The sequence below is a fragment of the Schistocerca gregaria genome, chromosome 2 (assembly GCF_023897955.1).
Source record: "Schistocerca gregaria isolate iqSchGreg1 chromosome 2, iqSchGreg1.2, whole genome shotgun sequence".
Lineage (NCBI taxonomy): Eukaryota > Metazoa > Arthropoda > Insecta > Orthoptera > Acrididae > Schistocerca > Schistocerca gregaria.
This window is the reverse complement of record NC_064921.1, coordinates 114,532,275-114,604,363: the sequence shown is the minus strand read 5'-3', so window position 1 is coordinate 114,604,363 and position 72,089 is coordinate 114,532,275. Positions and strand designations below refer to the sequence as shown.

The 72,089-nt window shown below is 38.6% G+C and overlaps 1 protein-coding gene across 2 annotated transcripts; it reads right to left on the bottom strand.

Annotated features, from left to right (window-relative positions):
- Positions 1–41,158: 41,158 nt before the first annotated feature.
- On the bottom strand, positions 41,159–60,915 carry LOC126336459 (cilia- and flagella-associated protein 298-A). 2 transcript variants are annotated; one of them, XR_007564964.1, is made up of 6 exons: positions 60,400–60,915; positions 59,073–59,308; positions 51,721–51,891; positions 49,397–49,620; positions 42,791–42,940; positions 41,159–41,424 (listed from the first exon to the last, which is right to left on the bottom strand). XR_007564964.1 is itself a non-coding variant. In XM_050000167.1 (6 exons), the coding sequence occupies exons 1-5, from the start codon at positions 60,536–60,538 to the stop codon at positions 42,865–42,867; spliced, it is 846 nt and encodes a 281-aa protein (XP_049856124.1). In that variant the 5' UTR covers positions 60,539–60,915; the 3' UTR covers positions 41,159–41,424; positions 42,850–42,864. The 2 variants fall into 2 exon arrangements, 1 of the variants encoding a protein (XP_049856124.1); XM_050000167.1 differs by having other exon boundaries at positions 42,850–42,940.
- Between the last annotated feature and the right edge of the window lie 11,174 nt (positions 60,916–72,089).

Here is a 72,089-nt window from a genome sequence, read left to right as displayed (position 1 = left end):
GCCACATTGGGCGACCTGCGTGCCGGATGGGTATGAAATGATGATGAATACAACACAACACTCAGTCCCTGAGCGGAGAAAAATCCCGACCCAGCACGGAATCGAACCCGGCCTCCTTAGGACGGCAGTCAGGATTTAGCCACAGCCTGGGGGATAGTTTCGAAAATGAATTTTCACTCTGCATGGGAGCGTGTGCTGATAAGAAAAAAAAACCTGGAAGACTGAAACTGTGCCGTACCGCAACATGAATCAGGTACCTCTGTATTTCGCGAGCAAGTGCTCTACCAACTGAGCTCCCCGAGGAAATTACAGTGCCTAGTGACTTTACCAGCTCAGTGTTAGACAAAATAGAAAAAAAGAAATTTCTGGTTCTTTAGAAGGAACCAGTAATATAATCAAATGTATGACCAGTATATCTTATGTAGGTATCATTTCGCAAAAAATAGTGAACCTACTTACGTCACAAAAAGTGAAAGTAGCTTTCTTCACAAACAGTAAACTGGAAAAAAAATTATTACAGCCTTAAACAATAAAAAAGATAAATTCTCATACTAAGGAAAATAAAAAATCACATGTAAAACTTGCGCACCTTACTGCGTAGAACAAACTGGCAGAAATTTTCATACTAGATACTTTGAACACATCAACTGTATTACACAAAAGCAATTCACAAAATCAGCAGTAGCGACCTCATTAAAAACACTGGACATCCATTCAGAAATACAGAAGATCATAAGGTACTCCACCACTTCCAGAAATCGCATACAATGGATTTAAAGGAGGAGCTGGAAATTTTTGTACATCACAAAAATCAAGGGGAAAAAATCTCAATGACAAACTACATAGTGAATCAGCTTTCTTTTTTAAATGCTTTTTCTGTATATAAACACTGTAGTAAATTCCATAAATATGTTCATTTCTTCATAGACTATACCCAACATTTGCAACAAGATAGAATATAAAAGATAGGTAATAAGTGTGTAATGATAAAATAAGTTTAAAGTTTACAGCTTTATGTACATAACTGTATCGATACTCTTCGTGAAGCCGTGGTGAAACCATGCTGTCGTAATATCGCTGTAACATAATATTTTGGTTTTTTAAAAAAAAAAAAACAATGTGAGTGATGGTTTACGTGTCTGTGGTATTCCGCATAATAGAGGAGGCACAGAACCTGCAAGTAGACAGACAAAATTACTCTTTCTAACATTAGTACACAAAAAGATCTAAAGCTTTATTTTGGCAGATTTTTCGGACTGCAAAATCACGACTAGAGTACAAGATGGGCAGAACATCACTTAAAGGACTTATGTAAACAAAGGCACTCGACAATGAGAATAAATTTACGAAACGCATCAGTCTAAGAATGAAAAATATGTAACTGGTGCGGTTTCCATTGTTTAAATCATAAAGAACTTTAAAATAAGCTACACTGATATTCTTTTAATTTCTGGAACTGTTGAGCTAAAAGTATTACTAATTCCCTTTAAGAATTGAAGCTATTAGTAGGCAAAACGAGATTTATATTAAGCAAAAGAAAAACTTTTGATAAGAGTTATTAATTTCACAAAAAAATTTGAGATTACAGATGCTAACAAACACGAAGATAGCCCGCCCGGTTGGCCGTGCGGTCCAACGCACGGCTTTTCCGGGCGTGAAGGAGCGCCGGTCCCCGGCACGAATCCGCCCGGCGAATTAGTTCGGTGCGCGGGCCAGTCTGTGGATGGTTTTTATGCGGTTTTAACCCTGGGTTCGGTGTGGCGCGGCGGAGGGGTGAAGTGGACTGCGGTAGTCGTGGTGGGGTTGTGGACCACTGCGTTTCTAGGTCCCCGGTTAACATAACATAACTCGAAAATAGCATTACTTTACGATGAATGCAGACAATACACACGAAAAACGCGTTTCGATTTTACGTCACGTTTTTGGTCCTAGGTTTTAGAGGCGCTTTTACCTGACAAAGTGATTTCACTCGACACAAAAGAAATACCGGAAGTCGGTTCATATACGTAAAATAAGTAAATAAAAATGGTAATTGCACATATTTTGCACTTAGCTGAATTCGTGTCAGCTTTTACATTAACGTGCCAAAAATGAACACTGAAGCGCCAGTGTATCTCACAAAAGCGATGTCTTCCACCAGGGACCACTAACAGTGCCTTGATTCGTCAGTGAATCACATGTGGAAACTATGAACTAATGCAGATGCCTGTTTAGTAGTTTGTAGGCATTTGAAATGGAAAGATCAGATATGTTCAGGTACAGTTAAAACAGGTGGAATACTAGTCTACAAAGGAAATAGCTTACAAATCCATCTTAGAATGTTCCCCAAGTATGAGGAGCCCGTCCCAAACAGAACTAAAAGGGGATGCTGATGCTGTACAGAGAAGGACAGCATGAATAGTCAGAGATTTGTTGGATCGATGGGAGAGTATCACTAAGACGCTGAAAGAAATGAACTGGCAGATGCTTGAAGATGAAAGACTACTTAGTTAATTCAAAGGTCTAACTTTAACTGATGAATCAAGAAGAAAGTATTGCTCCCATAAAGATCGCGAAGCGAAGGGAAGACTTACTACAACGCTCACAGACGCGATTAAGCAATCGATTTCGGTGAACAGAAAAGGAAGAAGCGCTAATAACTGGCCCAATTGGAAATACCCTTTTCAATTTACAGAATATAGAGGTAGATGTAGCTGTACCTTTTCTGTCTGAAATGTCTTTATTGGTGGCAAATAATCTAACTAACAATGCGAAGACCTGGGGAAAGGCCTTTCACGACCGGTACACGCAGTCGGTAGTTGTGAGAGAATCCCTGTTTTCGCGTAAAAAATAGTAATGCAGTTTTTACCCACGCTAGATGATGAACTCTTCGGCTGTTAAACGGATTGTTGATCGAGAACGCATCCAACCACAAATATCATGTATCATTTTTTATTTTACTGTCATGCCCAGTTTCACGCTCTTATGCCCATCTTCAGACGGATTTTCTTATCGTAAGAGTCAGCAGCATGTCATCAGCTCCTGTAGTTTGCCCTAGTGAACGGCGTTCTGTCTCGTTTTCCTTCTTGCCCATTTCTGGTAAAAACTTCCAGCTGTTGCTTTTAACAACATGAAGCATTACTACTTGTCAATTGGTTCTGTAGCTTCAGTTTTCATTTGTACCATTTTATTTTCAGGGTGTTCATTATTTGTTATTTTAGTTCTGCTGCCATCGATTCGGGCATACATTCTAACTTGCCCTATTGGGACCTTCCATTATTCCTTAAAGTTTGTGCGAACGGGTTCTATCACTTCCATGCTTCATGGTACAGCGTCTTTCCATACGCCACAATATCAAAGAATAGCATTCAACCCATGGGTCGATCTACAGTAAAAATTTAAGCAGCTAGGCGCTCAATTTGTCTGAGTGCATTGTTAGCGTGATTACGGAGAGCGCGTATCTCGTCCCAGTAATAGCACTTCAGATGGAGCATGCGCTTTAGCGGTGGAGCTTTTAAGCGAAACACTAGGTAAACACTCGAGGCGAATGCACTTGACCAGAACGTTGCCCGTAGTTAGGATCTTCGTGACAACTCACTGGCCGAAGGATCTCCTACAATTACTGCTGAAATTTTAACGATGAACATACACTCGTGGCTATCCTTCTAATGAGCTTAGGCGTCCGCAAGGTAGGGGCACAGGTGGGTGACGGAGGGGGGGGGGGGGGGGGGGAGGGGGCACAAGAGAACGCTCTTGCCTCCCCCAAGGAACTAGGGCACAGATTTCTTCTCCGTTACAGAATTCTCGCGAATTTCTAAAAATGGCCGTCTGTTGTGGCGGCTCCCCTTTCTAAACTGAAGACGGAATTTATTTAAATGATATTCGAGATTGTCTACAATTCCGAGCGCTACTGTTCCGGTTATGCGTACGTTAGCTTTATAATTTTGTTCGGGTGAACTACCGCAGCAAGTGGCGTGAATAAAAATCCCATCGAAAAATTAAGTTACCAATGAAAAAGGGCCCATAGATTGACTGTGTCAGAATGATGCTACCTAGAATTCCGCGGAACGCGAAGCTTAGCGGCTTGGACATTCTATGCAGTATACGTACAATATATTTTTCAAAATTATCAATAAAATGATTTTTCAACTTTTTGCCTTCTCGAATCACTCAGTACACGTTTAAGATCCATTATCCTCTCTCTTACACGCTAACATTTTAGGGAGGAACAAAAACCATATGTAATTGACCAGTTACACTGTGACGCCACTAAACCGCAGATTTAGCACTGCCGACTGCAAAAGGAGACACTGTTGCTTTAGTAAGCACTACATAACTTGGATACGTTTGATTTTCTGGGTATTCACAGTAAGTTAAATTGTTTCTTTGTCGCGGCGGCGATTTCGGCTTTATTCTGGATGCGAATCTCGACAGATCATTGTAATAGTGTCCCCGACAGTTTCCCTCTAGCTCTCTCGTTCTGGCCAAATCGAGCTCCAGAAAAGTATCGTTCTAGCACCGAGCACACAGTAAACATGGCTCCACTATATCTGCCCGATATCCGTTCCCAATTCCCAAAAGGACTTCCCCTTTCCGTGCTGCTAACTTAAATCACAACGGTAGTTTATCATATTCTGCAGACGCCACGATCTGTCATGGCTTTCTTCTGTTTTTCATGGCAAAATGACTGTTGTAGACTCAGAACATACCTGTCTCGTTCTGTAGTTCTGTTCATCTTCATCCATGGAGCGAAATGTATCAGCGCAAAGTCGAAACATTTTCTGAGCTAGAACAGACACAGAAAAAGTTTTCAACCAAAAGTATTGAGTGGATAAATATCTATTGTACTAGATACAATACGTTTTGATTACTCCCTCCGAAATGAGTTCTTAGGTCTCGACAAGTTCTCAGACTCACAAAAATCAGTTATTTAAAAGAATGCCAGTTTTACTCCTTCTTAGACGAACTACTGCATATACACCTGGATATGAATCAGCTATTATTTCAAGCGTCTTTATAAGTGTTGCTAATGAAGCTCTGTATAGCTTCTATGACCTTACACACTGAAGTGGTAAAAGTCATGGGCTACGTCGTAATATCTTTTCCGACCTCCTTTTGCCCGGCGTAGTGCAGCAACTCGAACTCTTTGGGAGTCCTCTGCAGAAATACGAATATTAAGCTATGTTGCTTCTGTCGTCGTCCTTAATTGCGAGAGTGTTAGCGATGCAGGATTTTGTGTACAAATTGATCACTTTATTATGTCCCATTAATGTCCGATGAGTGGCAAAATCATTCGTTCGAACTGTCTATAATATTCACCAAAGCAGTTGCGAAAAATTGTGGCCCATTCACAAGACACACTGTCGACCATAAAAATTCCAACATTGTTCGAGAACATGAAGTCCACGGCTGGATTCAAATGGTCTCCAAGTAGCCGAACATAACCATTTCCAATGATCGGTTCAGTTGGACCAGGGAACCCAGTCCATTACATGTAAACACAGGCCACACTATTATGGACCCATCACCAGCTTTCACAGTGCCTTGTTGTCAACTTGGGTCCATGGCTTCGTGGGGTCTGCGCCACACTCGAACGCTACCCTCAGCTCTTACCAAATGAAATCGGGACTCATCTGACCAAGCCACGCTTTTCCAGTCGTCTAGGGTCGAACCGATACGATCGCAAGTCCAGGAAAGGCGCCGCAGGCGATGTCGTGCTGTTAGCAAAGCGATTCTCGTCGGTCGTCCGCTGCCATAGCCCGATAACGCCAGATTTCGCCGCTCTGTCCTGACAGATACGTTCTTCGTATGTCTCACATCGATTTCTGCTGTTATTTCACGCAGTGTTGCTTGTCTTTTAGCACTGAAAACTCTACGCAAAACACCGCTACTCGCGGTCGTTAAGTGAAGGCCGTCGGCCACTGCGTTGCCCGTGATAAGGGACAATGCCTGAAATTTGGTGTTCTCGGCACACGCTTGACGCTGTGGATGTCGGAATATTGAATTCCCTAACGCTTTCCAAAATGTAATGTCTCATGCGTCTAGCTCCAACTACTATTCCAGGTTCTGAGTCAGTTAATTCTCGTCGTGTAGCCATAATCGCGTTGGAAACCTTTTCACATGAATCACGTGAGTACAAATGATAGCTCCGCCAATGCAGTGCCCTTTTATAACTTGTGTATGCGATACAACCGCCATCGGTATATGTGCATATCGTTATCCCATGACTTTTGTCATCCCAATGTACAAACTACTCCAATAAGTAACATCACTGTTTCAGCGCGGTATATAATTTTATTCATTAACAGTTGCACCTACTAATGTGCATCCCTTCGGTTTTTTAATACTAAGTCGCAAGCATCTTAAATTGCACAGATTTTCAGTGCGATCCAGATTACTCAAAGGACCAGCTACCCCTGGCCAATATTGTCCGCTTGCATGAGATCTTTTGACAGAGGAGGTGCCTGGAAAACAACCGAATAAGTCGCGTTTTATCAGTCAGTCCAGCAACAGGTTTAACGACAAAAAGGCTTTAATAGAATTTAGTGCTCGAAATGGTTCAAAACTGGACTGACTTTCGACGCGACACACACTGTAGCCTTAGGTAATTTCTTCCTCTCTTCCAATTTGATAATCCGATTTGCTGCGAAAAATTTTCATGAAATAAGGAAATATTGGTCTCCATTACAGGGACCTCTTCAGGCTTTACGGGAATCTTCTTCGAGACGTGTTTGTATCCCTCGGTCGAGACAGTATACTGTACATTGAACTACTTAACGTATAAGAGTTATGTATCTGTTGGATCAGTGTGTACGCCATTTAGCCTGCTACAACACGTGGCTGCTATAACATGTAAGGTGCTTAGGATCACAATACAGCAACCATGGCTGTAAAAGCTAGAAATATTAAAAGACTCGGGATACTCGAGAGACAAGAATTCTTCCAGTTGATAGTGTCAGTACTGAATGCATGGAACTAGGGTGGAATAAGCCGGTTTCGTTCCTGCAGTTTACAATCTAGGGATTCAAATGAGCAACGGACTGATTTAACAGCAAGTATAGACAGGGGCGAGTGGAGGCAAAAAAAAAGTCATCAACTAAGCTTGTCGAGGGCTAAATCAGACTAATCGAATGACGGCAGCAGAGTGCGCCTGGATGGGATCGTGCGATTAAGGGGCTAACAGGCACGGCTGGTGAGCGGGACAATTCGCAAATTTAACTGCGGATCGCGGGTTTTTAATCCGTTGGTCAGCTGAGTGCCCTTCCGTGTCTGCTGACCACAATGCCGCCGCTCCTCCGACGGGCGCCGAGCTTGTGAATGCCCCAGGTGTTCCGGAATGAGGGTTTCTGCCAGACTACATACTGTACGTTGGTGGTTTGACAAGTTTGGTATACAAGTCGTAATAAATAATATCATTTTAAGCAAAAGCAACAATTTATATCCCGAGACAATCACCACTCAGTTCAATACATTCAGATCAGAGAGATTTCAATTTTTATTGTTCTAGAAAAAATAAACTTTGTTTTCAACTCTATGTAATATTCAAAACACCGACTGGAAATGTATTTTTTCTTGCAACTAAGTTGCCTGGCCGCGCCTGTCAGATAGTGGGGGTCGCTATTGTGAGCAACGGGGCCGGTTCTCCAGCCTACAGAGCGTGTCATTTCTATGCCTAAATTCTGGGGGGGCCAAGAAATATGTTGGAAAAACCCTTTACTTTTTTATGTACACTTACCCAGCGTTCCTAACGACTGCGACTACTAATACTAATACTACTACTACTACTACTACTACTACTACTACTACTACTACTACTTTATGTACGAAGAAAATACAGTATCCAGTCCTATACGTCACTACGAGACTGAAGGACGCGCCATAACGAATCCAAACTATCCATAGGAAAATGTTGTGTAGAATTGGCGAACTGACTAGCATCACATAATTTAAGGAAGAGCAGTTTACCAAATGTGAATAGCTTGGTTGCAGTTGTATCACAGTATTATCCTCAAAGTACACCGTTTTACGTTTTGACATCAAAGAGTTTTCAATGCGTACACCCATCATTTCATCTCTATTCAAAAAGATTCAGGTTGCGAATCTGTCTAGCGTTTCATGGAATTTAAAAAGTCGACAGTATTGTTGCAAAACTGTGACTCATTGGTTTCTTTCTGAAAAATGTTGGAAAGCAGTTCAGTTCATTAAAAATGCGCTTTGAAAAACAGAGAGAAGAAAACCAAAGTCAAAGCATATTTTTTAAATCACAGACTTCTCTTGTAGTAGCTGCACTAGAGTCTGGACTGTCAATCTTTTCATTTAGTTTCACCGACCTTGGTTTATAGACCATTTAATTCTCCTTCCAGGACAGAAGTAACATCACAGGCTTGGCCCACCAATTGTTCCTCAGAATTCCGAAACACGCCACTTAGCATACTGAATAAAGAAGCAGCACTTTTAACTTGGCTAACATCATGAAAACCAAGAAAATGTTCTTGAATGTCGCCGTTCGAATCTAATGGTCTCACAACAATAAGCATTGCGACTTGTCTAAAACTTCTGTTGCTTCGTACACAATGTAGGCATAAAATGACGTTCTATCCAAACTTGAATGTATGTATTCACAAATATCTTCATTTACACATTGGATCAGTTCGATCTGTACAATTTTTGAAAATTCTCGGAAATAGCCAATTTTCTTCCAGTTTCCATTCAAATCTTTGTTTGTGTGTAGCACATGTTTAAAAATGGATCTGAAATTTCCGGAATTCTGGGAATCTTCTGTTTCATCATGACCTATGAAAGCTAGATCCTGCTAACATAACATGAAAGACTTCTTCCGTGAATTAGAATTCTCATTATGTCTCTGTAACCTTGATTTTCATCAGTTTGTGATGTTCATTAAGTACCTCTGAAATACTAACCTCTTGTTTGGATAGCTCTTTATATGAAATACGCTCTTTAACAGAAGCATGCCGTACTAAACCTCTTGACAAATCCTTCACATCGACGAAAACATTAGCGAACCATATATTTTTTCTTGTGCTTAACAACAAACCTGTCAAGCAGAATAATTTTCCTTTCGTGGGGCTAGTACATAACCTCTTGTGCTCCTCATATCATGAACTTCGATATCCACGTGTTTTGAAGTTATCTTTCTGAAAAGGTGTAGTGCCGATGTTGGACGTCCTTTCTTCAAAATATCATGTCGTTCAGTTTCACATCTCCTTGAAAACGACAGCCCCTGCAAGGATGTAATGATGTGCTTCCACCACAGAGACGTGTTATGGCCTGGCCTGGCCTGGCCTGGCCTGGCCTGGCCTCGCTTCTCTCATCAGAACAGCTGCCACTGGTGATTTCTGCACGATGTCGAGTGTTTCTTAACACCCAAAGGAATTACAGACATTGGTTACAAGTGGACACTGATTGAAATCAATGGGAAACGTTGATAATTTGTGCCAGACTGGGATTCGAACCCGGGTCGCCTGCTTACTAGGCAGTTGCTTTGACCACTTTTTTGCGTTTTGTTCGTTGTATTTTGTCGTAGTGACCGTCGCGTGACATCCGTTGAAGTTCATTGTTGATACCTTCACGAATGTTTTATTACACAGACCAGCCAGCTATCTGACCGAACACACAGAGCTGCAGTGCCGGCCGACCACTGAGGCCATCCAGACACTGTTGTCAATTTAACTATCCCAGCATGTTTCCCATCACAGCAAAATTCTCAACTTATCCACCCACTACTAATGTAGTGCCTCTGGATCACAATGACGTCCGAAAGGACAGACACACTAAGAGTTGGGAAATGGGACTTCCCAAAGAACTGGGAGGAGAAAGCACCTTACAGGAAGAACAATGAGTGTTAGCAGCAAATGAGCAAATGGACTGCCCCTCGAACCTAATTGGCTGTACGATCTGCATGTTAATTTCGTGGAGTTGTTTTGCAGTTCGTGAAACCGAAGTCAGCCAGCATACCTCGCAATGGTAGGACTCGTAGACCATGTGGGGGCAAAGCTGACGTTTTAAAAGTGCTGCATGCTTGAACTGGGGAGTGAATAATCTTCAGTGATCAATATAGATATTATCTGATTTTGGTGCGAAAGTGAGAGACTTAATGACTGAGCATTCACTAGCTGGACAGATGTCTCGTATTCGAATGTGCCTCCGTCAGTTGGCTTAAGGGAGTGTTTGTAACAATGAGGCAAATAGGAAGCAAATTCCGTTTGTTCCAGTAGAAACCTGTGGTGCTTACTATCTGTCTTCCTTACTTTTAACTTTAGACTGTGATCCACATTTATTTATGAGACCGATGGTCCTTGTAGTCTGGTCCATTCAATCCCACAAACCAACCAACCACATTTATTTATAGTGGATGATTCTAAAGAGTGGTTGGAGACGGTGTAGTCACTGTTTTGCGGTGCTGATTTTCCACTTCAGCGGTCGGATATGATTGATTTTAAGCATCTCATGGGTCAAAGCGAGACTGGCAAACCTTATTTAGCATGATAGTACATGTTACAGTCTAACAAGTAACATTAACAGTCGCGGTACTTCTCAATTTTGTTGCCTGCTGCGTCAGCAGCGCACCAAGCGGCCAGTTAGTTAACCTGTTGAGATCGGGTCGATCGTGAAAGCGAATAGTAGTTGTTTATTTTGGTTTGTACAATGGTTTTTACAGATAGGAGCGTAGCGTATCGCAATAAACTTTAGCAACAAGGAGAAGAAGATACCACGTGTCTTTTTCTTAGGATCCTAAGGACCCTGAGAGGTATATACCATCATGTTACTAAACTGTGTCGTCAAGATTGGCTTGCAAATTTAATGTATATTGGTGATTAATGTTTCGTTTTAGGTGCAGAAAATGGCTAGTGAATAGCAGACGAGAAGATCTTACGAAAAAAGACCCTGTTTATAATAATGTTAAGTTTTGTCGCTACAAATCGAACAAAACCAGTTCATGAATGCAGACAATAATAAACTCGTGTGGAATGCAGGTAACCACATTGTTTGACATATCAAGTAAGTCACGTCAACTTACAACTAAGAGGAAACTACCACAAAGGTTCGACAATCCGTCTAAAGCTGTAAAACAATCTATAGCACACAAACAGCCAGTTCAATTCTCCATATGTCAGTGCAAGATTCATCTGAATCGTCAACACCGACCTGCTTTGACAATGAAGGGGTAAAATTAAGTGCAGTTATTTGTGTCTACAAAAAGCGTGTGGAGCATCAAAATGTGCTGGTCGCTAGACTTCGTGCAGAACTGTTACGGGACGAGGAAAGTGTGTATCATTTTAAGTACAGACAGAAACTGTATCAGAAGGATCAAGTGAAGAAAGGCAAACCAATTTTGGAGAACTATTGGATCCCGACATTTAAAAAAAAAAGATGCCCATGTCTTGTTAAGCCAGATTTGCAGGCCATCTGGAAAGACGAAAATAAGCTGTATGCTCTAAATTTATTATATAAGAGCACGGAGGCATACAGGTTTTGTGAGAATAATTTTTTGTTTCGAACAGTGCGTACATAACAGAGGCATGTGGAAGGCATACAAATAATATGTGGGATAAGTGACAATATGTTCCGCCTTTTAAAGCAGTAGGTACAGCATTTCGCCAATACTGATAAACTAGTGCATATGTCACTGGATGAGAAGTCTTTAACGGCAAATTTAATGTATCACAGCACTTATGCGAGTGTTATTGCCTTTGAGGACTTCGGGTTTACTCTCATGGTATATTTCTCCCACTATTTGGCAGTTGCTTGTCCCACTTAGAATAATATAAAGATGAAGGAAGGTCATACTTGTGGAAACAGGTGAGAATGACTGATACACAGCAGCCCTGCCGAACGATAAATGTGGTGTCTATCCCTTTTGCATGGAGAGGTACATGTCTGTGGGTCTTATGTGTGAATCTATTTGTTTATATTCCGTTGATATCAGTGTGATAAGCTGCAGTTCTATCCAACAACACAAGTATTTTAGAATCACTTTTAGGAACATCTATGTCTTCTGATATTACACAAACTCTTGGAGGCAAAAAAATAATTCAAATATTTCTTATATCACGTAGGAAAGGGATGAAAACGAACATTATGCTGACGACGCATCTGAAGTTCTCCTTTCTCGCCACTTGGAGCGCTAGTGTCGCTCCGCATGTCAAACCGTTAACAACTTTTACAGCAGTGAGTGTCGTGACTTATGTTAGTCTGTGGTACATGTGTAACAGTGCATAGCAGTATTTCAGATCCACCAACAGCCGTTTTGGAGAATGCCTATTGAACAATATGTTGCCATTTGTATTGTGTACCGTAAGGCATCAAGAGTGCACATGCTGTGTCCACGAGTAGGATTTTGTCCGATGTTACAGAAGCTCAAAAGTTAACAGACAAAAGGGAATGTTAACCTCCAAACAATTCTTTGCTCTGTAAGCAGAAAAAAATAACATAGATAGGGAGCCATTTAGAGTCTCATCTTGTGTACATTTGATATTTAACGGCTGACAGCTGAGCAGATTCACTGTCCAAATGTTACACCACCTTTATGTTCTAATTTGGGTCACTTTTGTTTTAGTTCACGATGCAAACGATCCAGTAACATTCACAATAAGACCCAGTCCCTGTCTTGTTCTTTTTCACATAGTCACTTAGAAAGTAATAAAATCACAATCTCTTTACCCAGTGACAAAACAGTATCAGTACTCACTTTCAGTGTAGTTAACAGCAGTTTTATATCCAGAGTAAAAGGAGGGTCAATTTTTCATTGACAGTAACATAACGACAACTTAATTCCCTTCTATTGTGCTGCGATGTCAACTCTTGACTGTTTATAGTTTGGAGACAACAAAGGAAACAATTGCAGGGAACTTTGTTTCTTCATCATGTAGTGCATGTTGCTACATAGTAATCTTCATTTTCATTTCTAGAGGGAAGCCATTTTCCTGTGTACGCTGTTTTATTTTGAAGTAACAACATTACTTCATGATTTAGCAACTACGTTATTTCACTCCCTTGGACATTTTCGAGATAGCCCTGTTACCGAACTAGCATCACAGAAAAAATTGTAAACGTACAGCATCATATATTTCACACACCTGTGTTGAAGAAGCAAAATTTGAAGGCACACTTAATAACGTTTCCTTACAATCATGGCAGTCCTGGACACAACTATCGCAAATGCGAAGTCCATATGTATGAAGAGAAAAATTGTGACATGAACAGTTTAACATTGCCATTACTTCTTTTGGAAGAAACTGACAAATTACTACACATGAATATGAAGAGGAACACTGTTATACATGGAGACTTCAATATTGACAGAGCAAAAGCATAAAAACAAGACAATAATTTCAAGGAAAATCCAGGATGGAATGTAACAATTATATGAAAAGAGTAGCTGCTGCTCACCATATGGCAGAGTAGCTGAGTCACAGACAGAAACAACGAAAAGACTGTCAGAGAATGAGCTTTCAGGTAACAAGGCCCTCTCATTGCTGCGGCCACACTGCAAGCAGCAGCACCTAATAGAAGACACAGGTAGTGGGGGTAAGGAAGGCTGGGCCAGGGAAGGGTAAGGAAGGCTGGGCCAGGGAGGGGTATGAACAGCAGGGTATGAGTGGGGGACAGTAAAGTGCTGCTTGTGGGAGCATACAGGGATGGTGTGGAGAGAGAGTCGGAGGTTTGACAGAGGATGGGGGAGGGTTAACAGAAAAGAAATAAAGTATAAAGACCGTGGGTGCATTGATGGAATAGAGGATTTTCTGGTGCTGGAATGGGAACAGGGAAGGGGCTAGATGGTGAGAACAAAGGCTAATGGAGGCTGAGTCCAGGAGGGTTACACGAATGTAGGATGTATTGCAGGGAGAGTTCCCACCTGTGCTAGTGAGAAAAGCTGGTGTTGGTAGGGAGGATCCAGATGACACAGGCTATGAAGCACACATTGAAATGAAGGACATTGTGTTGGCTGACATATGCTCAGCAATGGGGTGGTCCAGCTGTCCCTTGGACACAGTCTGGTGGTGGCCATTCATGCAGATGGACTGCTTGTTGGTTGTCATTCCCACATAGAATGTGGCACTGACTGTGTTTGCAGCTTAGCTTGTAGATCATATGGCTAGTTTCACGCATGGCTGTGTATCCGATGGGGTTGGTGATGCTTGTGGCCTGACTGGAGGATGTATGGGATAGGTCTATTACAGGGATATGAGCAATGTCACAAGGGGTTGGGAGCAGGAGTTGTGTAGGGATGGATGAGGATATTGTGTAAGTTTGGTGGGCAGCAGAATACCACTGTGGGAGGAGTTAGGAGGACAGTGGGTAGGAGGTTACTCATTTCAAGGCACGACGAGAGATAGTTGAAAGCCTGGCAGAGAAGGCAAATCAGTTGCTTCAGTCCTGGATGGTACTGAATCATGAGAGGAATGCTCCTCTGTGGCCTAACTGTCGGACTTTGGGAGCTGGTGGGTGACTGGTGAGATATGGCACAGGAGATCAGGTTTTGTACAATCCTCACCAATGTAGTCCTGCAAAACATTCAATCAGGCCCCAACCTCCTTTCCAGACGTAAAATTCTCTTGCTATGCAAATCCAAATTCCTGGACCCCATAATACACATTCAAACTCTTGCCCTCCATAAACTAGAGCAAATGCACACCACCTAAAAAACTCTCAATCCTCTTCACTTCCTACTCCCACCCTGGGTTACCACTAACCACCACCTCTACAACAACCTCCAAACCTCCTTCGCATCCCCTCATAGCAGACAAACCCCACCTATTACATTTACCTCACCCTCAAAAACTCCCTCCCACCATCATACAGAAACTACATAGACCTGAAACACAGTCATGAATCTTTCCTCCAAAAGCTTAGCTCCATAGAAGTATCAGTCCTCTTAGCTCCATAGAAGTATCAGTCCTTTCTGAAAGCCTTGCCTTTTGCCTCACTCCCTAATTCAATAATGCAGGACTTATTAAAGACCTTCTCTCCTTTTTCTGGTCCCTACAGAGGAAACACATTTCGCCACCAACCCTACCAATCAGACTCGACTAAAGACCAATGTTGAACCTTGCCTGACTCAGTTCACTCCTCCATCCAAATGTGGTCACCCTCACTGACCCCTGCTAACTTTTCAGATTTCTTAACCTTGAACCATGCCTCACTATCATTCCCCAGATCCCTCAACATGACAACTAACTTCACATCCACAGAAAGAACTGCAATCCACCACCTAAAAACTGATCCCAGCCTTATAATCCTACATCCTGACAAAGGCTGCACCAATGTTGTTTTGAACTGCAAGGATTACCTGGTTGTTTTGACTTACCTGTATGCTGAGTCTGTCCTTCCGACAATCATATCTTTTTCGATGTCTTCACATTTTTCCTGCAGCCATTTCGTCTTAGCTTCCCTGCACTTCCTATTTATTTCATTCCTCAGTGACTTGTATTTCTGTATTCCTGATTTTCCCGGAACATGTTTGTACTTCCTCCTTTCATCAATCAACTGAAATATTTCTTCTGTTACCCATGGTTTCTTCGCAGCTGCCTTCTTTGTACTTATGTTTTCTTTCCCAACTTCTGTGATGGCCCTTTTTAGAGATGTCCATTCCTCTTCAACTGTGTTGCCTACTGCGCTATATCTGCTCCTGGGTACGCCTTACAATACAGTATCTGATTTCGGAATCTCTGTCTGACCATGATGTAATGTAATTGAAATCTTCCCGTATCTCCCGGCCTTTTCCAAGTATACCTCCTCCTCTTGTGATTCTTGAACAGGGTATTTGCTATTACTAGCTGAAACTTGTTACAGAACTCAATTAGTCTTTCTCCTCTTTCATGCCTTGTCTCAAGCCCATATTCTCCTGTAACCTTTTCTTCTACTCCTTGCCCTACAACTGCATTCCAGTCGCCCATGAGGAATTTACACACTAGCCAAACATTTACTTACAGTATCTCCTTTCTGTTTCATACTCTGCTACTAAGTAACATTAAAGGCTAATTGCAAGATAAAATACATACGTAGCTTATTTATTGCAAAATGTCACATTTCCCAACAGTTTACCATAAAAAATTGTACTAAAATATGACTTTTGGAGAGATCTTTAATGTGGTGTATATTAGCTACAGTTTGTGCTTAATGTTTTTGGTATTTTCATTTCTGAACTCTAAGTGTTTAATATTTGGTGTGCTAAAATCATAGCGTTTATGAGTTCGCATGATGAGGAAGTGATGTTTCCATGGTGTCATGGATCTTGTGCTGTGAATGGCTGACAACTGCCATGGTAACTTAGACACCATTTTTGTCATATTTATATTTTTTTACTACAAAAATCAGCATTTTAAGTGATAAAGCACTGACAACTCAACTACTCAGTTGCATTGCTCTGTTAAAATTGCGTGTATACCCTTGCCTGGATTTACAGAGGTTTTGTTCTTGATTCATGTTTACATCAGGTCTGAGTGTACTAAGTTCCTTTACTTTTATCCTAGCTGTATGTTTCAAAATTTTACCTGATATTTTTGTGTTGTTTTTGAGGTTGTAGTGTGCTGCTATTATTTGCAAGAACATAAAACTCACTAAACCCATGCACAATATACTCACAAAAAGAAACTTGCTAATAACGCAAATTACTCTCTGTCAACAAGCAAGGAAACCAAAGTAACAGGACATATGTCACTCATGGAATGATGTTGCTCACTTTTCCCTCTAATAATTTGTGAAACTCTCACTAAGTGGTGATGCTTATGTTACCATATTCTAGTGCACTCTGGCAAGACATATGGAAACTTATTAAAATGGTGGACAGAGTAGCCAATGGCTGAAACACTATTAAAAAAAAAAAAAAAAAAAAAAAAAAAAAAAAAACGATGTTGATGAACGATGCAGTTAAGTATAATACAGATGTACAGGGACAGGGATTTGATCACAAAGTTTCGGCAATTCTGTTCATTTCCTTTTGATGTAACCAATGGAATGTGAAGATTGCATGCATGATGGTAGAACATTCTTAGGCTGAAACACCAGAGCCTTCAGGACACCCTTAAGATCTGTAGTCCAAGGAAGCCATGCCCAGAAAACCTCTGCTACATAGAGTTAAGCAGCATTTCAAGGTGCAGCCTTAAGACTACCTACTACCTATTTGAAAAACGTTGCTTCATATCATGTATCAACAATTCCAAAAACGTTGATCACCATTAATGAAATCCATGAGGGAAATATGCGAAATTCTGATAACTTAAATTTCGTAAAATGTTATTGTGAATTTTTTTAATATATATTTTGGGGTGGCTCCACCTCAGAGCCTTTAATTATGAGCCACACCTGATCTGGACAAACAAAACATTTTTATATTATCACAGCATTCTTTCAGAAAAGGGAAATCTACAGAATCAGCAACTGTATGATAGAGTATTTCAGAGTCATTAGGCAAAAAGAGTTGTATTTGCAATGTTTCTGGATCTCTCCAAAAATTCATCACCATTGCCTTGGAATACTGATACAAATACTGGAAAAACCTGAGAGTGGATACAAACATACATATGCAGCCAAAGCAGTATGCATCAATAGGGAACCCTCTGTTAGAAACCAAAGTCATCAAAAATGGAGATCTGCACGGTTCAGTAATAAGACCATTGTTGTTTATGCTGTTTGTAACTCTTATAGATGCTGAAGACAAAGAGGAGAAAATATTGTAAGCAGATGACATGACAATATTGAACAATGACAAAACAGCTAGAGACAAGGGTACATATTTCTGCAAATATCACAGCTCAGTGCCTCATGTACAATGAACTGCTTACAAACCTGAAAAAACACTTTGTCTGCAGTGTTCAGAATAGAACTCTGTGCAACTGGATTCAGAGGTGGTTTATATATATAGCTGGAAATAGAATCCAGTGGATTCTCACATAACTACTGTGGATAATGAGCTGAAATGGAAACAGCATTTTAATTCTGTCTATAGGATACAAATCACTATCTTATTCATAATGAAGCAGCTACACGATCTGCAGAGTATACTACGCACAGTATACTATGGACTCTTTCAATCATAATTACAGCATGAACTGACAATGTGGGAACACTCAAACATTTAGGAAATAAAAAACGTATTCACATCACAAAAGAAAAGCAACTGGATCATTTTAAGATATAAGGCTTCAGAAAAATGCAGAAACTGCTTCAAATGTCTAGGCATCTTAATTTACACAACTTTGTACATAAATAACACAATAATGTAATTCACAAAAGATAGTTCAGAGTGGATTACAAATGCTAGTGTACAGACCTACAACACAAGGAAGAAGAACAACACAAAACATACCCCACCATTTGACAATCCTTCAAAAAGCTACTAAGAAGACTGCTGAAAAACATGTATGATAATATCATGATTATAATGACATAATGGTTACAATATTATGCATATTAACTTTCCAAAGAAACTTGACATAGTTAAGTGCACCAGATTCCGAAGTTATTCTACTCGAGCACTGTCCAAAATTCACCCTTAACCCTAAGCATAAGCCTCCCAGACCCACCATTCATTTTAAAGATTGAGAGTGGTAGTACTGCAAAAAATTATTGTATCCCTTTCTCTGTATCTTTGTTTTAATACCTGTCACTTGTACATAAACATTTAAGAATCAATTTGACTTACTCAGTCTAGCGATCAAGTATATTATTTAGAGCTGTGGTCAAAACTGTGTCCCCGGGATACAGCATGTTTCGCGTTAAGGTAATAATTGTGTAAGTCCAACAGACCACATATTTCTAATTTGTGCATATTTTGGTTTGAACTGCTTTTTTGGATTTTCTTATTTTAGCATTTTACTACTGTATAAGCAACACTATTTTTCAGCTATTGTATGGATAGGCTATCTGAGAACAGAAAGATGTCTGCAGTGGATCATAATTTTGAACCATGGGTGCAAGAGAATTTACTTTATAAAGGTGCAGTAGTCACCAGCCCCAGTCTAGTTCTAGCTTTTGTGACTGCAGCACATTATAGGGCAGTGTTATACCCTAGCAGTGTTATACCCTAGCAGTTTGACACAGCTTCTCATAATAAGCGAACTATTTTAAATTTCCTCTGCCCCCTTTAGTTTAAACTCATTAATTTTGTGCATGTTTGTTATTTATTAGGCACAGTTCTGCATTTTTTAGCTGTCTGGAATATATTTTTGCCATCTTTAGTATGGATATGAACTGTGATTGTTGTGTTCAGATGCAAGCTGAGTTTGTATCCCTTCACTCACTGCTCCAGGCAGTGTTAGCTTCAGTCACACAGCCTGAAGCTGCAGTCAGTGAGCTTCACTGAGGGGAGGCGGACATGGGAATCAGAGTCAGAGGGATATGCAGCACATCCCACATCCACTACTGTGAACACCCCGGGTACTGCCTGCATTGAGGTTGACCCCCTCACTTGTGGTGGAGTGGGAGATTCATTCAAAGGTGTGGCAGGCAGCAAAAGACTTTCCAATGAGCCAATCGGGGGTCTTCGTGGTTCGTGTGATGAACAGGTTTTAGCTGCTATTTGTGGCTGATGAAGTCCTTGAGCCAGTCTGGACATTCACAGACCCCTCAATTCAGATGATAGAGTTGCTCAACAGTTCCAAGAACACTTAAGTCATATTTGAAATAGGTTCCCCACTCACACAAATATAGTTGGTGGTGATTTTAATCTAACCTCGATATGTTAACAGCAATACATATTTAAAACTGGTGGCAGACATAAAATGTCATCCAAAATTATACTGAATCCTCTCTCAGAAGATCATTTCCAACAATTATTTCAGGAGTCCACTCAAATTACAAATGGATGTGAAAACATACTTGACCTCATAGCAACAAAGAATCCTTAAGAAACAGGGAGCATCATGACATACAGGCACTACAAGGCAGTTGTAGTGAGACAGAATACTGTACCATCCAAATCCACCAAAAATAAATGTAACATGTGTGTGTTTAAAGAGCAGATGCCTTTTCAATATAGAGTTTCCGCTTCTTCCAATCTATTATGTAAGCACTGACCAGTTGTGGTTTGAATTAAAAAAAAAAAAACGGTATTGATGGCAATTGAGAAATATTTTACCACATAAATTAAGATGAGATAGTTATGATCCCCCATGGTACACAAAACAGTTCAGAATACTGTTGCAGAAACAATGAAAAAAACAAAACAAAAAATGCCGAATTTAAAAGAAAACAAAATTGCGTAGATTGGGGAAGCCTTACAGAAGCTCAGAATGAGATGCTTTTGATATTTTCCACAGTAAAACTCTGTCTCGAAATCTAGCAGAAAATCCACAGATTCTGGTGATATATAATGTGCACCAGTGGCAAGACTCAAGAGCTCAGTCAATACCTTCACTGAACAATAACTATGGTGATGTCACTGAAGACAATGCCACTAAAGCAGTTACTAAACACAGTTTTCCAAAACTCCTCCACCAAAAAATGGCAAAATTAACATTTCAGAATACGAATCTAGAACAATTGCCAATATGAGTAACTTAGAAGCAGATATCCTCAGTGTAGCAAAGTAGATTAAATCACTTAATAAAGACAAGGTCTCTGGTCCAGACTGCATACCTGTCAAGTGTAGTAGTGTGTTGGGGCTTATGGCGCTCAACATCGAGGTCATCAGCGCCCTATACCTGTCAAGTTGCACAAGTGACACCAATAGCAAAGATAGGAAATAGGAGTAACCTGCTGAGGTACACACCCATATCACTAACGTCAATTTGCAGTTGGATTTTGGGACATATATTGTGGTCGAACATTATGAATTACCTTGAAGAAAACCTCACAGATTCAGAAAATATTGTTCTTGTGAAACACAATTAGCACTTCATCTTCTCAAAGTAATGAGTGCTATCAACAGGGGATCTCAAATTGATTCCATATTTTTAGATTTACAGAAGACATTCCACATTGTTCCTCATAAGCAACTTCTAATCAAATTGCATGCCTAAGGAGTATTGCCTATGTTGTGCAAATGGATTACTAATTTGCTGTCAGAAAGGTCACAGTTTTAGTAAATGTCATCGAGTAAAACAGGGTAATAGTTGACGTACCCCAAGGAACTCTTACAGGCCCTCTCCTGTTCCTGTTCTACAGAAACAACGTAAGAGACAATGTAAGCAGTCTTCTCAGATTGTTTGCAGATGATAGTCATTTACCATCTTGTAAGATCATCAGATGATCAAAACCAATTGCAAAATGATTTAGGCAAGATAGCTGTTTGGTGCAAAAAGTGGCAACTAACTCTAAATCATGAAGTGTGTGAAGTCATCCATGTGTGTTCTAAAAGAAATCTGCTAAATTTCATAATACAATTGTAAAGACTGTATATTAAACTAAATACTTAGGGATTACAATTATGAATAACTTAAATTGGAGCGATCATACAGGTAATGTTGGGAGTAAAACAAACCGAAGACTCTGATATCAAAAAAGTTCAAAGAAAGACAGTTCATTTTGTATTGTCATGAAATGGGGGAGAGCTGCCACAGATATGATATGTGAACTGGGGTGGCAATCATTTAAACAAAGGCTTTTTCTCTACCATTCCACTCTCAAACAATGTGCTGGAAAAACAAGCACTTCAATCAAACTATGAAAAAAATAAGCAAAATATACAAACTGAATAGTCCATGGGCAAGATAGGCAACAACAAGGATAGTGTGAGCTTAGAAGCGCCGTGGTACCGTGGTTAGCATGAGCAGCTGCGGAACGAGAGGTCCTTGGTTCAAGTCTTCCCTTGAGTGAAAAGTTTACTTTCTTTATTTTTGCAAAGTTATGATCTGTCCGTTTGTTCATTGATGTCTCTGTTCACTGTAATATGTTTAGTGTCTGTGTTTTGTGACCGCACCGCAAAACCGTGCAATTTGTAGACGAAAGGACGTGCCTCTCAAATGGGAACCGATTCCTCCACAGGAAAACACGTCTGATATGTTCTATACGACACTGGTGGCAGCATGTGTATCACATGCCAGGAATATGTTGTCGACCCACCTAACTTGTACACTTGGCGAATGGGTAAAAAGATTCTTCTATCTTGCCCGATTTAGGTTTTCTTGTGGATGTGATAACCACTCCCAAAAAAGTGATGAAAACATAAGAGTTTGTCACATAAACTGCAACAAATGAATGAAACAGTTTCACAGTCACACAGTTTTCCCTGTGCTCTGTCAAAATATATGTTTTTAACGTTTTCAAATTTTTTCCGGGTGTTAAGCGTCAAATCCTACATATGGCCAAGCAAATCTGAACATGTCCTGGAATTTTGGAGAGCAAAGTGGAGTGCCTAAACTTTGATAATTCTCGGAAAATAAAAAATTAAAGTTTTCACTCTAGGGAAGACTTGAACCAAGGACCTCTCGTTCCGCAGCTGCTCATGCTAACCACAGGACCATGGTGTTTCTGAGCTCACACTATCCTTGATGTTGCCTATCTTGCCCATGGACTACTCAGTTTGTATATTTTGCTTATTTTTTTCATAGTTCCACACAACTTCTTCCTGTTTTCTTCATTGATCTGTGTTCAGTTTCTCAAGACCTATCCACAGTGCCAACTTATCACTAAATCAGAAGGGGGTGTGACGGGGAGGTGCCCTTGTAAGAAATTCATCAATGGCTAAAGGAAATACCCACCAATAAGTGCTCTGCATTCCTCATAAAGTGCCCTTTGCTGGTGGCTATTTTTTATATTAGTTGGCAAGACAATGAAAATCCATGTTTTTGAATAATGGGCAGATATCTAGACCAAAATGAACGATTAAGTATTTACGAAGATTGTTCTTATTCTTGGAACTGATTCTGTTACCTGAGATGGTTTGAAACAGAGATCTATTACTTCTGACAAGTTTCTTTAAGGAATAAATATACTGAGAAACAGTAATTAATACACCCAATTATTTGAACTTGATTTTGTGAGATGGTCTTCACTTTACATCAAAAATAGTTTATGTTACATGCTTAAGGACTTGCAAAACTTTATCTTTGCTTTAAAAATTGTTCCAAAATGCAGCATACAACATTATGGGGTGAAAGTAAGGGAAGTATATCACCTTTTTTCATCTTTACATGATCTGTAAACACGGAAAGACGGGCTATATACAATATGCACAAAAAAAGAGGGAACAATAAGACTGTAAAACCAAGAAATAAGTGCCAGGATTAAAAATGGTGTAAGACAAGAGATGTAGTCTTTCACCCCTGCTGTTCAGTCTATACATTGATGACACAATAATGGAAATAGTAGAAAGTTTCAATGATTGGGATTAAAAAGATGCAAGGATATCAGTTATAGGATTTACTGATGACATTGCTATCTCAGTGAAAGCGAAGAATTACAGGATCTGTTGAATCAAATGAACAGTCTAATGAGTTGCACAATATGATTCATAGTAAACAGAAGAAAGACAAAAGTAATCATAAGCAGCAGAAATGAAAACAGCAAAAAACCTTACATCAGAATTGGTGATCATGAAGTAGATGAAGCTCCCAGGCAGAAAAATAACCCATGACAGACAGAGCATTGAAGATGTAAGAAGCAGACTAGCACTGGAAAAAATGGAATTCCTGGCCAAGAGAAGTCTACTAGAATCAAACACAGGTCTAAATTTGAGGAAGAAATTTCTTAGAATGTATTATTGGAGCACAGAATTGTATGGTAACAATACATGGACTATGGGAGAACCAGAACAAAAGAGAATGAAAGCATTTGAGATGTGTTGCTATAGAAGAATTTTGAAATTTAACTGGACTGTTAAAGTAAGGAATGAGGTGGTTCTCAGCAGAATAGGCATGGACACGAATATATGATAAATGCTAACTGGAAGAAGGGAAAGGATGATAGATAGTATATCTTTTATGACATCAGGGATTTACTTTCATGGTACTAGAGAAAGCTGTAGAGGGTAAAAAACTGTAGTGGAAGACAGATGTTGGAATACATCCAGCAAATAATTGAGGACTTAAGTTGCAAGTAAGCTTCACCAAATTGAATTTATCACCAAATAATCCAAAAAATTTATGACTCCCAACCTCTTGTTAATGCATTTTCTCAAATTTTATGTTAGTGAATTAGCTAGAAACCATCTATTAATGTCTTTGAAAATATAAATGCAAACTCAAACTGAAACTACAGTTTGATATGCTATTTACTACAATACTTATACAATCTGCAAACAATATTAACTTACCATGCAGTAATATTACTATTAAAGTACCATCAACATACAAAAGAAAAGTTAAGGGCCCTGTAATTTATTCCCATTCTGAAGAACACTTAGTATAGGATTCTTTCCCAAGACATCCTTTGTTTCCTGATTTGAAGAATTTCCCATAACACTATAACATTCTAATTTACTAACAAAGATACTATCACAGAATATACTGGAGCCTGTAACTTGCTATCAAATGACTCTAGTACATTCTCAGTGAATTGGTAAAAAGCTTTTCAATGTCTGAACCCTTACAAATCCAAACAGTGACTTTGACAATATGTGAGTGGCAGTCAGGTGGTCCATAATTTAATTAATAAATTCCCTATCCCTGTGTCCCTTTTCTCACAATGTAAATTAACATTCATGTTTCTGGAAAGATTTTAAGCTGGTATTTCAGAAAAACATTCACTGAACCAGATATCATCATCTTACCAGTTATTGATATTAACTGCATGTTGCTGAGCTTTGTAACATCACACATCTCTGCTTCCAAAGATTTGCTTCCTGCTCCTCTCCGTCTCTTCTTCTTCATTATATTCTATATCACCTCTGCTCTGTGGCTTGGTGCGGTTATCCTTTTCTAATTTGCTTTGATTTGTGGATTAATTTCTTCAATATGCTGCAGTATTTACTGCAATGAGCAATAGTGTTTAAATCAGAGTTGTTTATGTTTCTCTTTTTGTCCTATAGGATACATTTTATCTTGGGTAATCTATGTATTTTTTCTAGTACTTGTACCCTTATTTGGAGGGTGTGGGGTGAGTTGGGGTAATTTTCCAGTAAAGGAAGAACAGTACTAGTAAATGTGATCTATTTCTCATTCACTCTGTGAGTACTGTTAACAGAAATCAGGCACAGTAAATGTACAGACTTAAATGCAATAAAATGTATAATAAATTTGTAATAAATTCCAGAACTAAGCATTAGATGATAAATTATTTACCCACAAAATCTAGTCTTTTGCCAAATCAATAAGCAGATTAAAACCGTATGTCCCACCATTTTCTGGATACAAGTTTATTACAAAAGAATGAGAAGAACAAAAGCTTTACTTTTTGGAAATAATCTATTACAGCACTTCATCAACAAAAATAGCATATAACTTCATTGAAAACTTGACTTCTGTTATATGTTACATTGTGTTGGTTAGACACAATTTATCCTGCAAACAAATGGAAAAAATACAATTTCATGTTTGGAGGGCCTGAGAACAGTTGCCACAGAACTTCTCTACAGGCTTTCCCTGAAACTATTTAGCAAAAAATTACAGACAGATTGATGATGGTGATAATGATGCCAAAGTAGCAACAAGGGGCAATACAGAACAAATGGATACGGAAAGAATTAGAGGCATGGTAAATTGAATAAGCAAGAAGTTGTTTGTTCTTGTAATTTCAATTTACAGAAAAATATATAGCTTTAGAATAGATAGTTACAGGAACCTTTCACTGTTAAAAGTAGGAAGTTTCTAAAGAAATGATGACTGCTGCACAACAGGTATTTGGCCTTTAATGAAGGTGGTAGCCTATAATGAGGCCTCACTGGGTGGAACTGCCCATGCAAGCACATGAAGTCTGACTAGACACAATGAAAATAAGAGCATATCTTCCATTCTTTTGAATCTGGACTCTGGCCTCATTGTTGGAAACTTAGAAATGCTTGAGAATAATGTGGGAATTCCCAGTTTATACAACAGCCACCGCAAGATCATCAATATCTGGGCCTGTTAAGACTGATTACACAATGTCAAATTTTCACTGAGTGAGGTTGCAAACTGAGACCACTAATGGCAAAAATGTGATGAAAAATTCAGGAACCTGAAGGATAGAGCAGGTGATAAAGAATGAAACTGCTATGCACAGGCAGCTGTGAAAGCAGTCAGTCACTAAGTTACTGAGAGATGATCAAAGAGAGCAGTCACTTAAAAGGGCAGTAATAACTCAGTTGAACCTTTGTAAGTCAGATGGATCAATCACGCTTCATGAAAAGTGATTTGCACACAATTTTGCATAAAGTAGTCTGCTTTGTCTTCTGAATGTATGTCAGACTGTTGTCAACTTAGTTTCCAGACAAACGATAGGGTGTCCCTATTAGTCAGATCGAGTTTTTGAAACCACATATATGGTGATGTAGATTAGGGTCCCAGGTGTCTTGGACTGCAGCCATTCACCCTGGTGAGCCCTCATTTGTGAATAATCAATGAAAAAAATTTTGTAATTTAATGTGAATGTGCTACAGGTGCACAACTGATGATAGAACATACGTTGATGTTGTTGTGCAGTGGTGAAAATTCAAGCCTGAAGTGCAAAGGGCTGTGGGTTCAAACTTCATAGGTGCTATAGTGTTTCATATTTTTATATGTTTATTAAAATTAATTACTATGGCAATGGCCTTGCTGCAGTGTATACACTGGTTCCCGTGAGATCACCGAAGTTAAGCGCTGTTGGGTGTGGCCGGTGCTTGGATGGGTGACCATCCAGCCGCCATGCGCTGTTGCCATTTTTCGGGGTGCACTCAGCCTTGTGATGCCAATTGAGGAGCTATCAGCCTTGTGATGCCAATTGAGGAGCTACTCGACCGAATAGTAGCAGCTTCGGTCAAGAATACCATCACAACTAGCAGGAGAGCCGTGTGCTGACCCCACGCCCCTCCTATCCGCATCCTCCTCTGAGGATGACACGGCGGTCGGATGATCCCAGTAGGCTACTCATGGCCTGAAGACAAGAGTGCTTTATTAAAATTACTATGATCATTATTTTTATTCAATTAACTGGGTTAAATGTTATTTTTTAAAAGATTTTAACCCTTTGTCACATCATGGTAATTATCATGTTAACTTTTCAATCTGATCTTACTTTTTCTTTCAATCACTTCTAATATTTATACATGTGATTTTAATTGTTGTTGTTGTTAACTTCGATTTAATTTTTTCCATTCAATCATCTTATATTTTCATCCATGATATTGCCTTTGGTGGAACAGAACATTCTTCTCTGATTTCCCTGATCGCAGGCTCAAAGGCTGTGCTGAGATGGTAGCCACTGTCACGATTGATTAGGTTATCGTGTAAATGTATTTCTATGGATTCTTTGATTACTGAGTCCCAAAATCCATTTGTACTGCATATTTTCTTTGTGTCCTCGATATCGAAGCTGTGCTTCTCATCAATACTATGTTCCGCCACAGCAGATTTGTTGGTCTGACATGGCCCTGTGCAATAAGGTGTTGAGTACAGAATTGCTTTACGCAGGGTGGTGGCAGCTGTTGACATTAAGATAGAGGTCCATGTGTTTTCTTTCTGTACACTATGTGTCCCAGCATGCTGTCCATGTTCCTTGTGATCAGGATATCCAGAAAGGGTAAGCTTCTGTTCTCTTCTATCTCCATGGTAAATTTGATATTTCCATGTATACCATTGAGGTGTTGATGGAACTCCGAGCAGCTTGTCCCTGGCATGTGGCCAAACTACAAAAGTATTGTCAACGTACTTGTAGAAGGCTTTTGGCTTGGGTTTAGCAGCATCCAGTGTTAGCTTTTCAAAGTGCTCCATGTATAGGTCGGCTATGCCTGGTGCTAGGGGAGAGCGCATGGCTACACCATGTATCTGTTTGTAGAACTTCCCACTACATTCGAGATAGGCTGTGGTTAGCACATGGCGAAAGGGCTTGATGATGTCCTCCCCAAAGTGTTCTTCGAGTAAAGCCATGAAGTCTTCTATTGGTACTCGGGTGAATAAGGATGTCACATCAAAGCTGACTAGTAGGTCTTCATTTTCCAGCCGCATGCCCTGTAGTACCTTAAAAAACTCAGCCGAGTTTTTCACAAGGTGTGGACCGTAACGCATCAAGGGTTTTAGCATCTATGACAAATGCTCAGCAATACCATATGTTGACAAGTTAATAGTGTTCGAAATTGGTCATAATGGGATGCCTTCTTTGTGGACCTTTGGCAGGCCGTAGAGATGTGGTGGTGCCAGTGCCCTCGGGTACAGCTTCCTGATAACATTGTTCTCTAGTCCAGAGTTGTTGAGCATGTCAACAGTCTTGCGAGTCACTGTGGTGGTGGGGTCCTTCCCTAATCGTTTGTAGGCAGGATCCTGCAGGAGGGCGTTGATTTTTTGCCAATAGTCTTCTGATTTAAGCAGCTCTGTCGCATTCCCTTTGTCCGTTGCCAAGACCACTGTGTCCTGGTCCTCCCGGAGTGCCCATAGTGCCTTGTATTCTGCTGCCAAAATGTTATTCTTTGTCTAGTACTTTGCAGACTTCTCTTCTTACTTCTTCTGCAGCCTTTTCAGGTAGTTTCCTCATGGCTTGCTCTACCACACTTATGATGTCCTGTTTCGGCAGGGTCCTCGAAACCGGGGTGAAGTTTAGGCCCTTGGGCAGCACCTCTTGTGTTGGCTCATCCAGTTCCTTGTTCATTAATGACCACCTTGTTGGGAGTCTTTTTTCCTGTGGACTCACTTCTGGAGGTCAAAGAAATTTTTTTACTGTCTTTCGGTGGCTTTCTTCTTGGACCATTACCCATTGGCAAAGGTATTGCCTTCTATCCAGCCCCAGTCTTATCTGTGATGAGGCAAGTTTGCCAGGAGAATTGCAACACCTCGAGGACAGCTTCAACAAAAATGGATACAGTGAGCCACAAATATGCGGGTCCTCTAACAGCCAATATCGCAAGAATTCTCAAGAAACATACAGTGAAGACCGTTTTTCACACAGTGGGAAAAATGAAAGACCTTCTCGGTTCAACCAAGGATCCACTAAGTCTGACAGCACCTGGTGTGTACAAGATCGAATGTAAATGTGGGATGCAATATATAGGACAGACACATAGTTGCATCTCAAAGTGCCACAATGAACACATCAGGCATGTACGCTTAGGTAAGACCAACAAATCTGTATTGATGAGAAGCACACCTTTGATTTTGAGGACAGATAGAGATAAGCCCACGACCGACGATATCCCAACACTTCGCCTGAAGATGATGGAGATGCATTCCATCAAAACATTGCTACGAGACAATGACGCTACTCGGCTGACAACCCGTGAAGGTTTCACATTTAACTATACACATGGTTTCAAGAACTCAATTTGACCCCTGGTGCAATCTCCCTGCAAGTCCAGAAACTTGATTTCATTCCAACGTGTATTACAAGTTTGTGATATAATCATTTTCGTCTGCATCTCAGTTGGTCTTTCTTGAGGTCCGATGCTTCAGCCTTTAGGCATCCAACTGTGTCTTCTTCGTCTGACCTCAGCTCCCAAATATTACCCTGATACCGCCCATCTCTGCATACAAGAGATGCTCTCTCTCTCTCTCTCTCTCTCTCTCTCTCTCTCTCTCTCTCTCTCTCTCTCTGTGTGTGTGTGTGTGTGTGTGTGTGTGTGTGTGTGTGTGTGTGTGTGTGTGTAGACAACAACACTATGTTGGCCACCAGGTGGCTACAACTTGTTTAGACTGAGACTGCTAAAGAAGGAAGGAGGTTAGCTGCAGAGTGTCACCTCAACACTGGGATAAAGATGAGAAATGCAGCCACCCTCACTTACAGATAACACAACTCCATCAAGTGGTGAGATGAAGCAGTTTATTACCCTCACCCCTCACTTGCCAATTCCTGGGTCAAACCTATGCCAAGTCAAATTGGCTCTGAGTTTACATTTGTATTGTTGATTTGTGGATGACAATAATAATAAACGTTTCCAAGTATTAATAATTCCTGATACTTTTAACATTCTTGGCACCTAGTGTGGGGTGACCATATTTCAGTTTCAATCCCTCATACTAATTTATTTTATTACATTTTGATAAACAATATGGGGCAACCTCATTAGCATACCAGTTCATCGATTACTTTACTGCACTTCATAATTATTACTTTTTAATGAAATATAGAATTAACTTTATGTAACAAATATGAGAACATTCCGAAAAACAACATCCACCTGCACTCAGCTGTAGAAAGTGCTTTTCCTTATCATGTCATGATGTAGCAAGTCACTATTTTCCCTGCATTATTACTGTATTCAGTTTTATTTTATACATGCCATCACACTAAAATAAAAATCTACTCTAGCTATAATGTCATTATTTCATTACATTAACAATGGTGTCTACAAACAGAAGAAAAATCAATAGAAATATGACCGATCTCGATACTGTGATTTCATTGTTGTTGTTGTGGTCTTCAGTCCTGAGACTGGTTTGATGCAGCTCTCCATGCTACTCTATCCTGTGCAAGCTTCTTCATCTCCCAGTACCTACTGCAACCTACATCCTTCTGAATCTGCTTAGTGTATTCATCTCTTGGTCTCCCTCTATGATTTTTACCCTTTTACCCTCCACACTGCGCCTCCAATACTAAATTGGTGATCCCTTGATGCCTCAGAACATGTCCTACCAACCGATCCCTTCTTCTGGTCAAGTTGTGCCACAAACTTGTCTTCTCCCCAATCCTATTCAACACTTCCTCATTAGTTATGTGATCTACCCATCTAATCTTCAGCATTCTTCTGTAGCACCACATTTCGAAAGCTTCTATTCTCTTCTTGTCCAAACTATTTATCGCCCACGTTTCACTTCCATACATGGCTACACTCCATACCAATACTTTCAGAAATGACTTCCTGACACTTAAATCTATACTCGATGATAACAAGTTTCTCTTCTTCAGAAACGCTTTCCTTGCCATTGCCAGTCTACATTTTATATCCTCTCTACTTTGACCATCATCAGTTATTTTGCTCCCCAAATAGCAAAATTCATTTACTACTTTAAGTGTCTCATTTCCTAATCTAATTCCCTCAGCATCACCAGATTTAATTCGACTACATTCCATAATCCTCGTTTTGCTTTTGCTGATTTTCATCTTATATCCTCCTTTCAAGGCACTGTCCATTCCGTTTAACTGCTCTTCCAAGTCCTTTGCTGTCTCTGAGAGAATTACAATGTCATCAGCGAACCTCAAAATTTTTATTTCTTCTCCATGGATTTTAATACCTACTCCGAATTTTTCTTTTGTTTCCTTCACTGCTTGCTCAATATACAGATTGATCGACATCGGGGAGAGGCTACAACCCTGTCTCACTCCCTTCCCAACCACTGCTTCCCTTTCATGTCCCTCGACTCTTATAACTGCCATCTGGTTTCTGTACGAATTGTAAATAGCCTTTCGCTCCCTGTATTTTACCTCTGCCACCTTCAGAATTTGAAAGAGAGTATTCCAGTCGACATTGTCAAAAGCTTTCTCTAAGTCTACAAATGCTGGAAATGTAGGTTTGCCCTTCCTTAATCTAGCTTCTAAGATAAGTTGTAGGGTCAGTATTGCCTCACGTGTTCCAATATTTCTATGGAATCCAAACTGATCTTTCCCGAGGTCGGCTTCTACTAGTTTTTCCATTCGTCTGTAAAGAATTTGCGTTAGTATTTTGCAGCTGTGACTTCTTAAACCTATAGTTCAGTAATTTTCACATCTGTCAACACTTGCTTTCTTTGGGATTGGAATTATTATATTCTTCTTGAAGTCTGAGGGTATTTCGCCTGTCTCATACATCTTGCTCGCCAGATGGTAGAGTTTTGTCAGGACTGGCTCTCCCAAGGCCGTCAGTAGTTCCAATGGAATGTTGTCTACTCCGGGGGCCTTGTTTCGACTCAGGTCTTTCAGTGCCCTGTCAAAATCTTCACGCAGTATCGTATCTCTCATTTCTTCATCATCTACATCCTCTTCCATTTCCATAATATATCTCCAAAAGTCTGTTTAATTTTCCTGTAGGCTTTATCTATCTTACCCCTAGTGAGATAAGCCTCTACATCCTTACATTTGTCCTCTAGCCATCCGTGCTTAGCCATTTTGCACTTCCTGTTGATCTCATTTTTGAGACGTTTGTATTCCTTTTTGCCTGCTTCATTTACTACATTTTTATATTTTCTCCTTTCATCAATTAAATTCAATATTTCTTCTGTTACCCAAGGATTTCTACTAGTGCTCGTCTTTTTACCTACTTGATCCTCTGCTGCCTTCACTACTTCATGCCTCAAAGCTACCCATTCTTCTTCTATTGTATTTCTTTCTCCAATTCCTGTCAATTGTGCCCTTATGCTCTCCCTGAAACTCTGTACAACCTCTGGTTCTTTCAGTTTATCCAGGTCCCATCTCCTTAAATTCCCACCTTTTTGCAGTTTTAATCTACAGGTCATAACCAATAGATTGTGGTGAGAGGCCACATCTGCCCCTGGAAATGTTTTACAATTTAAAACCAGGTTCCTAAATCTCTGTCTTACCATTACATAATCTATCTGAAACCTGTCAGTATATGTCTTCCATGTATACAGCCTTCTTTTATGATTCTTGAACCAACTGTTAGCTATGATTAAGTTGTGCTCTGTGCAAAATTCTACCAGGCGGCTTCCTCTTTCATTTCTTAGCCCCAATCCATATTCACCTACTACGTTTCCTTCTCTCCCTTTTCCTACTACTGAATTCCAGTCACCCATGACTATTAAATTTTCTTCTCCCTTCACTATCTGAATAATTTCTTTTATTTCATCATACATTTCTTCAATTTCTTCGTCATCTGCAGAGCTAGTTGGCATACTTGTACTACTGTAGTAGGTGTGGGCTTCGTATCTATCTTGGCCACAATAATGCGTTCACTATGCTGTTTGTAGTAGCTTACCCGTATTCCTGCAGCACACACTAGGATAAACAGCGCATGTTGTCTGGTCTCTAAAGTCACAGCTGGATCATTCCATCAACTGTTGGATTTTTAAGGAGGTTCATAATATGCAACATTGTCTCCAGAACACATCATGGCCCCTTGGTTCTGAATCAAGTGGAAGGCTTGAACTAGTGGCTACAAAGGTTTCTAGACTTGTGCCATAATTCTGAGACTGATAGCGTCCCCCTGAATGGGTCAAGTGTGCATTATCCATCTGAAGCTGCTACCAGATAGCTGATGATGTTTGGTTTTGTTGGGTCAACTGCGCGGTTATCAGCACCCATACAAATTCCCAACCTTAGCTCAGCCCAATCTCGACACTTTCAAGAATGATCATGAAATGATGAGGACGACACAAACACCCAGTTACCAAGCAGCTGAATGCTTGTGGGGTGCACATAAGGGTTTTCTTAGGTTAGGTGATTTTCCATCCTGTCCTGACAATGACATCTTTCAGAGACCCAGAGGTATAAGTGTAATCTTAGCACTCACAACAAAGTGCCACAGTCTGAAGTGCTCCTTAACATCAGTGAAGCTCATATAATATACGTTACAGAAAGCTGGTTAAAACTTTAAGATGACAGCAGTGAGATTTTTTGGGGGAAATGCTGAGCCTATACCATACGGATATGCTAATGGGACATGGAAGCAGTGTATATATCATAGTGGACAAGAAACTAAAGTTGATTAAAACAAAAATAAAAGCTGCATGTGAGATTTTTTGGGCAACATGCAGTATATTGGGTTGCCATAAAATTATAACTACACACTTCTATCGACCACCAGACTCACCTCCTGATGTAATGGAAAACTTCAGAGAAAACTTCAGTTCACTACGTCCCAAGTTATCAATCATACTGTAATTGTCGTAGGAGACTTTACTCGCCATACAAACAACTGGAATAATTACAGTAATGTAAGACGAGGACATGGCAAAACATCTTGTGAAACATTGCTAGTGCCTCATCCAAAGCTAGGCAACAAACAGACTTAACCTCTTCAAGGATGTCCACACTGCAACTGGAAGCAATGACTGTGGGACAGTTATAACAACAATGATTACCAAAGTAGAAAAGGAAACTGAATTCAAGATTTATATGTTTAGTAAACAAGATACAGAAGTATTGTCATATCTCGATAAGGAAGTAATTTTTAGCTTAATACAGGAAAATGTAGAGGAAATATGACTCAAGTTTAGAATAGTAGACCATGCGCTGGATAGACAGCTAGCAGAATAGGGACCATCAATGGTATCCAGTTATAGAAAAGGAACTTCTAAAGAAAGAGAGGCCGTTTCATAATAGGTGTAAAACAAGACACAGGGCTATAGATGGAAAGCAGCCTGAAGCTTTCAATGACTACGATAATGGGGCATTATCAAAAGATCTTTCACGGAACCTGAAGAAATACTGTTCGATATGAAATGCAATACAGTACCATAAATAATTACGATGTTTTTCTGAGACTAAGTGCTCTGATGCCATTCCAGAGCATATTCACATAAATGCACAATTTTTTTTTTTTTTTTTTTTTTTTTTTTTTTTTTTTTTTTTAAATAAGAGGATATCATTTATTCTGTCTCTCTCCACCCTTAGTCCTCTTCTTTAGAACCTAGTTGACTCAGTACTACCTACTATTGGAAGTATGATAACACTGGTTATAAATGAGATTTGTGACTGGATCAAGGATTTGTTGATGAGGAGGGCACAGCATGTTATCTTAGATGGAGAATCACTGATAGATGCAGAAGTAACCTCTAGTTTGCCACAGGGAAATGTGTTGGTATCCTTGATGTTCATATTGTATATTAATGGCCTTGCAGACAATATTAAAAGTAACCTAAGACGTCTCCAAGGTGACGCAGTTACTGACAGTGAACTACTGTCTGCAAAATGCTGCATAAACATTCAGTCAGATCTTGGTTAGATTTTGAAATGGTGCAAAGACTGGCAACTAATTTTAAATGTAGAGAAATGTAAAGTTCTGCATTTCACAAAACAAAAAGGCATAACATCCTACAACTACAAAACCAAGATCACTTGGAATCGGTCAACTTACATAAATATCTGGATGTAACAACTTGTAGGGATATGAAATAGAATGATCACATATTCTCAGTTGTAGATAAAGCATGTGAGTCACTGGTAGAATACTTGGGAAATGAAATCTGTCTACAAAAGAGATTGCTTTTAGATCACTTGTGCAACAAATTCTAGAATACTGTATATATGTGTGATACCCGTGTCAAATATGACCAACAGAGGATACTGAATGCATGTAGAGAAGAGCAGCATTAATGTTCTCAGGTTTGTTCGACCTGTGCAAGAGTGTGGCAGAGAAGCTGAAAAAACAGAACTAGTAGACACTTGAAGGTAGATGCAAACTATCTCAAGAAAACCATCTCAGAAAGTTTCTAGAATCAACATTAAGAGATGAATCCAGGAATATACTAAAACATCCTACGTACCATCCCCGCAGAGATTGTGAAGAAAAGAGATTACACACAATTACAGAAAGCTGAGACACACTTAAGCAGTCACCCTTCCCACATTCCATATGTGAATGCATAAGGAAAAAATCCTTTTAACTGGTGCAATGGGATGTATCCTCCATCACACACATCACAGAGGTTTGCACTGTAGATTTAGATGCTGAATAACATGACACAATTTCCTGCAAACCCTTAAGAAGCATACCCTGGGCTGCCAAAAGCATGGAAATTCATAGAATGGACATCCACAAATTTCATGTGTAGGCAATGAGTGAACAGATACATGTTGTTGTGGTCTTTGGTCCAAAGCCTGGTTTGAAGCAGTTCTCCATGCTACTCCATCCTAACTAATGCAACCCGCATTCATTTGAAACTGGTTACCACATTCACCTGTTGGTCTCCCTCTACAATTCCCCTTCCCCCACCAAAGCTAAACTGACGATTCCTATCAACCGATCTCTTATTTCAGTCAAGTTCTTTTATCGCCAATTCTGTTCAGTACCTCCTTGTTAGTTACGCGATCTACCCATCTAATTTTCAGCATTCTTCTGTGGCACCAAATTTCAAAAGCTTCTAGTCTCTTCTTGTCTGAACTGCTATCGTCCACATTTCACTTTCTTCCAAGGCTATACATATACAGAAAAGCCTTCTCAACAGTTAAATTCATATTAGATGTTAACAAATTTCTCTTCCTCAAAAATATTTTACATCCTCTCTGCATTGGCCATCATCAGTTATTTTGCTGCTCTAATAGAAAACCTCATCTTCCACTTTTAGTGTCTCATTTCTTAATCTACCCCCCTCCCCCCCCCCCCCCCCCCCCCCCCACAGCATTGCCCAATTTAATTTGACTACATTCCATTATCCTTGTTTTGCCATTCATCTCAGCTGCATTTTCAAGTCCTTTTATGGCTATAAAAATTACATGTCATTGGCAAATATCAAGGTTTTTACAGGTCGTCCCTGAACTTTAATCTTTCTCCAGTTTTCTTTGGGTAGCTTTACTGCTAGCTCAATGTACAGACTGAACACAATCTGGGATATGCTACAACCCTGTCTCATTCTGTTTTCAACCACTGCTTCCTTCAGCTCTTGTAACTGCCATTTGATTTCTGTGGAAATAGTATATAACCTTTTGCTCACTTTATTTTATTCCTACTACTTTCAGAAATTCAAATAGTGTATACCAGTCAACACTGGCAAAAGGTTTCTTGAAGTCTACAAATTCTATGAACAGTTTTGCACTTCTTTAACCTATCTTATAAGTTGTAGGGTTTTCCATCAGTATTTGCAATCATGACTTATTAAACTAGTAGTTCAGTAATATTCATACCTGTCAGCACCTGCTTCCTTTGGAAGCTTGTGCAAATATCTGTGTGTGTGTGTGTGTGTGTGTGTGTGTGTGTGTGTGTGTGTGTGTGTGTGTGTGTGTGTAATGTTTGGCCTGAATGGCCAAAAGCTTTAATTGTGAGAGTCTTTTTGTTGTCCCTATCTGTGACTCGTTTTCTTCTCATATTATTGTTACAACCTTGTGGAATAGTTTCATCATGGCTGTCTCTTCCAGGGATATCAGCACTTCTGAGGGGATGTTGTCTACGCCAGGACCTTGTTTTGGCTGTACTCTTTTAGTGCTCAATCAAATTCTCCTCACAGAATTATATCTCCAATTTCATCTTCATCTACTTCCTCTACTACCTTTCTTTAACTTGTATAATGCTTTAACCTGTATAGCACTTCCGTATTTTCCCTCCACTTTTCAGCTTTCCCTTGTTTTCTTAGTACTAGTTTTTCATTTGAGCTCTCGATATTCATACAGCTGCTTCTTTTTTCTCCTAAAGTCTCTTTAATTTTCATGCAGCCGGTATCTACCTTTTGCCTAGTTACAAAAGCTTCTATAGGCTTACGTTTGTCTTGTAGCCATTCCTGCTTATCCATTTTGCACTTTCTGCCACTCTGAATTTTTAGACATTGGTATTCCCTTTCACTTCTTCATTTTACATCTTGTCCTTTCATCAATTAAATCCACTATTTTCTGAAATATATCATGGTGAAATGGCAACTGATATTTCACTGCAACGTGTATTATGTACATTGTTTAATTATTACTTCGTATGCAAGCTGCTACATTTATATGAACATAAGTTAAATAAGTAAATGTGGGATAAGATACTGACAATACTTGATTGAAGCAAAAGTGCAAAGGTAGAAGAATAATTCACTATGTGTACAAAACCAAGTTGGAAGATCAAGACAGGTTCATGTTATGTAGGATGTACAGAACAGTTGCAACTTACCACTGCTGATGTTTAACTTTCATGACACAGATGAAAATAGAATTTTGGAAGAGGATTAAAAGTGCAACAGGAACATAATTGAATGCCAAATACCACAATTTGTAAACAACAGAGTGCTACTGGCAGGATGTAAGGAAGACTCAGATGTTCTGAAAGAATGGACAGCATATTTAGTACAAAGAGGAGTGAAGCAAAGACAAATGTGATGGAGAGCAGTGGGAAGAAAAATAACATCTTGCTGAAAGCTGGGAGTGATAAAGCAGAGGAAGAATTCTAGCTGTGAAGCAAGTTTACACAGGATGGCCAAAGCAAGGAAAACATCAGTAGCAACTTTTCATAAATAGGGAAGTATTAGAGCAAGAGAGGGTGGTATGGTGGTATGCCATTGCTTCCTCCAACCTTTAAACCAGCCACTTATGGTGAGAGCTAACTGTTTAACTTGGACTCTGAACCACAGTACATTAAGCATAATGTAATGGCAAAAATCGTAGGAGAGACTGGGGATTGAAACCTGGATTTTGGTATTTTTAATATGGCAGTTACCCACTGAATCAAATGTGATCAAAATTATACTTCCCTGTCACCTGATAGGTAATGGACGAGTCAGTCATCACATTAGTAGATTTCCATAAATACTCCTTAAATGTCTCTATATTATAGTAGGACACAATTATTCTCTTTTTGAGGTTTTCTTGTCCTTTCAGAATCAGAAACAATGAAAGGAGGCAATATAAAAGATAAGAAACTAGCATTCAGACATTATGAAAAAAAAAAAAAAAAAGGAAAAAGGACACCTCAGCAGCTGAAACACAGTATGCTGCGATAAAACTACTTTAATACCACTCAATAGCCAAGATCCTGATTTGCTACTCATGGGCTGAGCATATGCACTAGCAGCAACTGGACCACATACTTATTTGTCGCAATCTTGCAGGAAAAATTAAAACACACACACAGGAGAGAGAGAGAGAGAGAGAGAGAGAGAGAGAGAGAGAGAGAGAGAGAGAGAGAGAGAGAGAGAGAGAGAGACTGTTTTTCTATGTTGCCAGTTTGTGACACTAAATTCCTTCAGCATCTATCATCAAAGTGTAGGGAAACGTCTGATGAAGAACCTTTAAAATCTTTGTCAAGAAGTGTGTGAACCACAAAAAATCAGGAATTACAAACAGTACTTATGGAAAGAAAAATGTGTGTAGACTAGTGTATGTATACATTCAGGAACCTACTAAATGTTTCAATGCACAAATAATTTATTAGGAAAACGCTGAAAAGGCAAATGAAGCATATATAAATTGCAGGCAGTGACTCATAACAAAACTGCTAAAAACTAACAAAGAGCCTGAGATGTGCAAAGATTGCTTCAAATTGCACAATCCTGAAATTAATTTTATATGATCATATATGTTTTCTACATAATAAAGGTCTACTGTGAACAGTTCTCAGTAATTTAATTTTTTTGACAAATATCTCCTGCACTACAGCAATTGAAATAAAATGCTGCACTCCTGTACCAGCTGCCTGTGCAATCTCCTACCAGCAGACTAAGTTTGTAAATTAATGGCATGAAGGGTCGGAATAAATGCATTTAAGGGGCTGTGAAATATCGAACTAACAAAAAATCTTCAAAACCACATGCAAGTGTGGAAGACCTACAAAGAGATGGGAGATGGAACAGGTAACGCAGAATACAATTCCTTGGGAAAAGGAAAAAATTAACTAAAAACTGATATGTCCACCTTCGGCATGGGTAACAGCAGTGACTCATCACGTCATAGAAGCAATGATGCCTTGGTAGGTCACAGGAGTGAAGTGGCACTACATCTGCACACACATGCCACCAAATTCCCGTAAATTCTGAGGGGTGGCAGGTGCGGGGAGGGGGGGAGGAGCAGTGTGCTCTGTTGCATTTGATCACATCCCAGATGTGTCCGATTGGGTTCAGACCTGGTGAGCTCGGAGGCCAGTACATCAGTTCGGATTCACCACTGTGTTTCCCGATGCACTCCATAACTCACCCGGCCTTCTGACATGGCACATTATCTTGTTAAAAGACGCCACTGCATCGGACAACATGAACCTCGTGAAGGGATGTATGTTGCCTGTAACCAGTGTACGATACTTCTTGGCTGTCATGGTGCCTAGCACGAGCTCCAAGTCCATGGATGCCCACATGAATGTTCCCCAGAACATAAAGGAGCTGGCACCAGATTGTCTCCGTCCCGCAGTATAGGTGTCAAGGAACTGTTCCCGTGGAAGACTACAGATTCGCACCCTGCCATCCACATGATGAGGACGGTATCTGGATTCATCAGACCATGCAACACTCTGCTACTACTGTAATGTATAATACCAATGGTCATGTGCTCGTTTCAGTCGTAGTTGCTGATGTTGTAGTGTTAAAATTGGCAAATGCATGGGTCGTAATCTGCAGAGGCCCATTGTTAGGAATGTCCGGTGCACTTTGTGTCAAGACACACTTTTACTTTACCCAGCATTAAAGTCTGATGTCAATCCACAACAGTTCACCACCAGTCCTGTTTTACCAGTCTTCCAAGCTAGAATTTCAGACATCTGTAATGAGGGGTGGCCACCCAACCCCACAATGTCTGGATGTGGTTTCACCTTGGTTTCGCCATGTATTGAAGACACTCACCACAGCAGTCTTCAAACACTCACAAGCAATGCAGCTTCCAAAATGCTCGTGCCAAGCCTCCAGGCCATCACAACCCGCTCTTGGTCAAAGTCAGCTAGATTGTGTGCATTCCCCATTCTACACACAGACAGCACTGTCACTGATACTTCATGCACCGTGCATTTGTCTGACTAGCAGTCATTCCTCGCCAGGTGACATTGCTGTTGCCTGGATGGATTTATATTGATATTAGGTTGCTGGTCATAATGTTCTGGATGATCTGTGTTTCTATTGCCATTCCTGATTCTTCCACACTGGTTGCAAATGACACACTTAAGTACATTACTTTAATTATTCTGTTTGACTGCAATTTCCTGGACCTAACTGCATTATATAAAATCGATGTAGATTAACTCTCTAAGCTGCATACTAAAAAAATCCATCTTCACTACATATCCAGATGATAATATACCTAAGCTAGCACACAATTCTTCCAACCCACTAAATACACACACACACACACACACACACAAGCATGCCTACACACTCTGTTAGTTCCACACTTAGCAATGAGTAATGATATCAATTTTGTTTCTGTTTCATGCTTGAAGAATAGTTACTTTCACTCTTTCCACTATTTGCATAAAAACAGAAGAGACAGTGCACAATACTGATGCACAGTTTTGTTACAAAGAACCAGACGCTTCCCTTGCCACCCAAAGTTTGGTCGTGAAAACTATTTCACAACTACACTTGAACCAGCCAGCCCTGTGTCATAATTTAATAACAATGGACTGGAAAGCAAGGAGTTGGTTACAAGTTAGTTATGTATTTTTGTTGTATGATTTCATAAGATATTTACACAGATTTATATTAACTGGATATAAACAATAGTTGTCTACAGAGTTGCAGTAAATACAATCCTTTATATGCACTTCTGTAAAATATTTCATACATACACACAAAAAATTAACTGTTGCTGTAACTACTGAACTGTTGGATACAGATGCTTTGGCTATCCCAGAACATGAGAACTGTGGGTGCTGAGTAGTTAGCTTGTCACAAACTTCAGTTCCTGGGGAAAAAAAAAAAAAAAAAACATTAATGATGTAAAGTACAAATTTACATTAATTAAAGACAGGTTAGAATCCACAGCTTCAAACACAAATTTTAATCCAAAATAAACGTTATTTTCACAACTGTTTAGTGAAACTAGTACATTTTTTTCTGAAACAGTGTGTTTTGTGCTTTAACCACACCTTACTGCAAAAAATATAGAAGAAGTTCAGTGGGACAAAATAATAGCAAATTATTGAGAGCAGGATAGTAAAATTAAAGTTTTGGTTGAAACTGGAAAGCTATATACCTTCACATTTACTAATATATACTGCACAGAAAGGCTAAACAGTGCAATAAAAGATCAACACATTGTGAAAGGATTGCCTATTCTACATAAACCTGCAACAGAAACCTATGTTGCCTTTCATCACAGAAACTGCAAAGGAATGTGCTGTAACTGGCACCAGGAAATACTTCTGAAATTTATGGTATATTTTCAACCTTTCATATGTAGATGTTGAATGGCAGACAAGAAAGGCAACATCCTTGCCTTGCACCCTCATGTTGTTCCCTCTTAGTAGCTGTACATATCATATGTTACTTATATTGCCCTACAGCATACATATCTTTTTTTTTTAATTTTGCAAACCTATTGTTCCAGGTTACATTTTTAAATGCTTATTCTAGGTTTTAGTTTCACACAAGGCTACACTCCGGACAAATACCTCCAGAAAAGATTTTCTAACACTTAAATTTATATGTTAAATTTCTCTTTCTCAGAAATGATTTTCCTGTTACTGCCAGTCTGCATTTTATACCCTTCCTATTTAGCCATAATCAGTTACTTTGCTGCCAAAATAACTCATCTTCTACTTTCAGTGTCTCATTTTCTAAACTAATTCAGTCAGCATGGCCTAATTTGTTTCATCTACATTCGATGACTATTGTCTTACTTCTACTAATTTCATCTTACTATCTCATTTCAAGACACTGTCCATTTTGTTCAATTGCTCCTCGAAGTCCTTTGCCATATCTGGCAGAATAACAATCTCAGTGGAAAAACACAATGTTTTTATTTCTTCTCCCTGAACGTAAATTGCCTTCCCAAATTTCTCCTTGCTTCCTCTACAGCATGCTCAATGAACAGATCAAATAACATTAGTGATATGCTACAACCTAACCTCACTCCCTCCTCACTATGGCTTCCCTTTCACGTTTTTCAACTCTTTATAACTGCAGTCTGGTTTCTATACAAGTTGCAAGAAACAAGTACCATCTCCGACATAAAATTTGGTGACTGTGTATTGTGCAATGATAAATTCAGTAACTTATATGATTTTAAATGCAATCTTATATCACATTATGACAATATAAATACAAACCGTTTCTGAATTAAATTGTTGTATAGCGCAGTTTTTACGTAAAACAGTAAACCGACCACCTGTACATGTCATAGCTACAGCTGAATCCCACGCTGCTTCATGCCAGGAAATATAATGCTTTTATCTCTTGTATATTCTGTCTCGACAGCCCTGGAGAAAGATGTGTATTTAAATATTACTGTATTTTTAGACCAATAAATTACAATTCCTATCATAAGTACAAAATGTATATCATCTATATAATATGGAAATGTGGTTATGCCTGCAACACAATGCTTCTTGTTTTAGTGCCTTAAATAAAAACTGTTCCCTCCAGGCAGAGTCACATTTCCTTATAATATATTAGGAAGCAAAGGCAGACAAAAAGGGAGCTTCAGCCAAAAGATACGTATCTCATCCACGTAGTTAAACTATTATGACTAAAAATACATAAATTATTAACTCATTAAAACTGTATATGCCAAATTTCTTCCATTATCAAAATATTAGAAGATAAGAGAAATGTGAGAGTAAAGTGACCTCATTATCAATTTTTGCAATAACAACACTGCTCCCTTTAACATTTGCCTTGTGCCTTTTACTTTAACACCTACTAGAACAACAACAGGTGTGTTGTGGTTCTTAAACATATAAAGCACAAATCTATACCCACAAAAATCTTACAAACTTGTTTCATCAAGAGAACTTGGAGCATAAAATCACAACGAATTGAAAAATGAAATGAAGGGTGACTGTGTATTGTGCAATGAAGAGAGAAGAAAAATCACATTAAGTTCTGAAATAAGGGCCTCAAATTCTGCAGTTTAATTATAATGTCCTGTTAGTAATTAATAGGGTAAAACAAAAGACATACTTGAAAGAATATTCATAGTGTAAACGAGACTGGATGATAAATATAGGCAGAAAAGATAGCACAGAACTTGAAAAACAAAGGAAAGAACAGGACTGTGGAAGTGTTTGGTGTTGAAACATAAATTACAATGAAGCAAGTGGCAGTAGGTATAACACACTGAATAAGTTTTCAGCTTTGAAGTACTATTTTTGGGGAAGAGGAATCGTGTTCAGCCCCTGCTCAGTAACAGGTATTTGTATTTTATCGAAATAGTCCAACATCCCAGTACCCACGAAATGTATTAATATCTTAGAAGTAGTCACACAACTGTAAAACTGATCAAGTGTGCAGATCAGCTGACATGTTTGCTTGAATCGTAACAGGAAGTGTCCGATTTTTGTTTCATTGCTGGGGCATCTGAATCTCTCTTCCTATCATCAGAGCTTCCCAAAACTTAGGGATGGACAAATAGAATGGTGCAGTGGGTAAAGCACTTGAATTGTAATCTGGATGAGCAACATTTTGCTTACCTGGGAAAAATGGGTAAAAACTTTTGAAGTATTACATTCTAACTTCACTTTCCTGTTAGAGAGAGAACCAGCACTCCAACATCATTAAGCTCCTGTCATTAAGTAGGGCCTGGGGTAACTACCATTACTGAAAGCCTTTGGGTTTCTTCGCTCCTCTCCACAATTTCCCTAATTCCTTTCTTCCACTCATGCATTGCTTATGTTGCTCTTACAGATCATCATCGTTCACTCCCTTCTGTACTTCTCAAGTTTATTGTCTATACAGGGTGATCAGAAACCATCTGGGAAGCTTGTAAGGGTTTGCAGGGTAGGATGCGATGAGAAATAATTGTTAAGAAACTAATTTGATACATTGCACTGTTTCAGAGTTAATTAGAATTAAAGTTAGCCAATCAGACCGTTGTGCAAGCAAAATTCAAATGGCCACCCGATATAGTTGGTGTTAGCAGTTCTCATATCACAGTGCATAAGAATACTCAATCCTTGGCTTGGGTTTGATCCTTATTACCATCCTATGCCCAGTTTTTGTATTGCTTTCTTGTTTGGTTTTAGAAAACTAAACAAAGAACTTGTTTGGTAACACCGTCTTCGGCGGTTGATTTTGCAGATGCATCGGCCTTACTGGCTAACTTCATTGCTAATTAACTCGGAAACTGTGCAGGGTATCTAATTTTTTTTCTTTAAGAAGTATTTCTCAGTACAATGTATCCTGCAACATCCTCACAAGCTTTCCAGACTGTTAATGGCCATCCCGTATGTTCCTCGTTCTATGCCACTGTATCTATCATTTCCATTTGTGATTATTTTAAGTTTGGCTCTCATCTCCCAATTTATAATAGCTTATCATTAATGTGACACTAGAATCTGAATCTCAAGTGATAGTCTACTGTCATTATTGAATTCCTTTCAGTATGCACATGTCTTCAGGGACATGCTACTTATCCTTCCCTATAGTACCTGTACAGCTTGCCCTTTCTTTTAATTTACTTTTTTCTTTCACATTCTTCTGATTGCACAATCCATCTCTGAAGATAGTGATTTTACGCTCGTATGAATATCAGTCTTTGTCGAGTTATTTCTGGTTCAGCAGCTGTGCATATCCATATAATAACTTTCAAACATCATTCCATTCAATAAACAAATAACTTTATGGTACAAGATACGCCTACATTAAATAAAATTGCAATAATACTGGTGTCAATGTCACACAAATTCAGTAACAATTTATATCAGAGGTACTGGCAACTACTTACCTTTAGGAGATAAAATATTTAGTACTGAGTATAAATACATAGAAAAGTAGCTAATATTACACTGGCTTTTGGAATTATTGGTCCATTTTTAGGGGTGGAGAGGGGTGGAAAAGTTATAAATTTTTGAACTCCACCTTAAATGAAATTCTGAATGTACTCATCTACTGTCAAATGGCTACAGTTTCCTGAAACATAAAAGTCCTATTTTTAATCAGGTGAACCATGGCTTTAAATGTCTGTGGCTGTGTGATAAGTGAAAGCAGAGAACAATGCACAAGGTGATATTACAGTTTTCACAACAACATACTGATTTCTCCTCTCCTTTTCCTCCGTCTACATCCTGCACATGGCTATACATCGCCAACTCCTTGGTGGATGTCATTTCTTTGCGGTGGATAGAATTGGGGATTAAAACTGTCGGCCAGCCTGTCATTTGGTATCCATGCGTGAAGACTGATGACCAACTGCTTTTGAAACAAACACCTTTCACTGTTGTTTGTAATAATTATCTCAATGACATAGAACTTGAGAGGATATTTCTTACTACCTGCCTTTTTGAACAGAACATATAGTTTGTACAAAGTAACTTGGGTGAAGAAAAAAGATTTTCTGGTAATACTGCTTCCCTCTTCTTACAAGTCCCTCAGTTCTTATCTAAGTACTGCTCTATGATGGCTGCTCCACTCATTGTGTTGTATGCAACAATTACTATTGGCCTCAACAACTCTTTGTCTTTTGTTTACAGCTTTCACTTCAGCACTGTAAATAGTGGTCACAATAGACTCTACTCTTTTGTCCTTCTATCGAATTTCTCTTAACCTTTCTCCTCTGAAAAGCAATGATCGCCCCATTCTTTAGTTTTGCATGACAAACTGGTAGATGCATGTCTCTTCTCAAAGGCCGCACAGTACCTTACATATCTGTGATATGCACAATGTCTTTGAAGTGCCAATCTAAACGTAATGTGCAATGGAGAAGGCATACATCAGGCAGCAGTATGCATACTTTTTCGATTCTACCATCCCTCAAAAGACGCAACATAACATACACTCCCCATGGTCTGCTACTAAAAAGATGTCTGTACTCTTCACTAACACTAGCTATGTAAATAATTCTCCACCTGAAGATGATGGTGTCAGCCATTGAAACACACAGTGGCAAAATAAACAAGTGACTGAGCCAGGAACTGTTTTCTTTATTTATATGTATAGGCCTACCAGTTCTCTGAGCAACAAGTATGTGTGTTGAGGAAAGAGATAGCAGTTATTGACAGCAAGGTGAGGATATTTATTGACAAGTGGTTTTATTAGTTTCATTCTGACCTGAGTTAACCATGGCATGTGGTTCATCTTGTCAATACAATTGGCAGCTGGGCTTCAGCACAATGCTCTGATGCATTACAAGTGATAAACCCTCACATTTTATCATTGATATCTTTCCTTTTACTGTATATATGAGAGACCACACATACTCACTTTGGGAGGACCCACATATAGCAACAATCTGGGTTTCAAATGAACTACTTTAAATAGAAATCTTGGAGGAGCTGGCTTGAGCACAGGCAGATGTATTTGTTTCATACCATTGGCAACCAGATGCCCAAATCATCTGACTAACTGTCATCACTTCCAGTCTCTGACAAAGTAGTCACATTCCTCATCAATTCCTCAGCTGTTAAATTCAGTGTCTAACTCAGGATCACTACTGCTATCCATTTTCCAATGCACTGCCTAAGCAATGCAGGACAGGGACTGATAATATGCATCACAGTCAAGGTGATATCTGCTGGCAACCACAACAGCCAACATCCAACTTGCAGGCCACAAATTTCACCTGAGATGCTCTCTGGTGGCTGAACAGACAACTATCAGTTCTGAACAGATACAAACAAGGTAATTTTTGAAATGTTTATTCTTATTTTGACCCAGTAAACCTGGGATTTTTATTAAAACAAAAATATATAAACTCAGGACTTCATGTTAAGCGGTTGATATTACAACTTTTGCATTAGTTAATAGCCATAGTCTGGGAGCTCTTACATTTTGTGAAACAACAGACCATTTAATGAAGAATTATACGATTCAATTTTGCTGCTCGCTCTGTAACATACCTGGTAAACAGGTCATGTAGTTATGGACATTACAATTACAATCAGGAAATTTTGTAAATCAATTCCCGCAATAAACTTGATGGGGTTTATTTGTACACTTAGCATAATTTGTAAATAAATGAAAGGTGCAGTTATGAAAGTGCATAAAATGTATAAACAATAACAGTGGAATGAGGGAGATGAAAGTTACATGATGTTGTTTTTTTTTCTTTTTTTTTTTTTTGCAGACCAGACAGTAAAGTAAGTACACCATTACAGCAAATACAATAATTTTATTTCGAATCTCAACTGAAACCTTCCATAGCTATGAATGGTTTCATCGTAATCTACTTGGGGTGCCATTTTCGCTTCTCTTCCACAGTTGAAGATGCAGCTTGTGGTGTTATAAATAATAATGGAAATAACACTACCATCTTTCCATCCTCACTTATAGCTGTTAAATATTTTATACTCCAAGGTATTTACATTACTTTTATGCCAAGAAATTCACAAAAATGTGTTTGTTATTCTGTTTCATGTGAAGTGTATAGATCCATTATATTACTTAATTAGCACAAAGCTGTGCTGTGCCAGTGACCACAACACATTAGCTGGTGGCTAGCAACCACAAAAAGATGGGAGCTGCATTGTCAACAGCCTTGATGTACAGTAATATAATCATCAAAATGCTGAAGCATGAAAGCAATGGAATTTTATTAAATGATTAATGCCAAGCAATAAGTTAGTTCCTGCTTTTCTGAGTAGATGGTTCATGGAGATGTAATATTAGGGTGTATTAATACTGATAATGGCATTACCTCTAAAGAGATGAAAAACAAATATACAGCATAGGGGAACTGTTCAAAATGAAAATTACTAAGTGCTTTTATTTATGAAGAATTTTACTGATTTTGCAAAATAACAGGATAGTTGCATGGAAATGAAGTATTAAACATTAGATACATCTAAATGAATGACAGCACTCAAGAGAGTGTAATCCCTTTTACCATAGTAATGATTGCCAATCATCTACGACTTCTTACACAGTGCAAACAAATTGTCTTTGAAATATCTTCAGTATTTTGCATTGAGAAGCGAAAACAGAACTGCAGAAATTGAGAAAATAAATGAAGAAAGTATGGAATCATATTATTTTCTATCATTCCTACGAGAAGAAAAGATATTCTGATTTGTGAATTATTCCGACTAAGTCCAGTACGATTAATGGTATAATCCTCAGATACTGGATAACCAAAACTAATATTATATTTCAGTCCCAGTACAGTATAAAAAAACATTAAAAATGGAGGAAACACCATATCTCAAGAAACTGCAGGTCAGTTTCCTAAATTCAGAAGCTGACCAGCAGCTACATGTTTAGTTGCGGAAGGTTAATGAAGCTGACACTCCCCAACAATTAAGAAGTACCACACGAATGGGTGTGTGATGATGACTTGAAAATCGAACACATGTAAGCCGCAAAAAATTTGTGATGGGGACTGAAAAAATAAGTTGTCAAGGAGTAACTGATATTCACTAATATTCCACCATCATATGGTTAATATAAACAAACTCTTATGTAAAAGTACTGCACAGTAAATGCCTCAGTCATGGTGGTTACATTCCAAAATAATGAATTCACCTGCAGTATCCTTTCTGATATTCAGATTTGAATAAAAGAGCAACTGAAATTACAGATAAAGATAATGTCTGCCTATGAGATTAACACACCCACGCACACACGCAACACACACACACACACACACACACACACACACACACACACACACACGGTGACACAGTCTTTTTGCATTGTTATCACACACAGAATCAAAGGAAAGCAAAATAAATTTTTCACTGCACAACTTACAGTAGGTAAGTTACTAACAAGGATTCACATACTCAAGCTTCTTTAGTTCTTCCTGCCTCCGGTACGCATGAAGCATCATCTGCTTTCTTTCTTCCTCAGAAAATACAGGTTCTCTAGCTGGTGCACCTTCTGTTTTCTTCTGCAGTTTAACAATCACTTTGCATTTTTCATTTTTACCAACATATTCTGAAAGTTTATGTTCTAGTTGCATTGCACGACCACAGCACCAAAGCTGAGCCAATGCTGCATCTATAACCTGCATGACAAAAACAATTCAGATAACTGCCATTACTACATAGCAGGCAATTAACATTCCTACTATACAGAGAGTATAAAAGCAACAACTCCAACACCCAGTACATTGTGCTTAGTTCAAATATTTTTCCTTTAGGATGTTTTGGAACACTTAATACAGGAACTGTCTGCCAGTATTCGTCTAGTGGCACATGCATTCGGCACAGACCCTGCTAGTGAGTGGAGGGTTACTTGTGAACAAAAGGGCTACTGTATGCCCATATCATATGCAGAAAGTCCAGGCAATAGTAGTGGAGGACTACTCATGATGAGTATGGTTTCTGCATAGTTAGTTACAGCATTGGTCACAATTCCAGGTTTTGATGGTATTCACCATTGAAAACATATTGACACGAAATGGCATTGTGAACTTGCACAGCCCCTAAGTGTGGGCAGATGAAAATACTTGTGTGCAAGTTGTTAGAGGTGTGAAAGCATGTATCTAATGTCAAAATAACAGGGGCAGTGTAGCTAATTTTTCTCATGTGTTCTTCCTACCTTATTGGATTAAGTGTCACTACTGGTTCATTGAGTAATGCAGTCAAAATACAATGGATCTCCTGCTCATTTTTATACAAAAGTGTGAAACCACCTGGATACTGCAGACCCCAGTCAACGGATTGGTACAGGAAGGCCTGTTCCTTGTTAACCTGATAATACATCTCTTGCTGCTTTCTGTGGGTTGCTCTGAAAACTATCATGTCTACTACTTCTGTAACACCACGGAAGGACCTTTTCATACAAATCAGTGATCCTGAACACACAAATGTATTTATCTGCGTAAGTATACATGCTGCAGTTGACCACTTTGCAGTCAATTTGGAGGTCAATGTTTCGAAGCTCTGATCTAATGTACACTGATGAGCCAAAACATCATGACCAACTGTTTAATGATGTGTTGGTCCATCTCTGGAACACACTACATCAACAATTCTGCATGGCATGGATTCAAAAAGTTCCTGGTAACCTGCTGGAGATATGTAGCACCAGATGCCTAGCCACAGCTCACACAATTCTAATAATTCACAGGCTGGTGCTTTGTCAGAGTGGAGCCGGGCATCAATAGAGTCCAGGATGTGTTCCACTGGACACAGATCAAGAAGCTTCGGTAGTCACGATGGTTTCACTATCATGCTACTCATATGACTGCAACATGATTTTGGTCATGTGATACAGACAATTATCCCAGTGGAAGATGGTATCGCCTTTGCGGAAGATGTCAACCATGAAGGGATGCAAGTAGTCTGGAATTGTTCACAGCCCTCATGGTGCCTTCAATTACTACCTTAAGTCCGATGGAAGCCCAGGTGAATAGTTTCCCCAACTGACTGAGTCCACGGAATGTCGCATATTCTGAGGTGCCATTCACTTGGATGACAGCATATCCAGACATGACCATCAACCTAGTGTACCAAGAAATGTCACTGAAACAACCAATGTTGATGATCTCATGTGCACCAAAAACCTAAGTAACAATGTCATAAGGTCAACATGGAAACAGGCAATGGCTGTCTGCTGAGGCCCCAGAAGAAAGTGTGCTGGGCAGTGAGGTCCGCAACCCTTGTGGATGCACCAAAACTGTACTTTGTCATCCCATCTACCACAGTTTATAGGCTATCTTGCTTTACAAAAGGGGGCAAGCATCTGATCATCACATTCTGGGACAAGGTGTGGATGACCAACACCTTGTCACCTATTTGTCTTTTCACAGTCCTTCAGCCAATTACCTTAGATACATATTCCCAGGTGCTGAGCCATAACAAGCTACTCTTTCTCAAAATCGCTTGTAACACATCCCTAAACATTGACGGCTAACATGTTGCATCACTAATTAGGGTCCCAAACACTATTTTTTTTTTTTTAAAGTCACTCTTGTTCAAACATCAATAGTTCTAAACAAATGCATTTTTAGACAAAGGCTCCATCATTTAAAAAATGACTAATTTGCTGTCCCATGCAACATATTAAGTATTGAAAGTGCTCTTTATATACAACCTGTACATAACAAGCTTACATAAAGTTACTGCTAAGTTCCTAACATGAAATATGACAAGAAATTAACCTCTCGTGATGCCTGTGTTCCTGAGAGGTCCTCGTTGTTTTCCAGTTCGAGGCGAATTGTGTCATGTGGAGGAAGGTTCATAGGATACACAATCATCATTGCACCTCTCAAGATGTCTACTGCACGTTGAACAATCTTCAGTGTTAAACAGATATCCTGTTGGACTAGTTTCTGAAATGGAAGACCATCAAACAAATATAAAATAATTTTTCTGAAAATAACTTCAACTGAAGAACATCTATTAAGCATACAGAAATACTTAGAAATACGAGAATCCATTACTTTCACGACTCTCACGACCATTTTTCATGCATTCAGTGAGATAATGTAAGCAAAATACAGTGTATCTATAATCACAGATTTATTATGTGCACTTGAATATAGTTCACTGCTTCTCTTCTCATGCTTTTTATTGTTCTAACATATACAAGATCGATACCCACCTTCATGTAAGATCTCTATCATACAATATCATAGCCTACATTGTCTTTAATGATATTGAATTCATTTATATTCCAGAGTTTTCACAAAATCACAATAGTGGAGACTAAGCTTATTTCAAGATCCTAATGAACCTCTTTACCACTACCTTCCACTGATCTGTTTGTGGTGCCCCATATTCAACCAATGTAACACACAACCCAACTGGCAGAACGAAAACATAATTTGTTATGACATCCTTTAAAACACAGAGTGCTAGCTTTTATAATGCTCATGACACACATTCACCTTTATTCAGAGGGCTTAATACAAACAGTGTAATGTAGTAACTGACTCAACGTCTTACGAGACCAATTCATTTCTTATTTAGTCCTTTCATTAGTTTTGAAGCTTCACTTTTAAGTTTCCCCAAAGAAAAGTGTCTAACAATTCTTTCTAGCTTCCTCCATTCTCCGGATTCTTTATTAGTTCAAATCACTCTTTATTTACTTTCTCCACATATTGAACTCTACACTTCATCCCAATTACAATTCACACATCTTTCAATGTCATCCTAAAGAAGAAGGAAGAGGACAACATAACAGATCCAGAACATTATTAGAGCAAAATCTTCCTGGCAACAGATGAGATTTACATCCAGTACTTAATGGTACAACATTAGCTTAGTTTTGAAGGGAAACAAGCAAAGACAGACATGAAATACTGTGGTCATGAGTCTGTGTAAAGAATTGTCTCATAACAGACTGTCTCGAGTCCTTTTGCTAATATCTCTTCAATTCATTCTTCCAATTATGGGCACAATGATTCGCACTGAGATCCATCCCAAGTAAAACCAGTTCTTCTTTCAAAATTTTATTACTTGACGATAAAAAATAAAAACTACCATACAACCCCACCACACTTTCCTCTATGCTTTTCTTTTTATTTCTTTCGGTACTGATACTTACGAAAATCACCTTACGTAAAAGAAACATGAAATTTTTCGTCTTCTTCATGGTAAATGGTTAACTATGCACATCCCCCCCCCTCCCCCCCAGTTGACACACGCACAAATGGTTACTAATCTTCTTTTGCAGACACAGTAAGAAATTTCACAGAGTAATTATACCATTAAATAAAATGATGTTTTAGTTTCACAGGGGAAGAGATGGAAGGGGTGAAGGAAAGAAGGGGAAGTGGTAAGAGAGGAAAGCAAGGCAACTGGACATGAGAACGACATGAGTGAGCTCACACTGACATGGGCAATAGAAGTCTCGTGCAGTATACAGTGACTTATGTCTAGGTTAAGAGGAAGAGCAGAAGCAAAAACACAGAAGGAGCAGTTTACACCCACTATGTTCATAATGTGTCAACTCAGTCAGGCTGCTGTTCCAAAAACACGTAGCTTTGTGCTGTTCCAAAAACACATAGCTTTGTGAGTACGTGTTTCCCAACTTCGTAGGAGGGCACTGTCCAAAAACTTAGCAACAAATCACTCTTAATTTTGTACAAGCATACCACACACCACCTCAGCTATATACAGAGTGGTTATCTTTGTTCTACCCATTGTTTAGATTCAACCAATGTGGGAGTGAAGATTATAAACAACAATGGGAAGAGCACTTATGTAACAGAAACAAACAAAACAATGAAAGATTTCATAAATATGTGGAATGCAAGAGAAAAGAATATCTCAAAGGGAAGAATAGAGTTTCGAGCAATTCAAAGAGTATTGGTGTAGCATTTGTTGTTCATTGTTTTTGATGATACCTAAAAGGATTTTCACAATATTCTGGCACTCTGTTCCATTTAAATTCTTAATTTTCAATTTCATCCTAATGTCACTGGAATGTGAATAACTTTCTTTTGTAAATATTTTCTACGTTTCTGCCTGTTTATCATTATTTGTTGGTTACTCTGAATTTAATTATATGAGGATGCAATTTCAAATCATCAAATTAAAAAAATATCCATATTCATATTAACAACATAACAAGATGTATTTTGCCCACACTCCTGAATTTTTTTTATAGTTTAGGTATCAAAGTAATCTATACTAAAAATTTTAAGGTGATATCTCTTAATCATTTGAAATAGAGTAAGTTTTGTGTACTTCCTGTCAAATTATTTCGTGGAGTAAGACACATTTTTTGGAATCAATGGATTAGTAATACCAAGAATGGCAGTTTTAGAATCTTGCCCTCTACTGGATAAATTTTTACAGGTTCTTGTGTTTGTGCATTATTTGAGGGATCAATTAATTTACCAAAAGTGTACCATTAAGTAATTAAAAACAAAAACAAAAAAAGAACTCAACTACACACATTCCGAAATCTTGCTCAGACAGCATAAATGTTATTGCCACTCCATTGAGGTGTTCAGTTCAATGTCTAGTTGCACGCAGCTCACCATGCTAGTCTATTCTGAGTGAGCCTCTTCTTCTTTGCATAAACATTGCAACATACTTCCGACGGAACTTACTTACTGCAGTCACACCTGGTCTCTCTCCGCAATTTGCAATTCCCCGCCCCCTCCATGACAAATTTTCCCAATATGCCATGGCAGTTGTTACTTTCTGTAATTAATAACACAAATATTCTTCCTTCTCTGAAAACTGATCATCGCTGACAGGACATAAGGAGGAATTTATCTATCCCAGAAAAACCATACATATTCTCCTATCCATGTGGCACTGCCGGCATGTAGTGCACATCTAGCTCATTCACACGAGTCCTGTAGTTTGTCACCGAATTGCAGAGCAGAAATCAGCGTCCACGATTGTGCAGAATTGTCTGAGCCTCTGGTTTAAGCCTTCCACTAAGTTCCAAACCAGAGGACAATAATCAGTACTCTCTGAAAAATCCTGCGAAGTGCTAGCGCTGACTCGACCCTCCATATGCAGCTAGGAACTTTTTCGCCAAGAGGCCTTCTTCACAAATGAAACCAGCCAATCGTATAAACAAAAAATAGCTCCCGAAACCAAGTCCTTTGGCAGGTGTCCCTCACATAAACACAAGTCATGACTGACACATCTGGCGCTCCATCCTGCACAAATCCTATAAATGTAAGTTTGCCTTTCTTCAATATTTCTAAAGCCCATATTACAGAATGCAACCATGGTACACATCACTTCAGCATTGCCTCAGACATACAGATTTGGAAATGCAGACCAGTGCACACAGTCCCACTACACAATACACACAAGATGATCATAGGAGGAAGGGAAAAAGGGGGGGGGGGGGGAATGAGACGGTAACGCCTTTGTTCATTCATATGCAAAATTTCCAATAGGTCAATCAATGTTCCAATTTATTAAGTACATGTTGTTGTCATATAGCTGCCAGTGGATTATGTTATTACTGTACTGAATTATGAATGATACTTGTTCATATAAGATTACTTATATCTAATTTTACATCTATATAATATTAAGAAAAGGACAGATTGCTATTCACCATATAGCGGAGATTTTGAGTCACAGACAGTCACAACAAAGAGATTGATAAACAAGGAAGCTTTCTTCTGAACAGGACAACACACACAAACAACTCAAACACAAGATTACTGTCTCTGGCTGATAAGGCTAGAGATTGTGGTCATGTGTGTGTGCATTGCATTTGCATGAATATATCTGTTTTGTCTTATTTGGAAGAAGGCCTTTTGGCTGAAAGCTTTCTTGTTTATCAGTCTTTTTGTTGTGCTTGTTTGCGACTCCGCATCTCCACTATACACTGAGTAGCAATCTATCCTCTACATAATATTGTCATTATCCCATCTTGGATTTTCCATTGTTTGATTTTACACTTATACATCATTTTCCACATGGAGGCCACAGTCGTTTTTTGCAGCTATTTCTCTGTCAGTGGCTTTAACTGCTATAAGAATGATGTTTTCTTATGGTGAAGATGTTATAAACAAGATCGCAACCAGTCTACAATTGAGTAATTTTTTATGTTTTTCGCATGGAGTGCGAACTACAGCATCAAACTTATTCCAGACACAACTCTTCCTCTGATGGGGCACATTTGCAATTGTATACACTGCATCACTTACATCACTTACATTTCATCTTACACCGTCCACAGTCTAACAAACACAGCTTTATTAGAGACCACCAAATCATAGCAATTGGTTATTTTGCCTTGTCAGCGCTACTTTACAAGAAGAAGACGTGCAGACAACTTTTATACTATGTCACGATTAGCCTTACACTTCTGCACGTTTTAGTGAGAGAGAATGAGTCAATGAGCAGAAAGCGTCCTTAGTGCCAACTTCTACGACTCGTCACACTTGCAGAACTACAGCACAAAGAAAGGAAGGCAGTGTAGCACTGATGTAGCAGTGTTGTCTTGATTTCTAGAGTATGCAGCCCCATATATTAAGCATGTGGCTCTGAGCACTATGTGATTTAACTTCTGAAGTCATCAGTCGCCATAAGCATGTGCTTTATCCATTTCTGATCTCTAGTAGTACCCACTTAAGATAAGTCATTGAGTCAGTTTTCCCTCATTCATTGCAATATTTCTCTGGAATCTGAACTGATCTTCACAGAGGATGACTTTTACTGGTTTTTCCATGCTTTTGAAAATAACTTCTGTCATTTTCAGTTATGACTTATTAAATTGATTGTTCAGTAATATTCACATCAGTCAGCACCTTCCTTCTGTCGAACTGGTATTATAACATTGTTCTTGAAGTCTGGTGGTATTTGTCTCATACATCTTGTGTACCAGGCAGAATATTTTTGTCCTGGTATGTTCACCCAAGAATCTCAAAAATTCCAAAAGTCATCATTATGAACTATCTCACCATATGGATGAGGCCTAACTACACTGTGTCAGATATAAAAACAGCCTTGCCCTGTAAGCAACACCTTTTGATATTAGTGTCTCCCCTCATCCAACTTTCTGAAAACTGGAGAGGTACGATTAAGTGTTACAGCTTCAGTGCTTGAAGGTGCCGTTTCTTTTCATCATTCTCTAAGTTATTTTATTAAGGTTTGTCACATTCCTTGAATGAAAGGGTGCATATAGTTGAGCACCAACCAAAGTTTGTGGTACCACCTATCTGCTTTAACCCATCATGGAACTGTGTTGTGTAGCATGACTTTATGGTGCTGCGGTACATTTGAAATGGATCATGTTTGCAGACAGCACATTGGAGTATGCAGTTGTGCTCTCTGGTATAGGATGTATATGTTTCTAAATGATTATGAGTACTGTTGATAATTCACTGGACTTCTTCTCTATTGCTTGAACAGCAATATTGGAAGAGTGTGTGAAAATTTGTTAATTAGTTATTTTGGTGTTGGTAGTAATGGCCAAATGATTCATTTTCGTGTCTGGAATTTTCAGTGCAGTGGGCCGTTTATGAATGAAGAGTTAATGTCACTTTTTTGTTAGGTGTGATTATGACTATGAAATTCATGAGTAAGTCCCTGTATGCCACAAAGGAGAACAACATGTTAACCATGATTAAATTCCTACTGTTACTTGGTTTACTTGCCGAGTATGGGAAGTGTTAAGTTTGATGAGTAGGTGAGAAACTGACCAGAGTTGCCGTATGTCAGACCAGGGAACATGTGGCCTCATCAACGGAACGACATATGGAGTTTTATCCTGAGGGGTCCCTAGCTTGATAAGTCTAGGGTGGCCATTCAAGAGATATGTTTATTATGTGTTATTTTTGCTACCACTAGATCTATGTATTATCTCACTCTGGTTGGTAATTCAGTATGTTTTTATGATTTTTTATTTTTATTGTTGTTTCTTGTCTGATGAAATCGTATTAGCTAATGCATTATTTTTTAATTTTGTGTTGTGTTTGTTGGTAATTATATTGTATTGTGATTTGTAGGTACTGTGGAATTTTTTTTACTTACATTCATTGAGATTAGGTTTCTGATATTAATTGTATGGGTGAGTTTTGGTTTGTGGTAATGTGAATTCCTTTTAGCCACACAGGTCGAATTAAATTGGTGTTTGGAGTTATGTGCGTGTTCATACTGATTCCTGTGGATTTCATTTGCTTGTTTTTTGCATGAGTAAGAAGTGCTTCATAAACAGTAAACAAACTGCTTGAAATCTGTTGTGAGTTTCAACAACTGCAATGAGCTACAGGCAATATGTTGCCACACTGAACCTATAATGCACGGGGGCTACCAAAGTTCCATGCCATATTGGTGCAGACACAGTATGAGGCCTAATATGTCGAAAGTGGATTAATGTGGCATAGGTGGCAGTGAGCCCTGAGAGCCCACACTGATACCATGTGCCACTCAAATTCCAATCATTCTACAGTGGTTTATGAAATAAGGAATGAGGTACTGAACTGTTAATTGGGTAGGAGCATTAAATCTGGATGTTCCCTTGACACCATTTCATAAAAGCAGCTCATGTGTCAATGTCTTTACTTTCTCACTGGCATCACCAAGAAAGAATTTTGCATACACTACTCACAGTCACTGGCCATAAAAGCTACATTTTACACCTAACATCATACATTGTGAGCAGTAAGAACCCCCCTCCATTAAGCCATATCAACCTACACCTCAGGATGTCACAGTTACTAGCCTACATTTTAGTGACACAGACAATATTTTAGCTAACACCAGAAAATAAAGTCACAGCTCCATCAATTTCTTAAACTATCTCACTCAGGCATCTGCAGGAAAAATATTAGGAGGAAGTGAAGAAAAATGACAAAATTATGGTAACTCTACGTAAGCATTTATGAGTTTAATCACAGTTTCAACTGATCCTCCACATGGGCCATTTCAAAACTATGAGCCAGTAGCAAGGAAAAAATAAATAAAAAATAAAATGCATCAGCTTGAAAATTGAAGTTCAGAATTATTTAAAAAATCTGGAAAGAAAAATGGTATAACGGAATCACAGAAAAGGAGCTCGTGTGTATCAGAAACACTGTCATACCTTTGACACCATAGCTTTAGCTTCCTGAACTGTTTTAGCAATGATTTCCTGCATCTTTTCGTTTGGTTGTCTCCCATTTCTACGACCTATGGGATCTTTATTGAATGTCCAGCCTCCACTTGGAACGCATTTTTCACCCCATTCATCAACAAGTTTCAGTTCTTCAACTTGCTCATCTGTTAATCCCAAAATGTTTGGAGGGAGCAATGTTCCATGCTTGGCTAACTCTTCCATTTCTGAAAGATCCAATATTTACTATAGTGAACATTATAAGATTGAATATAGCTTGAAGTTACAAGTCCAGCATTAAAAAGTCTACAATAACCTTATACTTAAAAATTAACATTTAATTGAACATCAATCTAGAAAACTGAAAAATTATGTGGACATGAGAGTCACGTAAGATGTTTTTGAAGCTGCTAGAAATAAAATGACTTTTACTGAACTATGTTCCTAAGGGCACTTTGTTTTCCATAAACTTGGTGGGGGAGTGCAATCAATTTTTATTTGCACATATAGAAAGAAACAGTACACAGACATAATAGAGGAAAAAGGAGTTTAAAATAGTCAATTAATAAGAAGTAAATCATGCTTGTCTGGAGAACTAATTCGTTATGAGTCTACTAACATTATGTATTTGTTACTGACACTACCAACATAAATCAGCTGAAGCTTTCACACTATTTTTATCCTATGCGCAAGACTGATGTGTATGTGTAGGTAAGCAAAAATTTACAGATAATGTATAATGATAAAGTGGCAACCAATCTGAATGCCGCAAATCTAGCATATGTATAGGGTAAATCTGGGGAATAAAGCGAAACAAAACTAGGAGATTACAACAAAAGGTTAAAATCTGCTGATTACAAAACAATGAAATAACAAGGTCCTGAATGTTCAAAACTTGTAAATAAGGCTAAATAAGCCAGCAGTTCCTTTTATATAATCGTATATTAATGAGCCTTCACAAAAAAATACGCTTTATTACTGGAATAAAAAAGCTAAATCACTAGCGTCCTCAATAAAGCGATACAATCATAGTTGGATTATCTTCGGTTCTTTTGTAATATTACTATCATAAACTAGATTGTGCTGAACTCACAACTCATTCTTAAGAAAATTATCTGGTAATTAATTGTCCTCAATATTATGACTAAAATTATGTACAATCTGCATCGTTCAAATTCTAACAAAATCGCGAAAATAACTATTGCTCAAGAGTCCCTACAACCTACCGTACCTTTTGGAAACGTATCGTTATCTCCTACAATAGTTATTCATACATCAGACTCAAAATACTGGTGGAGGAAAAAAGTCAATGGCTTACCATCACAAATTCTACTTATCTTCAGCCTTCCATTAAAAATGGCTGCGATGTCTTGAGTGACATCTTTCACTGACGCAGTGACTGTGGTCTCATAAAGAAACTGACTGTCGTCTCGACGTTTGACATGCAGCTTCACCATTTTGTTGCATGCAAAACTTCAAACGCGGCTCTGAATGTTCGCTATCTTCCACTTCTACTGTGTCTCCACGATTCACATCAACAGCTGACTTGTCAGTTCCAGTCGGAATAGGCGAAAAGCATAATTTGAAATGTTAATGCAATTAAATGCGTTAATGTCTTCACAAACACAATGTTATTAAGTAGCACACAATATAACCCCAAATCCAATGTTTACAACCATTTCCATGACGACCACAATCCAACTTCGATTGATGCAACTATTCTGCGAGTAATCGATATTAGAAAAGTCGACATTATTCACACCGTTAAACACGAACATTATTACATGAACCTTATTCATTCCTTCAGATCAGTCGGAACCGAAATTATATTTCCCTTTTAAAAGAAGTAGACGGAAAAGTGTTTTTATATCCCTGCAGATGGACGGAGGAGACATCTACATCTATATTTACGTGATTACTCTGCAATTCACACTTAGTGCGTGGCAGAGACAGTGGAGAAAGACAAAACAGTTCGGAAGCTCGAAAAATTAGGTCGGTACGTCAGTTCGTAGAGTTTTTCCATAAGTTTATCAAACACAACCGATGCACATCCCAGATATTTTAGTCATCAGTAATGTACTCTTCTTCACTGTTTACAACTGTCTGTCAACACTGGGGCAACACGTCAATTCCACGACTGCAGAAATCATATAATTTTGATAAGTCGTCGAGCCATGTTCGGATCGTGTTTTCATCTGTAAAGGACGTCCCTTGAAGGACGTTCGATAGAAAGCACAAAGATGAAAATCCAAGGACGCAAGATGTAGTGAATAACTTCCCAACTCAATTCAATTCATTGTCACCCATTTTATCATATACATGATATAGGAATTGTCATATGGAAAGAGAGAGAGAGAGAGAGCATGATTTATATTGTTAACAATTAAGGGAAAATTACAACGTTTAAACAAAAAAGTCCATTAAGGGAAATAATATTTTCTTAATTACATGTTAACATTTTCAATTATAATTTACATATTTGGTTTTCTTTTTACATGCAAGTTGAAAGAAACGAAGGTCTATACAGAGAAATCGAAAAATGAGCACAATCTGTTTAGATAGCAAAGAAATTCTTCAATATTATAGAAACTCTGACCTAAAAATAGCCTCTTTAATTCTGTTTTAAAAATATGTAAGTTTTGTGTCCTTTTTTCTTTTGGTAAGACATTGAACATTATTTTGTTTTTTGAATGTTTGTTTTCAATGGAAATCGTGCCTGTTTCTGGTTTCATAATAGTGTACTTCACTGTTGAGAGAAGAGAATTCTTGATTTGACTTCAGGAAACATACTGATTCATAGCAGAATAAACTAGGGAGGGTCAAAATTTTCAACTCCTTAGAGAGTCCTCTACATGGATCCCTGTAGGCAACACCCTTCAGAATACAAAGCTCTTTTGGAGCTTAAAGCAACATTTTGTGAACCCTGTATTTCCCTATAATATAATACCATGTATTAGATTACTATGCTTGTAAGAGTAATAGGCATATAGTACTGTTTCAGAATTGCAGTTTTCTTTACTCTTTCTTAATATATAACAGTATTTACTTAGTTTTTTATTCAATAGTTAAACATGTTTTTCCCATCTTAAGTTATTGTCCGGCCATACATCCAAACATTTTCTAAAAGAAGTATGTCCTATTAGACTTCTCCCAATCTCCGCTCTTACATTATTTTTTACTTTGTTCCTTACATGCCTAAAAGTCATCCAAGTGTTTTTTTATCGTTTATAATTAAGCGATTGTCCTTGAACCACTCAGCTGCCTCATTCATTGTTGACGTTATTTTTTCTTATAGGTCAGCTTCACTAACTCCCTTCATAAACAGGCTTGTATCATCTGCAAAAGGTACTGATTCTGCTCTTGCTAGATGATTAGTGTTTTTCATCAGTCTGACAGAATGTGGGTGGACGTTATTTCAGATTAGCATCACTTCATGCAGGCCTCCTGGTCATTGTTCTTGGACTGCATCTGCAAAACGTCTCTGCCATTGACAATAAATGTCAATGGCGAGGATTGCACCCAGGGAAGCAATTCATAGTACACCACGCCGTCGTTGTCCCACAAGACGCACAACATTATCTTTGTGGATCTGCACAGGTCTTTGTACGGGCGCTTACTGCTTTGTTTGGGCTAAACCATTCCTTTCCTTTCCTTACATAAACATAAGGGCACCATTTCTCGTCAACACTAAAGGTACACGATAGGAATGGTCGGTGCTGCTCATGTGCCAATTCTTTTCGAGCACATATGGCCACTTGCTGACTTTTCTGATTTTGGTTTAGAGCATGTGGTAATCACACCCTCGATTTTTGAAACTTCCCTACTTCATGCAAATGTTGCACGATGGTGGAATGATCACAGTTCCTCACATTTGCTGTTTCTCGAGTACACTGACGTAAATAATTGTGGATTAATGTGTTTAGACGATCTTCATCAAACCCCAAAGGTCTTCCTGAGTGTAGTAAGATGATCCTCCTTAAAATGAAAAATACATTTTCTTACCCTGCTCTGTCCAGTTGCTTTATTCCCACACACACCGCAATTGCTTAGGGCTGCCTCTGTCGATGTCATCTCTCTATTGAAAGAAATGGTCCTATTTCTCCACTTGGTGCTCCATTTTCCAGCATCCACAGCTCCAACCACTATTTCCAAATCAACACTATGGACTTAAGTACCAACCTAATACTTTTATTGCTAAACCTACATCATTTATGCAGTAATAGCTTGATGGGCTTGATCAAAATTACCTACAGCTTTACGCATATACTACAATATGTTAATAAATATTTCACATCTTAGCAAACTGTGTCGAATCCAATCCGTGAAATATACAGAGCACTACATTAAACATTATATTGTACTAAACGCTTTATTTAGGGTAACTAACATATCACTTGCAAAAAAAGATCTCTGTTAAGTCCAGTGATCGTTGTCTTAGAGCACTTAGCATTTTGTTTAAAAATATGTCTAGGTTTCAGTATTGGTAGTGCCTGACCTTTATTAGAAAACAACTAAAATGTGTTTCTTGCTTGTTCAAATTCTCACGAATGAGGCTATTAGAAATATATTGACTTAAGATAGTCATTATTACTAGCTTGTTTAAAATGATCTGCAGTTTTTCTTTGTGTAATGTCTCTTGTTACTATGTTTTTCATGTAACACCGCGTTCTTGATACCTACTGAGGGAACCTGTAGCAGCAGCATATACCTGGTATCACTGTAGAATGTACTGTAGGCCAATTCAAACTTTCTGTCATGGCACCTTCAAGTTATGGTACCATCATGTGAAGGTGTGTTCACATTATCCATCATGTCATGGCATGTCAAGTCAATTCAGGTCATGTGATCTCAACTTACATTGCTGTCCTCAAATGTTCATTTCCCAGGAATTGAGAGCTTTGCGAGATAGTTTTCACCTGATTTTACATGCGAAATGAGCAGACACAGTGCAGTAGCTTATACACATTAACTGTTTCTGTAGTCCACAATTATACGAAAATGATATTTATTGCACACAAATCTAATTACATGGTACAGAAGAGGAATTTTACACACTACACAGGAAGCACAAGGCAGAGGAATCGGTATTTTATGTTCCAGAAGGTCGAAGCATCAGTTTTTTCATTTGTTACATCAAATTTCAGTCAGCATTACTGAAAAGAACACAGCGTTAGGAGCTGCCATCGCATCCCATTAAAATAGTTTTAATATTACCTGTAGATGACAGTCCACTGCAAGCTTTTGTGCAACAGTCATATCTCCCTCAATACCTTTCCCTCAGTATATGTATGTTTTCTTCACATGTTGTATCTGACTTTTAATAGTTCAAGTGCCTTATTCCTACAGGTCTGATTCTACCCAAAGTACTTTTTCCTTTCATTTCTTTGTAGAATATTAAATATGGTGCCAGTTCCTGCAAAAATTCATTTTATAAATGTAGTAGATGGCAAGTAATTTAGTGCACTCATGTCATACAATTCAGACTGCTCTCTCACTGGTTCCATTAATCTGTCATCATTAAATTTTAACGAAAGAAAGAAGGAAATGAGTCAATTTATAGTTAATAACGAACAACAAGCAACTGATACCAATCAGGAAAATCATGATGAAACGGAATATGGAGATCTGCACATGGCTCTGCACTGGGAGAAAATGATCTTGTGGGTCATGCGATCAGCCATCAAACCTTCCCTCCAGAAAAACCTTGTCAGTGGCGTGATGTGATGTGAAATGATGGGATGGAAAGTGTGGATGCCACCATTTGAAATACATTCCAGAATATTTTGATGAAATGGGACATGATGTGATGTTACAGCCACTGTAAACTGGTATTTTTCCAAGTTGCTCTTGCATTATCATGTTCTTACATTTTATCACAGTAAAGGACTTGAAATAGTATGCTATACACATTTTTAGTATGCTATACCTAGCAAATTTATCAGTGATGTTGAAATCCAGAAGTTAAATGGCTTCTACAGCACCCCAGATAAGAAATGTTTTGAAGTATGTGGTATTAAACTAACAGGCGCTGGCATTAACGAAAAAAGAAGAATCATTCTTTGAATATGCTGATTACCTATTGCAAATAAGGACAACTATTTTAATAAATTGACTGGCGTTCTGGACAAAGTTTCAGTGCCTAAGAACAAGATAACTTTATGTGAAGGCATAGATATAAACAAAATAGCATGCAGGGAGCCAGTTCCTATATTAATCTCATGAACATTCTTTGCAGTTTTGGCATGCCGAAGTTAGACTACAGTACAATGAAGGTACCGATAGGAAAAACCTCGGTGCTAGTAATTGATCATGTTGTTACAAATATTTAAAGAGAACCACGTGTTGTAGATGTAAAAGACTTTTAACACTGATAATTTCTGCTTCTTAAGAAACAATAAAACTGCATTAGATAAATCAACCAGATTGTACATCCACAAAACACCTCTTTTTAACTTGAAGTTAAAGGTTTTCTGAGGGTATTATCACAGTCCGTCACAACAGTCGTCACATTACGTCTCGTTTTCGTTACCCACAGTGGTAGCAGGCCCCCATGCGTCCAGCAAGTGACACTTCTGAATACAATATCAGATGAGTGCGATGACTAAAGTTTATTTTAATTTGTAATATATTTATTACGATGACAAGCACTTGTAGTGCCATAAAAATCGATAATAACTAAAAAATTACATCATACTGTCATTCTTTGGTTTCCTAAGCAACTCTGGGAAGCATGAAGGGGTACACTACTGGGCAGTTTGTTTGCGATTCTCTTGCAATGTAAAGATATTTACTGAATAATGTCGTTCTCCTTTAAATTCTAGTGAACACCAGAATACCTGAGCTTTTACAGAAAGAAGTAGCATATCTAACGAATAAAGTATAGTTTTGTTTGTTACATTTTCTGCCAAATCAGTGAATGTGGAGTGTAGAAAATTTATGTGGAATGTAATACCTATATGATTTAAGGTACCAAACGAGCCACCACACCTGTAGGTGTGATAATAAATCGTTAAAGGCAATAAAAATGTGTCCCAAGACAGAAGAAACCAGTTCCACAATAGTTGCTACAAAAGACAAGAACATTCAATGCATTCGTTTTTGAAGCAAAACATAATTATTTTCACACAAATATTCATGTATTAGAATGTCAAGTTAAGTGTAAGAATGGACGACTCATAAGACTAAAAAAATTTTTTTTAAGTTTCAAGGAAAGTGCCTACTGCAATAAGAACAGACAACAGAAATATTGCTTCTCATACATGAAATATATGTTTATATTTTATTTCTTTCAGTGGAGTAAGCTGCAAATATAGACAGACATATTCGGCACTATTTTTTCATGTATAAGCTGTAGGTTGTGTCACTGAATCAGTGTGATTCAGCTTTTTTTCATTTGTATTTCACGATAATTCACGTCTCTGGGCAACTTGTTAACACATGTAACTCAAAAATATAACTACTATTTCTTTAAATAAGTAGAAAAAAAATAAAGAAACAAATCTTATCCTTATGATGCATGTAACTGTCTGATTTCTCACTGCTTGGAGTGCTAACGTCGCTCAAGCTGTCAAACAGCAACAAACTCCGCACCAGAGAGTGTCATGACTGTATGTATTAGACTGTGGCAGTGTTAGAGCAAAGATGGACTCAAGTGTAAACAAATCACAATGTAGATTCAAAATCCTCTGTGTTCTGTACAATATTTAAACCAACTTTTGAACAGCCATTTTTAAGAGTGTCGACAATTCCTTTGTCCAAGAAAAAAAATGGATAACAGCAGGAATAAGAAGCCCTCCCAGAACATGAAATAACCCAGTTCCAGAAGAAAACTCATAGTAAGTGTTTCTAAACCAATAACAGAGTTACAAAAAGATTTACAGGAAAGTTTTGCTTGCCACAAAAAACTCAGCAAATGACAAAACAGTACTAAATACTGAAAATAAAAGTGAAGCAGACTGGTAGGGCGCAAAATAAAAAAGAAGAAGAAAAAAAAAAAACAATAACTTATGGATAAGATACAAAGGTAAGTTGATAAATGATTCACATGCTCTAGAATATTTTAAGAGTGAACATTTCTCTATTACAACAGATAGAATGTAACAAGTATTTCCCAAAATCTTATCATGTTCCAGTAGAAAAACCATGTGATAAGTACAATTACATTATTGCTCTCCACAGAGTACGAGGAAAGCATCATAAAAACTATAGAAATAACTCAGTACACATAGCTGATGTGCTGTTTGTGTTCTTTATGAATATATAGACAGTATGCAAGCCACATTAGCTGATGTAACAAATGAGTCTTTCAATTCTGGTAACTTTCCGGAGTACAGGCAGAGATGATGCAGAAGACACCCATCGTTGTCAGAAATAGTAGAATCCACTATAAAAGACTAATGAATCAGTTTAATAAACATAACCTCCTCAATGAAGCACAGTTCAGTTTTCAATGTAGTGGAAGTACAGAATCAGAAATAGCAGACACACTAGACAAGGATAAATGTATAACAGCTGTATATATTACTAAACCACTGCACAAGTTACAGGTTGTGTATCTAATGGCTCCCACTGAAACAGAAATTTCAATTTCTAAATTTTACATAACTGTTGACCAAATTTAAAGATTTAAAATGCAGTCATAATCTGCTCATTAAGTGGTTTAATCTTACGTTAGAAGTTTAACACAATAAAGACAAGTATTATAGTTAGAAACTGTGTTCATGTCTTGAGGCAGCGTAACTAATGACAGACAAATAACTGGAATGTATTCATCTGGCATTTGAGAATGAGAGCGCTTTGCAATGACGGTTAGAGCACTTAGCAACTTTCAGAAAACCTTAAATACAGTTTCAAACATTTTCACATTTCCACCCCCTACAAATGGGTGATGGAAAAAAGTTTATCACTTACTACATTTCTGCTGTTCATGCAGGTAAACTTCAACATCAAGCAGGACATTTTAATTTATTACTTCTTTTCAGACAGTATTCATGCACAGCACTACTGCTGAATATACCCACAAAAAGATGTTGTTGTACAATGCATATTTCAGGAGAAATGAAGCTATAAACTCTCAGATGTGTGAAAAACTAGATTTTGCTTAATATGGTTAACAGTTGAACTTCAGCAGCAAGCATAACTTTTAATTTGTTACTCCTTTTGCTACTAGCGATATTCGCAATACACTTTGCAAACGCTACCTACACAAATCACAGATTGCATGTGCAAAATTATACCACTGTAGGACATACAGCTCAGGAGAAATGAGATTCATGAAAAACTAGTTTTTGCATAAATGGAGTGCAAATTACTCAGGCTATACTCATCCACAGTTTCATAATGACAGCATTTAGCGGCTTCCAACAAACTTTAAACATAATTTAAAATACTTCCTAAACTCTTTCTTGCTTACCTACTTAAAGCTAACTATTCAACACATTAACTCATTTGTAAAGTAATCAGACATTTGAAGGCATTTTATACATGGGAGTTCGATTCTTTAAAGAATCAAAGCTTCACAGGTATTTTTAGACCTGCCAAAGACTTATGATACTGTTGACAAAATTCTATTAAAAAACTAGAATCATTAGCAGCGAGAGAAATTGCCAGTGACTGGTTCTGATCATATCTGAGAAACAGGGTTAAAAAGGGTAGACAGAACAGACTTCAAATATGACATAAGCTTCAGTGGAACATTTGTGAGAGCACTCAGGGGAGCATCTCAGAACCAATATTGTTTTTTATATAAACATCAATGACTTTCCAGACAATATTAGGCATGGGAGTAAATTACTTTTGCTGAAGTAATCACATACAAAACACCATAAATTTCAGTATATAAAGCAAATGAACTACTTAAGGATGTTTTAATTGGTTGTAATTCAATAAACTTACACTTAATATAAAGAAAACAATTAGCACAAATTTCTGCTTAGGGGGGAAAATAATTCTGTAAAATTAAATGTGAATGAAAATTTCATCTGAAGGAGAATGAACATACAAATACACCACCAAAGAAAATGATATCTCTATGCAATGCCCTCAGGGTCCTCCCAATAGTATGTAATAGACAATTACATAATATTCCAACATGCATTTCATATTTAGCGACGGAATCATTTCTGGGAAATTCCATTAACAAAACATGGACACAGTCTTCAGACTACAAAAGAGGCTACTACAATAATTACTAAAAATGGTAACTGAGATAACTTAAAGAGCCAGTGATTTTAACTGCAGCATATGAGTAAATTTACATATCTTTTACACAGCTTAAGAAGAAATCATCAGTTATCTCACAAACAGCAGCCATCATTATGATGAAATGGGAGTCAATCCAACCTTATGTATACCAAGAGCAAACAAACTAAAAATACGAAACAGCATTTTCTACAAGGGAATGAAATTGTACATAAACTGCTCAAGGAGATAAAAGAGATAAATAATAGCCCATTTTTTCAAACAAATGGTAACTGAAACATATCTCTTAGATAATTCTTACCAAAAAGGATTATTTAGATGATGCAGAGCAGGGAATTGTAAAAAAATAAAATGATGTAATAATAAATAACAGTCATTGCAGCTTCATTATTCTTACAGTAAAATTCTATATCTAAGATCTTTGCTGGACAATTCTAAAATCTTTGCATTTTTTAAGCTAAGTGTCTCATTCATTGTGATGAGATGCTAATCCAGTTTTTTAGACAGGCCAGATGGACAATACGAAGAATTTAGTAGAATGCCAAAGTATCGTTGAAGTTCTGATCCTGATGCCAGCTGTGTGTGTGTGAAATGAATAGTGTTGAAGTCCTTCTCGTTGAGATAATTTTACTGAAGACATAAACTAGAATTTAAAAAATATCCTTTTACTACTACAATGACATATCTGATGCTTTGCAAATGATATATGGATGGACAAACAACTAAATAACTAACAATATCACCTTCTGGTCCTTATTAATGTCAGGACATTCTCATTGTCTCCACATCACCCTCATATTTTCACAGAGGTCATGATCTGACTTTTGCTGGCTCTTAAAAATGCTCTAAAGACTCCAACTACAGTATTTTAACATCACCACATGGTCTGTCATTAACTGCAGCTAGATGGGCTTCCTAATCTCCTTGTAGACCCTATAAGAAAGTTTGGTCTGAAAGCACATCCAAGCATCTTTTTATTGCACAAATAAACCTTCCAATGCATCTATAGTAACGGCTGCAATTTGAAATTTATTGCTATAAAATTCAAGTTTAGTCTTAAACTGAGGTAAAAAAATCATGGTATTCCTGCAGATACCGTATCGGACGTCCTTTCGCCCAGTGCAGTGCGACAACCCGATGTGGCATGGGCTCAAAAATACGCTGGAAGTCCCCTGCAGAAATACTGGGCAGTGTCTGTACAAATATTGGGCCATGTTGCCTCTATAGCCAACCATAATTGGGAGAGTGTTGCTGGTGCAGGATTTTGTGCTCAAACTAACCTCTCAATTACAAGGGGTGTTAAAAAAGAAACGAGCCAGAGGCATAATTACAGAAAACAGTAGCTGTATATTAGAAGTATTGACCCTGGCTGTTGAGACTCTTGTCCCACTGTGACACAAGGCAGTGAATGGCTGTCTCATAAAATTCCTGGGGCTGCGATGTTAACCAGTCCACATGTACAGCCGAGGTGAATCGTTTGCCCCTCATGGCTGTTTTAAGGGGATCAAAAATGGCTTAATTACAGGGAGAGAGGTCTGCACTGTATGGAGGGTCGCCACGAATTTGAATTTCTGCACGAGTGCCGCGATTGTTGGCTGTATGAGACTTTGCATTGTCGTGGAGCAAAATGAGCCCACAGATGAGACTTCCTGGTCATTCTGATTTGATTGCTTGGCGAAGGGTGGTCGAAGTTTGCGAGTGACGCTGGGCATTCACTGTTGTCTCATGCTTCAGGAAGTGAATCAGAAGGGAGCCAGCTTGGTCAAAAAACTAAATCAGCATAACCTTTCTGCACGTCTGTGGATGGCCTTGGCTATTTTTCGTGGTGGTGACTCTGGATGCTTCCACTGGAGAATTTGTCGTTTTGATTCCTGTTCGAAGTGATGACACCATGACTCACCTCCAGCCACCACTCGTGTCCGGACCAAATTCCCTTCCTGAGCACAGTGCTGCAGATGAACAAGACAGTGGGCCATTCGACATGCTTCCTGGTGTGGTTGAAGACTGTGGGGCACCAATTGGGCATACTTCTGACACCAATTGGACCACAGCAGCTATGGCTTTCATTGTCACTCGGCGGTCCTGGGTAACGAGTGCAACCACCAGCTAGATGTTGTCATCAGTAATCCAGTGTGGTGCTCCAGACCATGCATCATCGACTAACGACACCTGGCCTTCCCTGAAGCACTTCTGCCTTGCATTGACCCTTGCAAGGTATATGCACTGTTCACCGTACAACTGTGACATTCATGAATGTCCATTTCTACTACTCCTTCCACTGTCAGAAAACTAACACCTCTTTCTCTTCCTTAGACGCCTCCATGTCACTGTTTGCAAGGCGACTCGCAGCGTTGGAGGATTGATGCATGCTGCTGCTAGCTCTGTATAGTCATGTGAAGTGCACGCATGCCCTCTAGCGACGAGCTGTGAACTTCCGAACTTCCACACTCTGGTCGGGACCACACCTCGTTACACACGCCACAATATTACCCTCCTGTCATCAGTTTGTGCATTCCAAACCCTGGATCGTTTCTTTTTGAACGCCCCTTGAATGTCCCATTGGCACTGATGTGACACAGACGAACAGCGAAGTTCTGCATGACCAGTTGAAGTGTCGGAACATCGATGCTGTCGATGACCTCCTGAATGGCTGTTTTCAGCTCAGAAATGGTTTTAAGATTATTGCTGTATACATTGTCTTTAATATAGCCCCACAAAAGGAGTCGCATAGGTTCAGATCTGGAGAATATGGCGGCCAATCAAGGCCCATGCTAGTGGCCTCTGGGTACCCCAGAGCCAGAAAGCGGT

Bases quoted from the DNA above. Each gene is read 5' to 3' on its own strand.
- LOC126336459 (XM_050000167.1), bottom strand. From the start codon at position 60,538: ATGGTGAAGCTGCATGTCAAACGTCGAGACGACAGTCAGTTTCTTTAT. The intron at 59,309-60,399 runs GTAAGCCATTGA...TGGATCTTTCAG, and splicing joins GATAAGTAGAATTTGTGATG to AAATGGAAGAGTTAGCCAAG. The intron at 51,892-59,072 runs GTATGACAGTGT...CTTCCATTTCAG, and splicing joins CTAAAGCTATGGTGTCAAAG to AAACTAGTCCAACAGGATAT.